General features: G+C 36.5%; 4 protein-coding genes across 4 annotated transcripts; all 4 read right to left on the reverse strand.

Moving 5' to 3' along the window:
• Window positions 1-17,287: 17,287 nt before the first annotated feature.
• Window positions 17,288-20,246, reverse strand: LOC109243669 (wall-associated receptor kinase-like 22). Its single transcript, XM_019410640.1, has 3 exons — window positions 20,161-20,246; window positions 19,424-19,818; window positions 17,288-18,837 (listed from the first exon to the last, which is right to left on the reverse strand). The coding sequence occupies exons 1-3, from the start codon at window positions 20,183-20,185 to the stop codon at window positions 18,028-18,030; spliced, it is 1,230 nt and encodes a 409-aa protein (XP_019266185.1). The 5' UTR covers window positions 20,186-20,246; the 3' UTR covers window positions 17,288-18,027.
• Window positions 20,169-22,366, reverse strand: LOC109243670 (wall-associated receptor kinase 2-like). Its single transcript, XM_019410641.1, has 3 exons — window positions 21,817-22,366; window positions 21,209-21,646; window positions 20,169-20,288 (listed from the first exon to the last, which is right to left on the reverse strand). Exons 1-3 carry the CDS (start codon window positions 22,340-22,342, stop codon window positions 20,191-20,193), a joined length of 1,062 nt encoding a protein of 353 aa, XP_019266186.1. The 5' UTR covers window positions 22,343-22,366; the 3' UTR covers window positions 20,169-20,190.
• A 12,387-nt stretch (window positions 22,367-34,753) lies between these two features.
• On the reverse strand, window positions 34,754-37,323 carry LOC109243671 (transmembrane 9 superfamily member 11). The gene is made up of 2 exons (XM_019410642.1): window positions 37,197-37,323; window positions 34,754-37,045 (listed from the first exon to the last, which is right to left on the reverse strand). The coding sequence occupies exon 2, from the start codon at window positions 37,020-37,022 to the stop codon at window positions 35,049-35,051; it is 1,974 nt and encodes a 657-aa protein (XP_019266187.1). The 5' UTR covers window positions 37,023-37,045; window positions 37,197-37,323; the 3' UTR covers window positions 34,754-35,048.
• A 3,244-nt stretch (window positions 37,324-40,567) lies between these two features.
• Window positions 40,568-47,636, reverse strand: LOC109243673. The gene is made up of 8 exons (XM_019410643.1): window positions 47,350-47,636; window positions 47,111-47,262; window positions 44,704-45,715; window positions 44,366-44,457; window positions 43,121-43,195; window positions 42,574-42,635; window positions 41,654-41,723; window positions 40,568-41,514 (listed from the first exon to the last, which is right to left on the reverse strand). The coding sequence occupies exons 1-8, from the start codon at window positions 47,486-47,488 to the stop codon at window positions 40,747-40,749; spliced, it is 2,370 nt and encodes a 789-aa protein (XP_019266188.1). The 5' UTR covers window positions 47,489-47,636; the 3' UTR covers window positions 40,568-40,746.
• Window positions 47,637-72,089: the final 24,453 nt, after the last annotated feature.

Consider the following 72,089-nt stretch of genomic DNA (forward strand, 5'->3'; position numbering starts at 1 on the left):
CCCATGTGCATCCGCTCCTATGTGAATGTTGCCCCCTGTTAGATTACACTTTATTCTCTAAAATAGAACCTTTTGGCAATAATCAATATTTAGTCAGATTCAAATGCGAATACCGTATACAAACAAATAATTGAAACCATGACGGCGCCATCTCTCCGGTCTAAATTGGAATGAAAAAGACGCTCAAAATTCAAATTTATCTAATGGCTTTTTATGCTTTAATTTAATGTTTTGGTTAATAACAAACCACTTTCAACTTACTTCAATGTGTCTTTCCACTACAACTCATGATATGTACTTACTTTCGCCCCAATTTGGGTAATTTTAGATTTTAGACACGGTTATTAGTGAACCAATTATATTTTGTATAAAAGTGGATTATGAATATTATTGGTTTTTTTAAAATCATTTGAATATTTTAGCATAAGAGTGGGTTTTTATTTGCATAAAATATTACAATAATGCTGAATTTTTTACTATATAAATCTATTTTTTAGGAAAATGAATATAATTTCTGGATTATCAAATGATTTGAAATTTATGAATTCCGTATTTGTCATGATTCTCTTAATTCTGAACTTGTCACCAATCCATAATAACATGTCTTCATAAAATTGTAATGGTAAAATCTAACCACAAATATTTTGAAACCTTTTTTTTTTTTTTTTAAACTTCTAAGCATAGATTAGAGTCTTAATTGATTGATCCACTGTTGTTTCCTGCTTATAAATTTGAAATTTAGAATCAATATTGGCAGGATTTCTTTAATTCGATCTAGCCAACTAATCTCAGAATCTGGGAAGGAAATACAATACGTATGCTTTCAGTCTGACAACATTAATTTTTTTATTTATTTGTAATTAACCGATTTTAGCGTTTGTGGATGTCTCAGTCTTTTTATTATCTGTTTTAAACTTGCGGCAGACAAGATTTTAATCTGTAGTTAGTACATTGAATTCGGACTGTTTTACTTTTACCCGTAAGTTTTATTTTTAGGAAAATTAACTTTACCTTTTTTTTATTAGTTTAATTCATTTCTAATCAAAATCACTAGTATCACTCTCTTTACACGCGTGTGTTACACATAATTTGTCCACCTCAGTTATGTCAATGCCACATAAGCTCGGTCAATAGTCAGAGGGATTTAGAAAATTAGATTTGAACGAGTGTAAGTGTTCAATTGGCAAAGTGATAAGTTTGGGGACCGGCATGACAAAGTGGCACAAATATAAGTGCCATTTAGGGTATTCTGCCTCATAAGAATACAAAACTAAGCATTTAGAAATGCATTTGCGATTTTGATATATTTCCACATTATCTTTAGTTGAGCATAAAAGTTTTCATTCAAAAACTATAAATTCAAATTTGTAACCAATAAAGAGATTCTATTTCGTTGAACTTTATCTTATTGTTTGAAATTATTTGTGTATACGGTCAAATTCAGGCTTTTTCTTTCTGTGCGACTGATCGAGACTAGAGCGCGATAAGCCAAGGATCAGCCTCATATTATATCAAACTATGGTACAAAGTTAGGTTGCCGAGCTCGAGATCCTGAGACCGATTAAGATCGAGGACGAGCAAAACCGAGATCGACCAAGAACGAGACCGAGTAAGATGGAGATCGAGGGAAGCTTATTGAGTCGGATAATGGAAAGACGAAATATCCGCAGTCGGGCGAGGATCACGGCGCGAATCCCAGCACGTATCAAGAAGAGGCCGATTAATTAGCCAATCATGATATTTCTTACTGTATTTAGAATTGTATCAAGAGTAGGACTCCCCTACTATATAAAGGGGGTCTGGTTATTTCTAAGCATCATCACATTTTACGCAATACAAAGCAATATACTACCTTTATCTTAAGCTCTCAATACTCTGTTACTCTGTTCATATTTTCCAATGGAATATTCGTTTGGTTCGAGGGCGATCTAGCTTGAGGGCCAAAGCCATACATTTCCTTTGGTTTGCTTTTATTTCTATTTGCAGTCAATTTCAATATCAATATACGTATCTTCTTATTTTGTGCCAAGTTATATCACGTATTCTTAAAACAACATATAAATTCAATTGTTATCCGTTTTTAGGGTAAACAGTTTGGCGCCCACCCTGGGGCTAAGGATAATAGTGGTTACCTAATACAAACCTTCGTAACACACATTATTTTACACTTGTTCTTTGAAGCATCTTTGATTACAAGATTAAAAAATATCAAACTCTCAGTCAGCACCTCAACACATTGACAATGATCTCAGCAACTACGACGAAAATGAGAACATTGCACCAGGAAACGTTGTGCCCCTGCTGGCCTCGATGGAATTCCGGCTGTAGATCCAATCGACGTCAGTTGACATGTTGCCATCAATGGAAGTTTGACCGTCGCTACCGAAAGCAGCGTCCGCGGGGATGCCCGATCAGCTACTCAGAGCGCACGTGGTGGTGAAGATGGCGGGATCAGCCTGCGGGTGATCTTCGAAATATTGCCGGCTCAATAGGCGGCGATAGCCCAGCTCCAAAATCAGAACCACACACTGAGCAGGGTCGAACCCGAGCCATCCCAGGAAACCATATACAGGGTCGAATCGACTTCGAAGAGATCGAACGAGAAGGAATCGGAGACCAACCCTGCTACATAAAGATGCTTGAAGAACTGACAAAGCGAATCGAGATAGGGGAAAAGAAGATTGAGAAAAACGACAAGAAGGTGGAAACTTATAATTCCAGGGTCGATCAGATCCCGGGGGCACCACCGATATTGAAAGGACTAGATTCCAAAAAGTTTGTACAAAAACCTTTCCCCCCCCCGAGTGCAGCTCCGAAGTCAATCCCCAAGAAGTTCTGCATGCCCGAGATCCCTAAATATAATGGGACGACTGATCCAAATGAACACGTCACCTCCTACACGTGTGCTATCAAAGGAAATGACTTGGAAGATGACGAAATCGAATCCGTCTTGCTGAAGAAATTCGGGGAGACTCTATCGAAGGGTGCTATGATATGGTATCATAATTTACCGCCTAATTCTATTGACTCGTTTTCTATGATTGCAGATTCTTTCGTAAAGGCAAACGCCGGGGTCATTAAGGTCGCAACAAGAAAGTCGGACCTTTTCAAGGTAAGGCAAAAGGACAACGAGATGCTCAGAGAATTTGTATCTAGATTCCAAATGGAACAAATGGATTTGCCACCGGTCACCAACGATTGGGCTATTCAAGCTTTCACTCAAGGTCTCAACGTTCGAAGTTCAGTGGCTTCACAGCAGTTGAAACAGAATTCGATCGAATACCCACTTGTCACTTGGGCCGATGTGTACAATCGATACCAGTCGAAGATCAGTGATACACAATCGTATCGAAAACACGAATAATGCAAAGATACACAGAGAAAGACAAGAACCTAACTATGAACTAGTTGGACCCCTTGAATTTACTATGATAAACACTAATCGAGGAAGAACACTAATGCGGATTAAGCTAAGTAAAGAATGCAATCCAAAGCCCCTAGAAGATATATCAACTAGAACAATGAATTAACATTCAAATACAAAAGATAATCCAAGAGTATGAACATGAATTCATACATGATAAACCTAACATAGATAATCTAAAATATATGGTAAATAAAGAGAAATAAAAGATATCCTAAACCTCTCAAGGTTTTGTCTTTGTTTATCAATCCATCATCGAAAGCTTACTTTCAAAATGAGAGGAAGAGACTATTTATACTAGAGTGCTATTTAGGCTAGATGACTAAAATACCCTTAGGCTAGTAAGGAAGCTAAGTAGACCTAAATTATAAGACTAGCCTAAATAGCTAAATTGCCAATATAGCCTTCTTGATCTTGACTCCTTTAAAGCACTCTAATGCTATGATATTGACTAGGAAATCATCCTTATTAAGCGTGCTCATCCGGCTTGTATCATCCTCCCCCCTTTAAAAAAATTCATCCTCGAATTTGGACCTTGCAAAATCAAGAAATGGGCAAACATAAGTACCAAGCCAATCACAATCAAAGCATTGTATGTCCAAGCTAAAAGATCAAAGTTCGTAACCTTGCACTCAAAAGTAACACTCTTATGATATAGCCAAGTATCATATTCTATAAAGAATACATCTTCAACACAAATGACACAAACTTGACCATAAGAAAAATAATACTCATGAGAAGAATCAAGAGAAGATAAAGTCCCACGCCTCCAATAAAACCACAATCTTGTAAAGGTATCAACAAAGTGCACACTTTTATGGTATAACCAAGTGTCATAAGAAGCAATAAAAATTATACTCTCCAACCCAAAGAAAGATACTTTACCATAGTAAGAAATAACTCCGGGGTAAAAAACAAACTTAAATCCCCAAGTATCCTCATACTTTCCAACACCAAAATCACATGGTAATTTAAGAAATAGGCCAACATCATGAATCACCATATAGAGAATATCAAAATACTCAAAGTTACGAGTCTCTACCTTAATGGCCTTAGATAAATACAAGATAAGCATAAGCCAAATGTACATACCATTCTTGCTTTCGGGCAAAAGAAAAAGCTCTTGACAAATAATATGCCAAAGTGTTAGTTCAAGAATTTCCTTACCCTTAGCAAATTTTTCTTGTTTAACCTTCCCAAAATAATCAATAAAGTTAGGTTCTTTTTGCTTACAATGATCAATGAAACCACCAAAAGAAACATTCTTACCTTTTCTCATAGAAGCATTAGCAAAATCTAATGAGAATGTTCTTTCAAAAGTAGGAATAAGATAAGTAAAGCAATTAATTCTAGTGGTAGCATAAAAAACGTTACTTTCCTTTTTACTCTCAACTAAACCACCACATTCAAATTTGCCCATTTCATCATAAAAATTAAATATTTCTTCCAAAGGAATGGAAATAAAATCATTAAATTCATCAACACATTCTTCTTGACTCGTTTCTTCATAAAGTTCAAAACTTTCTACCAACAAAGTTAAAGTGGAGTCAAAAAGAATCATCACATGCATCATCCCATAAAGGTGGGCTATCATAAGACTCAACATCATAACTAGCTAAAGAGTCATTAAACAAAGAACTAGAATCATCCAATAATTCGCAAGAACTCTTAGTTAGTTGCAAGCCACAATTATTTTTCTCATCACAAGATAAAGAAATATCAAACTCATCAATATCATAGCTATCAAAGTATCACCACAATCAACTAAAGTATCAATAGTAGAAGGATAAGCTATTTTACCTTGAAGCACTTCTAAAGTATTCTCTTTACCTTGAACATGCTCAATGAATTCCATAAGTTCTCTTGAAAAGATAGAATGGTCTTCTTTCAAGCTCTTCAAAGTAGGTTGAATGTCACTTGATGGATCCTCTCCAAAAGTCCCTACACAAGATACAAAACAACTAGAGAAAGAAGAAAGATTAGTAGCATTAGAGTAAGAAAAATCCTGGCTCTCTTTTTGTTTTTCCTCTTTCTTTTCTCTCATTTTCTTGTCAAGCTCTTCACTCTTTTCTTGTGACAACTCACTCACTTCACTCCATACTTCCTCTCTTTTTTCCACTCTAGAGTTGTCACTTTTCTCTCCCTCACTTCTCTCTTTTTTTTGTCTCTCATCCTTACTCTTTCTCTTTGCATTTTTCAAGGATGTTCTCAAACTTATTTGCTCTTTCAAGACTTAACTTTGCTCCAATGGTTCAAGTGTCACCAACTTGCCTTTCCACTTAACAGAATAGTGATTCTTCCTTCGTTGATGCAAAACATCTCTATCAGACAACCAAGGTCGCCCAAGGATGATATGGCAAGCATGTAATGGCACAACCCCACAAATTACTTCATCCTTGTAATCCCCAATCATGAAAGGAATATTCACTACTTTGTTCACTTTAAGTTTGCCACAAGCATTTAACTATTGCAACTTACAAGGTCTAGGATGATTGAAAGTTTCCAACTTTAACTCTTTCACTAAGGTAGCACTCACCAAATTGTCATAACTTGCTCCATCAACTACCAAAGTGCACATCCTATCCAAAATCAAACATATAGTGTAAAAAATATTATGCCTTTGCGTATTTTTTTACTTCTTCCTCCATAGAAGTAGACAAAGCCTATCTTACCACCATATCTTCATTCCTCCTATATTATCCATTAGAAACTTGTTGGATGTTGTCCAACTCATTCAATGTGGACTCGTGATCATGTTGAAATAGCAGGTTGTTAATCATTCGAGGCTCTTGAGGTGGTATGGGTGATGGAGGAGGGAGATTGTCCCTCCTTTGTGGTGCTTGAGGCATATGTTGTCGAGGTAGAGTTAGTGGTGGTCTAGGTTGTGGTGAAGGTTGATAAGGTAGTAGTTGATGTATTTTTGGTGGTTGAAGTGTGGTTGGAGGTTGTAGTTGGTGTTGGTAGTGGGGTTGTGGATAAGTGTAAGGTGCATCGTAACAAGCATCAAAAGGCACAATTGGGCTTGGCATAGTATAAGCATCACAAACTCCACTTGGACTAGGAGAAGGACTTGTGAATTGTTTTTCACTCCAAACTCCATATCCAATATCTTGCCTTGCCACCAACTTATCCTCAAGGTATTTAGGAATGAAAGTATGCCCACTTCCATTTATATCAATGATCACGCCGAACTATGCCTTATAAAAAGGACAATGCGGTCGTTGCAAATATAATCCGGTTTACAAGTCCGGAGTTGAATGCCACAGAGAACTAAGGTTTAGCTACATCTATTCACTATCACCAAGAAGACAAGCTTGAACAATTCCTAACTTATAGATATTAAGATTCTTGTATTTAACTACTTAACTAACAAATTAAAATAGTGAATTAACAACTAAAGATATTTTGGGTTAGAGAAAAGATTAAGGAGGTCTAGAGTTATGATTTCCCCAATTTTCGGAATCCTTCCCGCTATGTCTTCTATAATTTCGCCTAAGTATTCTCTACCGATCATGAGCACTCATATTACCGTAAATCTCTCCCGAGTAATTACGACAATTTAATAGACGCACTCTCCCGAGCTACGCTAGCTGGCTTTTAATACAGCTCACTTCAGATCGCACCCAAGGCTTCGTTATCCCTAATCCCGCCTTTAAACCCTCGGTTATTGATCCCTCATATACTCTGGGAGTGGTGTTGTTCAACAATTACCTAAATATGCACTCTCTCCTGAGTTATGCATACTAAATAGGCACAGCTAATTGAGAGCTCTTCAATCAACCAGAATATAAACGTAGTTGAACAAATAGAGAAAAGCTATGGCTCAATTATATAAAAACATAACAAGAATTTATCCTACAAAAGGTTCTATCAAAACTCTAGATAACAAATTAGCTATTCATAATAGTATGTAAAACTACAATACTAAAAGTCATAACCAACAATGAAAAATAGGAAGAGGAAGGAAAAAACTCGTAGAAAAATTCTCCGCCTTGCTCCCAATGTGTTCTTGCCTCCAAGGGTGTTGTCTAACCCCTAAAGTAGTGTCTCTCCGCCTCCTTAGGTCTAATTTGTGTCCAAAATATGTCCCCTTCTTGTTCTTGGCCGGCCTCCTTTGTTTAATATAGGGTTTAGGACTTAAAATCCCATGTTTTGCACTTTAGTCCCTGAAATTTTCGCTTCCTGCCGCGGTCGCGGTGGAACCGCGGCCAAACATGCCCTCTGATTCTTCAGTTGTCCGCGAGTACACTCTGCCGCGGTTGCGGCAAAACCGTGGTTTTTCACCCTGTTCCGTTTGGAATTTGGAAAAACGTAAAACATAAAAGTTGTAGATCTTTGAATTAGCTTTCGAACCATATATTGTGGAGCCCAAATTGAGTTCTGAGCAAAAAGTTATGTCTATTTTACTAGACAGTGCGCAATATGCCTCCTCAAGTCTTCGTTCGTACTTAATTATCAAATTTGACCTCCGAACACGATCCCGACTTAATTCCTTGAGCTTTTACTCAGACTTCAAAGCTTCAAATCACTTAAATTCATTCCATAACATATATATAGCTCGGAATCACACCTACAAGGCATAAAACACACAATTAGTGCAAAACACTAGCGATTAAAGCGCAAACTCAATTAAAGTGCAGTAAATTCGAGTGTAATAAGCAACTAAAATATGCAATTATAGCCTATCATCAACACCCCACACTTAAACCATTGCTCGTCCTTGAGCAATCAAACTACACTTTTTTTTATAGACACGACCTTTTTAAACAATTCTCCTAACTCATCACACCAAGAGTATTTAAAATAGACTAAGCACAAAAGCGTAACATCTTCACCTCAAGATTTGACTCACAAGTACCACACGTTATTCACAACTCACCCACTTACTCTAATATAGAGGTGACTGACATTACCTTTCCTTCATGAATCAAGTGCCCTCACACAACAAAAGAGAGTAGTTCCACACAATAAAATTTAAGAACACTTAGGAACTCAAGATAGAAAGAATTCACTCACTCTCAGAAATAACATTCATATGCCACAAAACATGCACCATAAGCTTGCCCGTAGTGTACTATTCCACTAATCGAGCTCATTCAATCTTGGATCAGTTAGGACTTTATTTGGTTGTAATGTAGGCTACGGGACGGGTAGGATTCATTTAGATATAAGAGTGAATACACCTCCCTAAGCACTTTAATACATACATTTTAACATTTAAACCCCATACTTATGTCAAACCAAAACTCCACCTTCACATCAATTTATATTACCCCATACTTCTTTAAGCACTTACGTCAAGAGCCACCACTTATCAAGATTTTTTTTTTCAACAATCCAACTATATTTTTTTTTTCAATTCAAGTGGCTCTTCCTTTTTCAAAACAGTGCATCTTTCTCCTTATTTCATTAGTTCCACTCAAAAGCCAAACCAACCACCCCACACTTTAACTTTTATAAAGTTCATAAACAATTCAAGTGCTCATGAAAGGTTTCAATGGTTCAAATAGATGGTTAATTCGAACAAATGGGTAAGGCTTGTAATGTGGTTGCCAAAGAAACAGGATTACAGGCTCGAAGGGGTTAACTACGATACATAATAATTAGGCGGGTAAAATATACATATCCGGCTCAACAAAGAAATGCCTATATCACTTCCTAGACTGAATAAAACTACTATTTCGCTTTGCAAACACACGGGGCAAGTTCTAGGCATCAAATGCAATGCCCAGAATATTACAAAACCTTACACACACATGGCACATAACTCACTCAGGATTGGATTCATCAAGACACCCTAGTCAGAGCAGTTAAGCAAATTTAAAATCATACAATTTAAGGTACTTATACAAGAGTCAAAAACTGAGCCTAAGCGTTACAGCCAAAGTACGCACTATTCTCAAGGCATAATAAAGTCAAGAGATATTGCTTCATTTCAAAACAATACACAATGGCTTCTATTCCCAAAAAAAAACTAACTACACCCGGTTCAAATAAAACCCTTGAAAAAGAACCGTGGTTTAAAGGAAAACCAAGGGGTAATTGCTACACTACCTAACAAAACAAAAAATCCTTTTAGGTATTTTCTTTAGACTTACTTCCCTCAAGAAAACTGTCTAGAAGATCCGTCATCAGGAACAGTCCAATCTTTAAAAAAAAAAAACACAGCTAAAGTAGCATGAAAAATCACCCAGACAATCTCCTCACCCCACACTTAAAATTGTGCATTGTCCCCAATGCACATCCATACATACAAGAGGGTAAAAGAAACTCCCTGGTAGGCCAAAGGCCGAAGCACTAGCAGTTCATGGGGTACTCAGACTTCTCCCAAGCTTGGTCCTTCGTGTGGGTACCTCACACTTAGTTCCAACCATTTGGTTTGCTGATGCATCCTTCCAATACCTTTGCTTTCCATGCTCCTAGAAAATAAAAAAATTGACACTACAAAAATAATACAATTAAAAAAAAAAAAAAAATAAATAAAAGAAAGCAATAAAGCTGGGTTGCCTCCCAACAAGCGCTTGATTTAACGTCGCGGCACGACGTGAATCACTTTCTGCCTCCACTTTGAACTTATGAATCGGACCCCAAGTTTTGATTCTGCTCTATGATCATGCTCCTGGGGTGGTGGAACGAATCTGACTGGCCCAATAAAATAATGTAGTATTCTGCACTTCTTGGCCTTTATATGAGGTGTGTAATCCCGACTTTCTGGCAAGAAGAATTCCAGAATGTAAGCACTTTGTTCCTCATTCCTTGACTCCTCAAATGGCTCGGACGACTCTATTTCCATATCATCATCTAAACACAATGTGGAAAAATGCTTGGAGTGAGGACCAATGCGCTCAACTACATGAACATTGGGACTATCTACATTCTCAACACTAATGACAATAGAGTCAACTAAATATGTATCCTCAATATCCTTGGTTGACTCTAGTATCTCTTCTACAACATCGACATCCTCAAAATCTAGTGTGATTGATTGTTGGTGTTCTACTCTAGCCTCCTCCTCTAGCTCATCAATTTCTGTATCTAATTCACGCTCTTCTTGGATACTATTCACAATATTGGCTTGTTGAGCATTAAAAACTTCAACCAGTTGACTCATGTGAACTTTCAAGTTGTGAATAGTTTCCTCCTGCCTTTCTATCCGCAGTAGTAATTTACTCTGTTGTTCCAAAATGCACTTTAACATATCTTCGAGCTTCTTTAGGTCAGCTTCCCTAGGTTCTTTGTTCCTATTAACTTCACCAGAAAAAGAAGAACCATCAAAGTAAGGGGTTGGGGGAAGGTAAGAAATATAAGCACAACCGTGAAAGTGACCATCTTGACCACCACACATATCACACACATTCCACACATAAGATTGAGTTGGTGCACAAAACTCGCTCTCAGGAATATTTTGATAATTTTGCCCTGGGTGGTTTCCTTCACAATATGCATAAGGAGGATCAAAAGTAGAATTACCAACAACAAAATTCTCATAATTCCATGATGTCATGTTTCTCAAATAAACAAATAAAACTAAAAAAAAAAAAATAAAAAAAATCAAATAATAAAATAAAAGTTCAAACTTGAAACCTAGCAATATGTACACCTACAACTACACCGTTAGTTCCCCGGCAACGGCGCCAAAATTTGATCACGCCCAACTATGCCTTATAAAAAGGACAATGCGGTCGTTGCAAATATAATCCGGTTTACAAGTCCGGAGTCGAATCCCACAGAGAACTAAGGTTTAGCTACAGCTGTTCACTATCACCAAGAAGACAAGCTTGAACAATTCCTAACTTATAGATATTAAGATTCTTGTGTTTAACTACTTAACTAACAAATTAAAATAGTAAATTAACAACTAACGATACTGAGGGTTAGATAGAAAAGATTAAGGAGGTCTAGAGTTATGATTTCCCCTATTGTCGGAATCCTTCCCGCTATGTCTTCTATAATTTCGCCTAAGTATTCTCTACCGATCATGAGCACTCTTATTACCGTAAATCTCTCCCGAGTAATTACGACAATTTACTAGACGCGCTCTCCCGAGCTACGCTAGCTGGCTTTTAATACAGCTCACTTCAGATCGCACCCAAGACTTCGTTATCCCTAATCCCACCTTTAAACCCTCGGTTATTGATCCCTCATATACTTTGGGAGTGGTGTTGTTCAACAATTACCTAAATATGCACTCTCTCCCGAGTTATGCATACTAAATAGGCACAGCTAATTGAGAGCTCTTCAACCAACCACAATATAAACGTAGTTGAACAAATAGAGAAAAGCTATGGCTCAATTATATAAAAACATAACAAGAATTTATCCTACAAAAGGTTCTATCAAAACTCTAGATAATAAATTAGCTATTCATAATAGTATGTAAAACTACAATACTAAAAGTCATAACCAACAATGAAAAATAGGAAGAGGAAGGAAAAAACTCGTAGAAGAATTCTCCGCCTTGCTCCCAATGTGTTCTTGCCTCCAAGGGTGTTGTCTAACCTAAAGTAGTGTCTCTCCGCCTCCTTAGGTCTAATTTGTGTCCAAAATATGTCCTCTTCTTGTTCTTGGCCGGCCTCCTTTGTTTAATATAGGGTTTAGGACTTAAAATCCCATGTTTTGCACTTTAGTCTCTGAAATTTTCGCTTCCTGCCGCGGTTTTGCCACGGGCGCGGTGGAACCGCGGCCAAACATGCCCTCTGATTCTTCAGTTGTCCGCGACCATCTTCTACCGCGGTTCTGTCGCGGTCGCGGCAAAACCGCGGTTTTTCACCCTGTTTCATTTGGAATTTGTAAAAACATAAAACATGAAAGTTGTATCCCTTTGAGTTAGCTTTCCAACCATATATTGTGGAGCCCAAATGGAGTTCTGAGCAAAAAGTTATGTCTATTTTACTAGACAGTGCGCAATATGCCTCCTCAAGTCTTCGTTCGTACTTAATTATCAAATTTGACCTCCGAACACGATCCCGGCTTAATTCCTTGAGCTTTTACTCAGACTTCAAAGCTTCAAATCACTTAAATTCATTCCATAACATATATATAGCTCGGAATCACACCTACAAGGCATAAAACACACAATTAGTGCAAAACACTAGCGATTAAAGCGCAAACTCAATTAAAGTGCAGTAAATTCGAGTGTAATAAGCGACTAAAATATGCAATTATAGCCTATCATCACTAAACCTGCATCCAATTCCCCTTGAGTGATTTGCAAGGAGAAAGAGGGCCCATCGAAATTGAGAATTTTAGTGGGTATACCTCTAGTAATCAACTTGCGAGGTGTATTCTCAGACATTGTGAGAATATGCTTGGGTACTGTTGATTAGAGAAAATTTGGTGAATAGAGATGTTGAGAATAAGCAAAAAATAGCGAAAATCAAAAAATTAAATACTTACCACACTAATTATAGAAACAAATGAGTAAAATTTAGAGGAGATTAGGGTTTACCCGAGATTGGGGAAGGAGGAAGCAGCGGTGTGGGTGAGGAGGATTCTCTGATTTTGAGCGTGCTTACAGGGAATTGGAAAGAAAAATAGATTGTATCAATATAGAGAGAGAGGGTGAACGTGTATTGAGAAGTTGTATGAAAAACGGTAACTATGAGAGAGAAAAATCTTAGAATGGAGAGAGGAAAATAAAACATAGCATGTATAGTTGCTTAAGTGTAGGAGATAACCAAAATTAGAAATTTTGCTATAAACCATATAAGGTATCTATAGAATATAATTTATTTAAATGGTATTTATTTTAAATAAATAGGGAAGTAACGTTTGCTATAGGAGGTAAAAATCTCATTTATTAACTCAAACCATTTTAACCCGTTCAAAATCAGCCAACTCGTCCATTTGACATCCCTAATATTTAAACTCTTTCTGAATAACGGCATGTTTATATTGGTATCTTATATATTTTTAATTGCATCCTAACTACTCAATACAAAAATACTTCAAAGACCACTTGTAAAATTAGGGTAAGCTTCGTCCGACATCACTATTGACTTTTAATATAGAACGCCAGTCAAAAACAATATCCTTAATTAGAAACAATATATAAGCAGGAAAACATTAATTCGAATTTTGAAACGTTTGGAAGTGGTCTACGCGTTATTTTTCTAATTATTGAACGAATTTTCAGACTATTTTTAACCCGGTCATATAAAATTTCTCAACGCTTAATTTTTAAATAAATTTTTGTATGATACTCCCTCCGCCCCAATATATTAGCACTATTTTCTTATTACTCCGTTTTTAAATGATTGATCCTATTTTATATTTAAAAATAATTAACTTTAAACTCTTATTTTATCTTTAATGAGAAATTTTCATAGCTTTTAGAATCGTAAGTGTAAAAGACTTTATTGCCATACAAATATTAAGTGTTGAGTTTTTGTAAAAACGTGTAATATATAACAGAAAAATATTCTTTTCCTAGTCCTCAAGTTGGACCTTCAGCGAATTCTTCAGACCGTGTCAAAGAAAATTCCTAGCTCCTCTCTAACCAAATTGCCTTTTATTTATTCATAATATAACCAAATTGCGCGCCTTTCTACTTAATGAGAAAATGACCGGTGGCTATTCCAATTATGGACTTTCCGTGTTCAGGCCGCAGTATAAATAGACAAGCATAATTGCTGTTTCTTCATATCCAAACTTTTCTCTTACACCCAAAGAAACACAATAACAAGAACAAAGAACTCTCAAAGAGAATCTTGATATCGTGTCAAGATTTCTAGCTTTTCAAAGTATTTTTTACACTGTCAGTATATATTGTTAAATTCGACTAGATAATATAACAAGCCTTATCTGAATAGAAAAATTATGAAGAACATTATGAAGGTTGTGCTTGTGCTTTCTATCATTATGTTCATCGTCCTAACACCTACAGCTGCTCGTGGTGCTAGCTTTGGCGGGGTTAGTCGCGGAACCAAGGCTAGTAGTGGTTCTGGTGGTGGCGGCAGTAGAACCACAACTACCACATTCATCCCATTAGCTCGTGCTGCGCGAAGAAGCAACAGCTCATCATCATCAACTACTACCTCCTTTGGATGGTCTTCCATGGCTATAGCTTCATTTGTTTATCTTACATTTCTTTAATTAATTTTGAGCACTTGTATATAGTATTTACTTAAAATATCTTGTTAGCTATCCATTAATGTATGTTCTTTATTATTTGGTAAGCAAGTGAGCAGGGCCAGCCGAAGGGTTACGCAAGTAAGGCATATGTCTTAGGCTCCCCATTTTGAGGGGATTCAGTTTTAAAAGAAATATGTTATGTGTTCATTTTTTCTTTAAAAAATGTAAGGATTTAATAGTAAAAGTTTATCATTTTGAAATTGATGTAACTATTGAGGAATGAAATAGTCCTCCCGAATAAAGTAAACATATCTTTATGATTTTCTTAAATTTGTATAATCTTCATTTTGCATTTTTACATTCTGACCACTAAAGCATAATAGTCAATCTAAATATTGATGTCTTAGACTTATATTTAGAATTAAAACTGTTAAGAAAAGTTGTACAAGTAGCAGATAATACTCTAATCGATACACTTAATTATATAAATAGACTTGATTCTTTTTCAAATGACTAACAATTGCCTCAATGAAAAGAAATTCTTCAAAATAAAAATAAATAAAATCTTACATAAGATCAATAATGTCTCAAGAATGATTAAATCGATCATCTATATTATCAATTGAAAAATAATTACTAAAAAAATCGATTATAAAAAATTTGGGTCTCTAATTGTAGATGCGCTTTAGGCCCCCAAGTATGTCGAGTGGCCCCTGCAAGTGAGGGATACACCTGAAACACTTCAAAGTCTCTAGCATGAGATTTACAAAAATAATTCCATGTACTACGTTTGGACTATATTAAACCTTAAAGTATCACGTTTCGGTAAAAATTATAATCCTTAATATGCAAAACTTGGTCATTAAATTTCACTCACTATAATAATAAAATTACAAAACTATTATGCGTATTAAAACAACTAAGCTCTATGTGCTCATAACCAATGACCCAACGGTCAATAAATTCGAGCATCATTTGGATCGAAATAACAAGACGTCTAGGTGAAAGCCAATAAAGCAAACATTGGTAATAATAAATCAGACAACAAAAAATAAAATTATACTAAATGAAAATATTATAATGGGGTTTAATCAATTGACCTACATTTACAGAAAAAATTATTAGTATAACAGAGAGTACAAAAATATGAAAGAAAAATCTCCCCCTCACCAAGACTCTCAAAAAATGGAAGTACTATATTGTGGAATGTGGATGCTCTTGTATTATTGTATGATCCTCAATTTATAAACGTCCACAAACTCCAACAAAAAAGATACTCCCTCTGTTCCAGTTTATGTGAACCTATTTTCTTTTTGGTCCGTTCCAAAAGAATGACTCATTTCTAAATTTGGTAACAATTTATCTTAAACTTACAATTCTACCCTTAATAAGAAGCTTTTATAACCACACAAGCCCCTTTCTGACTTGTTTAGGACCACAAATTCCAAAAGTCTTCATTTTTTCTTAAACTCCGTACCCAGAAACAGAAAGTAAGCGATTTATAGTAAAATCAATTATTATATCTTATCATTCTAAGGGTTCGTTTAGTAGGAGGAATAAGAGACAATTAATTCCAGGCAGAGGCGGATTTGTAGGCATTTATATGGGGCACGTGAACCCATGGTCTTTCCGTCAAAATATGTATTTTATGTACATATTTTTTAAAATTGGTCTAGTATTATCTGCTGGCACCCATGCTCCAAAGAGGCTAAATGGTGCACTTGGTTGAATGTTGAGTTATTTACCTAGAGGATTAGTGATCAAATCCCACTTAATATTTCTTTTTTTCTCCTTTTTTTAGTGGTGCACCCATGTTATTAAAATCCTAGATCCGCCTCTGATTCCAGGATTAAATTTAAAATAGTTTATTCCAAATTTCATTGGAACAAAATTATAGCATAAATTAATCCGTAAATTAGTTATCCCGAAATTGTAGTATGTTTTTTAATCATACGGGAAGGTGAAATAACAATTCCATAATCCCGGATAATTAATTCTGGAATAATTTATTTCCCAACCAAACGAACCAAGGAATTATGTAGTTAACCGTTATTTGAAGTTTTGGCGGGACAACCACAGAATTTTGGCAATAGCTAGTTTGAATGGTTGGATTTTCAGTCCAGAAGTAGGAGCACAATTTTCGCGGAGCCTGTAACTTTCTTCAGTCCTTTGATTTTGAATCTCTAAATTCCAGGTATGAAATTTCTTCGCACTTGTCTCTGTAATTTCATCCCAACATTCACTTTTATATAGTTTTCCTGAGTTTAAAATTGAATATTCTTCGTGGCTTGAAGTCTGAAATTGTGATTTTTATATTGGTTATTTCTGAATCTTTGTTTTGGGGGTGATGTCATTGCCACTTGCTGACGAGAAAGCCCAATTGGCTTTGGGTTTGGGGGGGGGGGGGGGGGGGTTCAGCTCACTATGGTTGTCCAAAGAAAAATGGTTGCCATAAGGTGTTTGCTTAAGTGCCTGAATGAATTATTTAGCTCTGTGAAGTATTTTTCCCCTGTCATATTGATTCAAGATGGTTAAAATAGCTCACTTTGACTACAGGATTGCACTTTCTTTGGACCGTATTTGAGTTGTTCATTGTCCAATTGAGAATATCTATCCTTTAGCTGTTTCGGGTTAACCGAAACTTCGAGTATACACTGCCATTGTCTGAAATCTGAAATGGACCCTTGTTCTACGGCTAAACCTCAACATGATCTCCATGTAGAACATAAACATCTAAATTCATAATCACTTAACACTATAATATATGTTTAAGAGTTGGGGTAGTACAGATATATAATAGTTCTCTGACTTCATAACAATTTGTAATGAATCAGAAATCAATTACACGTCAGTCTCAAACTAGTTGAGATCGGATACATGAACTATCTGTATCCTTTCGCGTACAATTTATTATATCTTAAGGTAAGCTGAATTGACACTGGTTATACTCTATGTATAGGCAGAGTTAAAAGGGCAGAAGATAATAAACCAAAAAACCATATTAACAAATTATGTGGGACAGTATATACTAGCTAGTCTTAAACTTCCACACCCTTAGCGTTCAAGCGGTGGAAAAACACCTACATAAGCTTCTACTTCTGAAACCCCATATGCAGTCAAAATCCTAATTCTTCTTGTCGTCCGTCGACAAGTTAGTTTCTAGAATCCTTCACCTACATATTAGTACGGAGCTTCCTCAGTATTATCACCTAATAATCATTTCATAAAACGATTACACTTGTTAATACATACATAAATGTGCTAACATGACAAATATATTCCTACTTAGTTGATATCACCTATATAAATTTTTTCTTCCATTGTGCCCTATCTTTAGTTTGCATGGATTCCAAGAAATTATAGGTATTTCCAAACCATTTTCTTCCATGTGATTTTAGGTCTACGTCGTCCCCCTTTTAGCACCATCACTCACCATGCTTTCGTACCTATGTACCGGTGCATCTGGAGGTCGACGCAGGCAAACCATTTCAAGCAACCTTCTTTCGTTTCTATTAAAGTAGCTAGTTCAGTTAATCATGAGACACTAAGTTCTGATTATCTTCTTCTGTACAATCAGATTTACAACTATATGAACTTTCACTTCTTGGAGAAATGTTATCTTGAAAACACTCATCATGAGGTATATCTTGCCCCCTTTTTCTTAGTTGATCAAGCTCAGCTGCCACCTCCTTCATGCCTGGCCTTCTCCGTGCATTATAATTTAAGCATCTCCTGGCAAGCTTAGCCACAGCAAGAATCACTTTTTCATCCTCAAGGTCTTTTATAATTTCAGTGTCTATAATCTCAAAAATGAGATTTTGTTTCAATAATAATGTAAAGCGTTTGACCAAACCTGGATCTTCTATTATGTTTGAAGAGACAACTTTTTGGCTTGTCAGAAGCTCTGCAAGAACTACACCAAATGCATAGACATCACATTTGTCATTAAGTTGACCAGATCGAAAATATTGTGGATCCATGTAACCAAATGTACCCCCTACTAGTGTTGTTAAATGAGTCTTGTCAACGGACAATAATCTCGAAAGTCCAAAATCAGAAACCACTGCTCTAAAAGTATCGTCTAATAATATGTTGCTTGATTTGATATCTCTGTGAAGAATGGGAGTAGAAGCACATGAGTGCATGTAAGAAAGGGCCCATGCTACTTCCGCAGCAATTCGCAAGCGATGGTCCCACGATAGTATTATTGTTGATGGTTTTGAGACAGTAGGATCAGAATTGTGACTAAGGTTTCCATGAATATGGGATGACAAGGTTCCATTAGAGATGTATTCATAAACCAATAAAGGAACTTCAATTTCTAAACAACAGCCAAGTACCTGTCAGAAATAATAAATTTAAATATTACTCTCTCCTTTTTAATTTATGTGGCGTATTTTGTTTGGACACAGTTTAATAACAAAAGAAAGACTTTTGGAATCTACTGTCTTAAACATGCCATGAGATTTATGTAGTTATAAAGGCATGCTATTAAGGTAAAATGAGAACTTTAACTTAGATTTTCAAATATAGAAAGATATCATTCCTTTTTTAACAAACTAATAAGGAAATAGTGCCACAAAAAAATGGAACAGGGGGAGTAAAAGTGTGATTAAATGCTGGGTTCATTTGTCTTTTGAGTTATCCTACGTGTTTAAAGTCTGTCTATTGAGTAATTATAGATTGTTCATTAAAAATAGTTTATGTAAATAGGTGTTTAAAAGTTGTTGTAGTAGCTATATATAGGTCAAGTCTAGTGTGTTGTTTTGTTAGAGTGTTGTATTTCCAATATTATTAGTGTGTTTTACGTTTATCTCTCCATTTTCCAGCCTCCTTGTGCCTTATAAATTTTTTATCCTTTGCATATTGTTATTCTCTTCTTCCATAATTCGTAGCAAGAGCCTAGTTTAAATCTTAAAGCAGTACCTTGACAATGTGTCTGTGATTTATCTGGGAGAGAATAAGTATCTCATTTATAAACTGTTCAATTTGATCTTCATCCATTTTATTGGACTTCTTCACAGCTACAATGCTTCCATCTGATAACATTCCTTTGTAGACAGCACCAGCCCCTCCTTTTCCGAGAATTCGACTTTCACTGAAATTGTTTGTTGCTTTCTCTAACTCCTCTTTGAAAAAGAGCTTTAACAAAGAGCCACCACTACTTTCTTCACTAAAGGGAATACGTTGTCGCAAAAGCAATCCACCGTTCCTCTTGAAAAACTTTTGTTTAGCTTTCTTTTCTTCCCTCTTCTGAAGCCTTTTGCGTAGCCAAAGACAAACTGCTATCAAGATTACAAAAGTAACTGCTGCTACAACACCTGCTTGTGAGAAAACCAATTTCATACAAAAGAAACATAACTCCATTTTTAGAACACCCTGAACTGGTGCTCCTCCTATTTTCCATAATTTTCCAGGCCCTTTTGTAATTTTAAAACTTAGATTAAGATAACTGAGCTTCTAATATTCTTAAAGAGCAGTTAGCTAGAATAAATGTTAGTATAAAGTTCTTAGTCAGGTATAACATGAAAAGGATAACGAATCTATTTGGCAGTTCAAGGAGTAATATGCCTCAAACAAAAAGTTACGGAAAGCATAATTTACTTAACAAAAAGAAAAATGAGAACAAAAGAAATAGGACAAAGAAGAGAGTTATACAATACCTAAGAAGAGTTGTGTAGTCAGCATATGTTTCACATCATTTGGGTCAGGAAACTGCCAGGAGTATTTATGCAGCGAGCATCATTGGGACATGAATGCTTCCCTTTTTGACTTGCACACTCGTTGATGTCTGTGGAAATTAACATCAAATCAAAGAAAAATAAGAAAAAGATACAACACAATGAATGGCTCAAAGTTCTTTGATCTCGTTATCAACAAGCTTGATCAATGGTCTAATTTTATGCTTGTTTTTACACAAGGGGATAAGGGAAGGGGAAGGAGGTAAGACGATAGTGAGAATAGAACCCTCATCTATTTTATGATAAATTCTCACTGGTACCATTGGACTACAAGCCTTGGTAGTAGTTTTATGTTTCTTTCAATTATTGAAATAAAAAAGAGTTTAACTTCTGTACACTGACAGTGTAGAACTTTTTACATTATTAGGTCACCTAAAAGATAACTACAAGTAATTATCCATTTTGAGTGAGATTAGTTACCTGAAAAATACGACATGTTACCTGCTAAAACAATACTTTGTGTCATTTTATGTGTCTTAGTTTGATTGACCAAGAAGTTTAAAAGTATAAGGAATACTTTTGAATGTTGTTGTTTTAAACAAAAGGTGTATATATCATGCCAAAGTATCCCTTGAATCTTGTGGTCTTACACATTCTATTTCATTCCTATAAATGAGTGTTATTAAGGGTTATAAATATGAATACTGGAAGTAAAAACATTGCTAAACATAAGAAACCAGGATCTAGTTACTAAGTTACGAGTTTGTCTAAACCTGGTAGCTTTGGCTTAGAACCTGTTTGTGTGAAAAGCGCACTAAATGAATACAAATAATAAATCTCAGACCCAGTAAACTAGATGACATGCTGTAGAATCTTAAATTCGAACCCATAAAGTTCATATCATGGATCTATCTCAGATAGAAATGTGACGTTCTCTTTGAAATAGATTAAAAAGAAAGACACATAAATTAAAATTGAGGGGGTAATATATAAGTTAGATCCAGAAAAAGATGGACAGGGGAATTAGTACCTTGGCATCCATTAGGGAGGTAAGGGTTGCCTTGATAACCAGGAGAGCAATTGCACCGATATCCCTCAGTAGGTCTAGTAGTGTCATCAACGCACCTACTGTTCATTCCGCATGCATATTTTGGCGTTCTGGTGGCATTGTCGCAACTAACATTGCCAATTACCCAGTTCACCGCCAGCCTGCCTTTATAATAATCATCTTTTTTGCACTTACCAAGTAATTGAGTGAATTCAGATTCAGAAATGCCTTTCTCCACAACTAAGAAATAGGTGCAATTGCTAGATGCCCATGATGTTTTCTCCGTGTTCATTGTTTGTATGGAGGCAAAGGGAATTCTTGGCATTCTTGAAAAAGCAGACTGACAACAACCATTATTCCCAGTGCAATAAGATGATGAAGCTGAAGATAGAGCATTATTGGAGTCATAGAGCAGTGAACCTGTGACGTAAAAACACTTTTTGAACCACTTTTGCCACTACATTAGATAATTCCGTTATGTTAAGGAAATTCAACAATTTATAATACATATACCCAAAAAAGTATAATTTTACCCTACTTGCACGGTATAATTTTCTGACGAAAGAAATTCGTACAAATCGTTAAATTACCATTAGCTCCACCACTATCGCAGAAAGAAGCACGTCCACTTACAATATTGTCTTGACGTCTACTACTGTTGTCTAAATCTTTGATATAAGCATAAATATCACACCCAATGGCTACTAAATTATTCTTGATGGAAACACTGAAATGCTCGCCGATGGATTTTCCCGTGGTGTATTCATCACCGTAAATGTTCTTTCCCGATGATTTGTTGTAGGGATAAGGAATGGAAGGAACAACAACCGTGATGGTGTCCATGGATATGTGTTTCACAGATCTATAATAAAGACCATGACTAAAAGCAGTGTTGTTATTGCACCTCACTTCAAATGGCTCATTGAAGTAACACCCTTTTCCTATCCCAAATGGATAAGGAATGGTTAAGTTGCCGCATTTTTCTGGGCAGCCAGGCTTTGATGAAGATAATATTGCTGATAGTGATCTTATTCTTATAGCTGAAACTTGTGTTGTTTCTTTAAGAAGCAGGCCAATAAGAAGAATAAAAAATGGCCACATGGTGGTAATCTGCATCTTCGTATATACTGATACTACTGCATACCTTCTTTGGTAGAATCATATATTATAATGGCAAAAGTACTGGAAACCCCAGTTCTCCACAAACAATAAAGAAGAAAAAGACTTTACATTACAAGTGGAACATATAAGAGAAAAAGGCAAAAATAGCTCCTACGGGTGTGGTCTAGTGGTCAATGAAGTGGGTGAAGTCTCAGGGTTAAATCCCAGTGGGGGCAAAAAACACTAGGGGATTTCTTCAATCTATCAAAGTCTTAGTTGATAGAATTACTTGGTATATGTTGCTGGTGGTAGGTGGCAGGTATCCCGTGGAATTAGTCAGGTGCACACAAGCTAGTTGGGATACCACAGTTATAAATAAATAAAAAAAGCAAATAGTACACTATCTTTGGACATAGACTCAAAATGATTGTCTTTCACATGGAGCACTAACGAAGTGGTGCACTTTCAGTATGTGAATGTTCTCTCTTCTATATTTCTTACTTCTCTTTTTTTGTTTTGTTTGGTTTTGGTTATTTATGTTGGGAAGCGTGTCAGGCTAATAGAAGGGAAAAATATTTAAAAGAGAAAAGTAATAAATTGCACAAAACAAGATTTACGTGATTCGGCAATTTTTGTCTACTCCACGGCAACACAAAGAATAGTTCTTTATTGATTGAAGAGAAAGAAGAAGTCGAGGGATAATTTAAAATTGAGGAAGGGGATGCCTATTTATAGGCAGAGCGTCTGCTGAAAGAAAATTTTCAACGAAAAGAAGATGGCACCGCAAATTGCGCGCTGAAAGTTTCTTTCACATTTGCAGCCTGCCAACTTTGACTTGGTGGGGTGAGAGAGGCTGCCGCAAAAAAATTTCACGTTTTCTTTCTTCTCTTTTTCTCTTTGTCTTCTTTTACAGCTTTTGTCTTCTTTCTTTTATTTTACAGCTGGGTTTGTTCCTTTCAATCTCCCCCTCAAATCCATATACAGCAAGAAAGAAAATTTAAAAATAAAAGATTTGCTATTCTCTGGCGGCGCCTTCACATTATCAATCTTGAAGGCTAACTGAGGCGATGCACAACCTCAGTTTGTCAACACCGATAACTTTGGTCAACATGTCTGACGAATTATTCGATCCTGGTATGTTCTGTAGTGAAAGAGGTCATTCACTTATCAACTCTCGGATAAAATGATACCTTAACGGGATGTGATTGGATCTTGCATGAAATACTGGATTCTTGGCAAGATGAATTGCACTCTGGCTATCCGAGTGGAGTGTTTCTGGTCTTTGCATCATAAAGACTGAACCTGCTTAGTACCTTCTGTATATACTTTTCTTGAGATAATTTTAAGGTTCCTTCGGATCTCTTTCTGCTAATCCTCATCCCAAGCATCTGCTTAGCTGGTCCTAAGTCTTTCATTTCAATCTCCTCCGCCAGTTGTTGCTTAACCATGTTGATCTCTTTTATGCTAGATCCTGCAATTAGCATATCATCAACGTACAACAGTAAAGTGATATAGGATTCATCAAGATTTTTGATATAACAACAATGGTCCATCTCACATCGCGGGTGAAACCATTGTTATGCATGAATTCATCAAATTTCTTGTACCATTGTCAGGGAGCTTGTTTTAAACCATACAAAGTCTTCTTCAACTTACGCACAATGTTTTCTTTACCAGAAACTTGAAAACCTTCAGGTTGGTTCATGTAGATGTCTTCTTCAAGGTCACCATGCAAAAGCAGTTTTAACATCTAGCTGCTCCAAATGCAAATTTTCTGCAGCTGCGATACTTAGCACCAACCTGATAGTAGTTAATTTGACTACAGGAGAGAAGATCTCGATGTAGTTAATTCCTTCCTTCTGCTGAAAGCCTTTTACTACTAATCGTGCTTTGTATCTCTTCTTACCATCATGCTCTTCCTTGACTCTATACACCCACTTGTTCTACAATGCCTTCTTTCCTTTTGGTAACTCTGTAAGTATCCATGTTTTATTCTTTTGAAGAGAATTCATCTCTTCTTTCATGGCTAGCTTCCACTTATCAGAGTTTATCACCTGCATTGCTTCAACAAAATGTTCTGGTTCTCCAGCATCAGTCAGAAGTAAATAGTGGAGAGAGAGAGTTAACCTATCTGGAGCTTTCATGACTCTTTTAAATCTCCTTAATGTATGCTCAAGAGTAACTGATCCCGAATTTGATTCAAGTCCTGATTCCAGATTTGGTTCTGCATCTGATTCTATCTCTGGTTTCGGTTTTAGTTCTGATCCAGATCCGGCTTCTGGTTCTTCATCTTCAATTTCCTAATCAGTTGTAATCCCTCTAGCCACTTCATTTTCTAAGATTTCTTCTAACTCAACTGTTTCAGATTTATTTTTCAGAAAATAAACTCATACCTTTCTTGTGGAATCATCAATGAAGGTGACATAATAGCGTGTGCCTCCCAAAGAAGTTGCAAGAGTCGATCCCCAAACATTTGTATGCACTAGTTCCAGTTTCTCTTTCTTTGGTGTCCTTCCGCCTTTGAGAAACTAACTCTCTTTTATTTCCCGTAAATGTAATCTTCGCACAACCCTAATTCAACATGATTTAGGTTTGGCAACTTTTCTTTAGATGCCAACAACTTCATTCCTTTCTCAGTCATATGCCCGAGCCTCCGGTGCCAGAATGTCGTATCACGACCATGATCAACTGTTGCTATAGTATATCTATGTATTGCAGTTGCATACAGTGTTTCCTTTTTGAAGCCTCGTGCCACAACCAAATTTCCTTTGGTTATCTTCCACGATCCGTTATCGAATGTTGTTGTATATCCTTCACTGTCAATCTGACCCATAGATATCAGATTTTTCTTGAGGCTAGGAACATGTCGGACATTTTGTAATTTCCATAGCGTGCCTTGTGAAGTCTTTATATGAACTTCATCTTTCCCGACAATGTCCAGAGGTTCGCCGTCTGCTAGATAAACCTTCCCGAATTTTCCAGCAATATAATTATGCAATAATTCTTTGCATGATGTAGAGTGAAAGGATGCACCTGAGTCTAGAATCCAAGATTCGACTGGACTGTCTGCACAACAAATTAGTGCATCACCGACTTGTTCAGCAATTACATTTGCTAAATTTTCTTCCTTCTTCTTCTTTGGTTCTCTACATTGACTACTGTAGTGACCCTTTTTATCGCAATTCCAACAAGTAATGTCCTTGCGATTTTTGAATTGCCCTCTTCTCCTTGACTTTGATCTGCCACGACCATGACTTTGTCCTCTTTGGTTGCTTCTCCCCCTGCTTTCGGTATTAAAAGCAGATCCTAGGGAATCAATTGATTCTCTTCGGCAATATCTTCGCTTAGAACCAAGTCTCTAATATCATTCAATTTGAGTTTGGTATTTCCCGATGAACTGCTAACTGCAGTTACCGTTGCAGACCAACTCTCCATTAGAGATGATAGTAGAATCAATGCCCTGACTTCGTCATTAAATGTTATATTAACAGAACTCAACTGAGTTAATATTATATTAAACTCATTGATATGTTCCGTCACAGATCCACCTGGTGTCATCTTTAAGTTGAACAATCGACGCATCAAATAGATTTTATTTGAAGTAGATGGCTTCTCGTATTTGATAATGCTTGGTCATCTCATTAATGATGTTAAACGCCACATTTCGTGTTAGCGTCAAACGAATCACACCAAGAGCTTGACGATCTAATAGATCCCAATCCACTTGGCCATCTTCTCTGGTTTTATCTCGGTCAGAGGTAAGTGTAATTTTTTCTGGTACAAATAATCCTCTATTTGTATTTTCCAGAATCCAAAATCTTTGCCATTGAACTTGTCAATCTTAACCTTCCCTTCTTCTGATGCCGTTTTTCACACACACAAAAAAAATTTATGTGAATAGTGCCTGTGAATAGTAACGGCGAATACTATTCCGTGTAAGAAAAAATAACCCAACCGTATAGGTAGACAACAATCACTATTGGTGAACAATACTATCACTATTAACGAATAGTACTTCACTATTGTGAATAGTGTTAGTAATAATGATCAATAGTGTCGCACTATTCTTGTGAAGAGTACCTGCACAAATACCATACTTTTCTACCAGAATTACATTGTCTGTGCTCTGATACCAGTTGTTGGGAAGCGTGTCAGCCTAATAGAAGGAAAAAATATTTAAAAGAGAAAAGCAATAAATTGCACAAGACAAGATTTATGTGGTTCGGCAATTTTTGTGTACTCCACGGCCACACAAAGAATAGCTCTTTATTAATTGAGGAGAAAGAAGAGGTTGAGGGATAATTTACAATTGAGGAAGGGATGTCTATTTATAGGTGCGTTTGCTAAAGAAAATTTTCAGCAGATGTGAATACGAAGAAGATGGCACCGCAAATTGCGCGCCAAAATCTTCTTTCACATTTGCAGCCCGCCAACTTTGACTTGGTGGGGTGAGAGAGGCTGCCGCAAAAATTTTCCACGTTTTCTTTCTTCTCTTTTTCTCTTTGTCTTCTTTTACCGCTTTTATCTTCTTTCTTTTATTTTACAGCTTTTGTTCCTTTCGCTTTATATATGGAATAGTTGTTTCAGTTATTTGCAAAAGTGAAACTCATGTCTGATATTTAATTTTCTCATCCCATACGGATGAAAATAATAAGTTCTTTGGATCAAACCTATCTTTTTATGGCTCACTTATGTTATAAATTATTTTAAATATCTATTTATGTTCGATATGATTGTTTTACAAGAATAGAGAGGGCCGGCCGTTTTGAAAAGAGAGGGAAGATCAGATGAGAAAATTCCTTTTTGCTGCAGCATGCGCTATCAGTTAGCTTCAATTTGCATTTCGATTCATCGTTGTTGGATTGAGCTGAATTTGTTACAGGTAGTTTCTAACACCCTATTCTTAGTTCAGTAGAGATCGTGTTGGATAGACTGTAACTATAAATTTTTGAGTCAAAATGAACAGTAGCTAGTTTTCTGGAATAGTCATTCTTATTCTTCACTTGTTTTGTTATAGCTATTGTTATTTGTTACTATTGTTTTTCCTTGTTAAATATTGCTGTTATGACCATATTAGAGAACTTTTTTTTATTCTCTTTTCATATAGTGGAGCTTTTTGATGGACTGAAGATCCTGTGGTATTTAATTACTCTTAGCGTTGAAAAGGTTGTTCAATTGCCTTTGTCATATTTATTTTGTTGATTATTATAATTTCTAATCCAGATCAATTTGTGCTTAAGTTTGTTTACTCCTTTGGATTAATAGCATGTTTGGCCAAGCTTCAAAAATCAGCTTATTTTCAGAAGTGCTTTTCTCAAAAGTTTGGTGAGAAGCACTTTGTCTTTCGCTAACTAATTTGAAAGGCATTTCTGAGCAGCAATTAGTGTTTGGCCAAGCTTTTAAAAAAGTGCTTTTAAATGTATTTTCTCAAAAGTGCTTTTTCAAATAAAATGTTTTTGGGAGAAGCTACTTTTTTCTGCTTTGCTTTTACTCAAAGTTACTTTTTTCTCTTCTAAATGTTTGGCCGAACATTTCAACTTTGGAAAAAAAAAATACATTTGCCTTTGGATAAGCTTGGCCAAACAGGATATAAAACAGATTGGGAAAACTTTGACTAGTGTTCATTTATTTTCTGTTGTTCATTGGGAAGAGAAATGAATTATCATCACAATTCACATAACTCAAAAGACCCTCTAACTTAAGAACTCAAGTAATAATGTTTCTTGAATTATCTATCCAAAGTTAGAGATCTGCAACATCTTATCTCTTGTTCTTGAAGCAGTGTCTTGACATATCATGACCAACTTATTCTTCTAAACTAATCTATTCTTGCCTTCTACTACCACAAGAAAAAGAATTACTAGCAACTGAAAAACTAGTCCCTAAAAGTTTGATTCATGGTCCATAAAAGTCAATAGCGACCGAACAAATTTAGTCGCTACATTCGTTATAGGCTCATAATGACAAGTTTTATTATAGTCCCTAAGTGCAATTTAAGGGATCGTATTTTTTGATCTCTAAATAGTGTATGGGGTCACTATTTTTGGTGTCTACAGATGTTTAAGATCACGTTTTATTTAATCCTAAAAAGTCTTGAAGGTCAAAAACTAAGGTGGGTTTATGCATCTGTAAGGGCCTGAGCATTATTGATCCCTAAATGTCTATTTTAAGCTACAAGAAAATTGCTTTCTAGAGTTCCACATTTAGTAATGAGTTAATATTCCTTGTCCCTACAATGACAAGGCACCACCAAGTTTTGTTTCCTACAAAAAGAAAGAGAGAATACGTGCGTTGGTCGAGACGTGGGCAAGCTGGTTCGAACACTATGATTATAATTTTTTTTTTTAAATACTACTATTCTTGTTTTCGCTATATCAATCTCTCTCCAATTGGAGAAGCGCCGCACTTTAAGGATGTCATGTAGATAGCTTATTCTAATGCAAGCGTTAGTGGCTGCAACTATGCAGTTTAAAGTTGCCTTATACTTTTTCTCTATATTTGTCTTCTCCCTTTCTCTTTCTTCACTTTCTCTAATTGGATTATATCCTTCCCTATAATCTCTGGTCAATCCACTTTTTCTATCTTCTCTTTTTCATGTATTCCAGAAAAACAAAGCTAGAAAGTAAATCTATAAAAAAAAAAAAAATTGGGTTTTAATAGTTTCTTCTCAAAATTCTCAATCTCATTGAGCTCGATAGATTTTGGCTTTCTCTATATGAGATTTTTATTCAACGTCACGCGTGATCCTCGTACTAATCACCTAAAACACCCGATTGCTTAATTGGATGTTGTGTTCAAATACTTTCTAAATGAACTATTTAATGGAATTCCATGGAGGTATTATTCATTGCATAAGCTCTCATTGAGTTAATTATATTATGTGATAGCTGATATTATTTCAGTTTAATAATTGAATTAAAAAAAATTAAACTCTTTGCGTACAATTGTATACTCTGTTGGTATAGCTATATACTATACTGGTATCATATGTTAGTTGAAATATTTTTTGGTTGTATTAGCTACATTTAATTGGTACACTATTTAATTTTTTTTTCGTAATAGTAGAATAGTATAATATCTTGAATTTTTGTAATTTTCCTTTATGCATGTGTATTATGTAATCATTTTGATTTTTTCTTTATGCGTTGTTTTATATAATAGTATTATAGTACAATATCTTGAAATACATTCTTATATTAATATGTGGTACACTATTTTTTGATTTTTCTCTTTATGCATGTGTATTATGTAATAGTACTATAGTCATATATAGTTGCTTGAATTAACTAGTAGAATTATATACTCTATTNAATTAATTAGTAAAATTGTATACTCTATTGGTATAATTATATGTCATATTGGTATCATATGGTAGTTGGAATACTTTTGGTTGTTTTAGCTGCATTTTTAAGTGAATTTTATTCTGAAATGATTTATATGATCATGTTTTGCTGTATTGGATTTTCTTGTACCTATGGATATAGATTTTATAGTTATGTGCAGTTGTTGGAACGACCCCGTACAACTATATACCTTATTAGTATAGTTATATACTATATTGGTATCATATGATAGTTGAATCATTTTTTGGTTGTATTAGCTGCATTTAATTGGTATACTATTTGATTTTCTTTTAATGATAGTAATATAGTACAATATCTTGAAATACTTTATTTTATTAATATGTGGTACACTTTTTATTTTTATTTTTCTCTTTATGCATGTGTGTTATGCAATAGTAGTATGGTCATATAATTGCCGGAAATTAACCAGTAAAGTTGTATACCATGTTGGTATAGTTATATACCATATTGGTATCATATGGTAGTTTGAACATTTGTTTTGGTTGTTTTAGCTATATTTTTGAGTGATTACTATTCTGAAATTATTTGTATGAACATGATTTGCAGTGCTGGAATATTTTTGTGCCGATGGACATAGATTATGTGTATTATATAATAGTTTTTATAGTTATAGGGAATTGTAGGAACGACCTCATACAACTATATACCCTGTTAGTGTACAGAATGAGCAAGTTGTTTTGCGAATATTTAGCTTGCAATGCGAGCATGTAATTTTCTCATACTTTTATTGCATCCTTTAAAGTTTTGGTACAGTAGTATAGTCGTAGATAGTTGTAGCAATATTCTAGAGCAATCATATACTCTGTTGGTATACATGTATACCGTATTGGTATCATATGATACTAGAAGTCTTTTTTGCTGCTTATACTTTTATTGCATTTTTCAATATTTTAATCATTTCTATTCTAACTAGTATATATGGAGATTTGTGGTCATAGATTGTGTTTTCTTTCTCCATAATTGGTTGTGTTACTTCTAATGGTAGAGTGTGTACTGATATTTGTAGGGAAGGAGATCAAGGTTTGCATGGCAATCACGTGTTGATTCTTAGAATCTGATTATGTAATTTATGGTGCTCAGCAGCAGTCAGTGTGATATTCAGTGAATTAGATCAAGTGACAACTGGTATTATTTCAGTTTAATAATTGAATTTAAAAAATGAGAAAAAAGACAAAGGTATATTATACTAGTTATATTTTTAAAAAAAAAAGGTGAACAATTATTTACTATATCAATTATTTTTTCTTATTGTATAAAAAAAGAATAATAAAAAAATAGTGAAAACAGTAAATGAAATTGGATTATAAAGAGAAAAAGAATATAAAAGAAAAAGAATGTTAAATGAAATTAGAAAAGGAAAAAAGAAAAAAAGAAAAAAAAATGAGAAAAAAGAAACGGAGAAAAGAAAGAAAAAAGGAAAAAAAGAAAGGAAACATAGAAATAAAAAAATTGGAGAAAAAGGAGAAAATTCCCTACAAAAACTACTATGGGTAGGAAATGTAATTAGTTTATGGGTAGAAAAACAAATGGATAGATAAGGGTAAATAGTTTTTTTTTTTGTGGGTAGCTGTGTCATTCCCCCTTATTTTTACCTGTCCGTTATACTTGACATATTTGGCTTTTGCACACTCCTTATGAAAACGTTGAATAAAAGGATAATTTCACTAAATTGTTCTTATTTATACTTTAATCTCAATTTATTACTATTTTTGCTTTCACTATATTAATCTCTCTCCACTTTTATCCGAGTAAGTTAAAGATGAATAAAAAAAATTAGTTTTTTTTAATTTACGAAAATAACAAATATCTTGGACCAATTATTTTTATTAATTATGACCATTTTCAGAAGTGTGTATTTCAATCAGCTATGCAGAGTTGTTTATACTTTTTATATTGTACAAAAATGCACTACCACCAATCAGTGGCGGACCCAGAATTTTATACAAACGACTTAGAAAAAAAAGATATGTATTAGTATAATCGGTGAAGGGTATGACAAGCATGTAAGGTTTGATCACTTTTTTCCTGAAGAAAAAATCTCAAAACGAAGTCATTTTAAAGTTGCGCTCTATAGTTTTTAACAAATTATTTTAAAAAGATACAAAAAGTTATATGTTTCTATTTTTAGCAATTTATCTATTTAATGTAACAGTTTTTACTTCAAGAAATTCAGTTTAAAAAAGTACTAGCTGTAAGATATTCATATAAATCTAGAATTTTTCTTGTTATTATGTTAGAAGTTGTTATTTCTAAACAAAAGAGAATAAAAAAATTTATAAATACTAAAATAATTTCAATAATTAGTGAAAACGAGTTATAACCAAATCCGAAAACTTAATATAAAACAAATAGACATTTCAACATAGACTAAAATTAAAATTAAAACTAACAAATAAATAATTTGAATAAATCATTAAAATTTGAATCAAAATCATTTTGTGGATAGGTTTAATTTTTTAAGGCAAATTAAACTATAGAATAACTATTATTGATTTCAAGAAAAGGCAATAAAGTAAAATAGTAAAATGCCAAAAAGAGGACATGAGACTAATAAATTCAGATGGGACAAATTGTCTTTGACTTATGGTACGTAAAACTCCTTCGGCCAAAAATTTATATTGGACCAAGCACCGAATGGATTCGATCTCAGTACCACCTATACATTTTGAACCCGTTGGACCAACTCAACAGACAGGTGAAAATTGCATTGGGCGCCTTATTTGGTCGCCCCCATTTAACCCATATCCATTTTTTTTTTAAATTTTTAACTTGTACCCACTTTTTAAACAACTTCAGCCCCCTTTCTCCTCCTTCGTTTTCTTCTTCTTCTTCTTTCTTCTGCTACTGTTGGTGCTTCTATGAAACTTCAGTTCATGGGATGATTGACATAAATATGTTTATTAGATTAGTTAATAACAAATTATAAATAATTACGTAAGTTAGTATACAATAATTTGTGAATATTTCCACGTACGTAAGTTAGTAGACAATGATAATTCTGTTCTTTTCACGTTTATTGTTTCCAAAATTTATGATTTAGATAATGTTGGCAATCTGATTATTTATCTAGTATGTTAGAAAGCCTTTTCAAAAACTTCAGCTTATATAGTGCTGAAGTTTTTACTAAATGAACTAAATAACTCAGCATCTTCTGCTGAAGTTTTTGATAAAGCTTAATGACAAAACTAATGAATCCAGGACAAAAAAACTTCAGCTTATTTAGTGCAATTACAAACAAAAACTTCAGCAAATAGAGAACAAAACTTCAGCTACTATGCTTAAGTTCAGCAATTACAAACAAAAACTTCAGCAAATAGAGAATAAAATTTCAGCTACTATGCTTAATTTCAGCAATTACAAACAAAAACTTCAGCACATTTGGTTCAACACACTTGCTACTTCAGGCCCGTCTACTAGAATGCTGAAGTTTTGCGTGATTGCCTTTGCTACTTCAGCCCCGTATGCTGAAGTTACGCGAAAAAGCGGGTACGCTTGCAATTTTTTTTGCAAAGCGGGCACAAGTTAAAACGTGACCCAAAAAGCGAGTATAGATCAAATGCCCCAACAGATAGCGCAATTGCACCAAGCGGGTTCAGCTTATTATTTCTATAAGAATTTCTTTGTTTTAAATACAATTTATCTATATACTCAGTATAATTTTTCAACGAAGCGGATTCAACTGAACCCGCTTGTCCCTTAGTGGGTCCGCCCCTGCCACCAATACATTTGACAATAGTGTGCTTTCCAATATTTTACAGTTAATAAAGCGCAGCTTGGTGCACAAAGTATTTCGTATTCATTCAGGGTTCGATGAAGAGTCGCACCCTAAGGGTATGATGTAGCCTGCCCTAGTACAAGCGTTAGTAGTTGCTTCCACAACTCGAACTGCTGATCTATAGACAACTTTAGTGTTTGCTCCGAAACTCCCCTAAAATCTTGAGCAATTGCTGCTTTGTGATAACTAAGCTCAATAATAGTGGTTTGTACACTTGAAGATCTGTGGTGTTGTACCCATTGGTCTGAGCATGTTAAGTGTTAACACTACCACACAGTCACTTTTGTGTCATTTTAATTAGAGGTTGGCCACATTTTTCAATATTAGACCAGTTATACACGGTTTGAAAAGTCAACATTCAAAGTCAATAATCAGAAATGTGACCAATTTCTATGTATAAGGCCACAGAAGTAATTACCAGCTGTAATAAAGCACTATCGACTATGTTGCGGTCTCCGCCCTTATTAGTAGTAGCGAACATCAAGTAACTTTGTGTTTTAGGTCGATGTACCACCAATATATTCTACATAAACTTGGCTCCAACACTGGAATGAACCTGCTGTGGGAGATTTATTAGCAAAGAACAAAGGGCTCTTGGTGAGCCTAGTGGAGAAGTAGAGTTAATTTCTTAAGGGATCGTTTGATTGGGAAACAAGTTATCCAATGATTAATTATCTCGGGATTAATTATCCCATCCTTCTACGGGGATAAAAAAGTTCTACAATCCCGAGATAACTAACCCCGGAATTAGTTATACCACGATTTTATCCCAACCAAACGTGGGATAAACTCATCTCAAATTTAATCCCGGGATCAATTATCCCTTATCCCTCGTAGTGTTATCAAAGGAGAAAAGCACAAAAAAACTCTAAGGTCCGTTGGGCTTTAAGGCGCAAGGCGCAAGGCGCAAATAAAGGGTGGGCTTTAACGAAAAAAGGCGCAACTGGAGAAAAAGTAAAAATATGTATATGTAGTCCAATAAGCATGAATAACAAATATATGACAAAGACATTGGAAAACAATTACGATAAAGTGAAATATCAATTGTTTAATATCGCCTTTTCATAATTACACTCATTGGCAAGGAATAGTATGCCTTAGAGCCTTGATGCGATACTAAAGCGCCCACAAAGCGAGGCGAAGGGCTCAACATGTTTTGAGCCTCGCTTCAGAACTTAAGCGCGTCTTTGACAACACTGATCCCTCGTACCAAACGAGCCTTAAACGGTCACTCAAGTTCCTGTAATTAAACAGTAAACTCACTTATGGAGATTGTGGATCTTCTTGGAGATCATGAAAAATTAGGTTCAGTAACTTTTTAGGTTTAAAGAATACAATTTTAAGCATATAGCACAACCAATATGCATTCTACCAACCAATGAAGTTACAGTGACTATCATGCAGGCATTTTCAACATTAAAGAATGTAACAAAACTTGAGGAGTTTATTGGCTTTATCTTCCAAATATCCTACAAAATGACAATAATATGGCAATAACAAGAATGACTTGGACATCTGCATCTGTTTCTTGAATGGTTGTTTTTTAAATGCTATCTCTTTCTTTCTGCCCCGAAAGACTTCTTCAATCCAGCTTCACTGAAGAGAACAAGTAATGTACAAACCAGAAGGAAGAAAGGAACCCGACAGTGCCTGTCGCGAGCATGATAGCCAGGACCATGAAGAGGGAATATCCGAGGTAAAGGGTGGCGGAAACAGGACCGCTCAAGCTCTTGAGATCGAAGATTAGATAGTTAACGGAGTATAGGAAAATGTATATAGCAACTGATCCAGAAGCAAAGAAAGATTTCCACCACCATTTCCAGTCCTCCACACAAAGATGCATGTAGGTCAGAACAAGAGACACCTCAGCACAAACAACGACAAGGAGGATCATGACAATGAGGAGGAAACCAAAGACATAGTATACACGACCCATCCAAAGACTCGACATGATGAAGAAGAGCTCGATGAAAAGAGTACCGAAAGGAAGGGTGCCTGCACCCAAAACTAATAACCAAGATGGATACTTTTGTGGCGGGATTTCGCGTGGGATTTGGTTGGTTCGGACAGGGTATTCAATGTGAGGAGCCTTCGCCCCAAAATAACCACCGAGCAGGGTCAGAGGAACTGAAATGCAGAACCAAAGTAAAATGAGGACGACAAACAAAGAAAAAGGAATGGCCCCTGTACTGTGACTACCCCATAGCAGGAAGTTCAATGTGGTTAGAATGAAGAAAGCGATTCCGGGGAAGAAACAGGCAGCTTTCCATGAGACAGAAACCCAGCCCTTGTGATTGCCACAGAAGATTGTCCTCCAAAGACGAACAGCAACATAACCAGCTACAACCCCAAGAATCATATAAAAGAATAGCATGCCTGTAATCAACGTTCCACGAGAGGCTGGGGACATAAATCCGAGGGCAGCAAACATGATAGTCACAACACCCATCCCTAGGATTTGAACCCCATCTCCAACCATCACACACAAAAGTGCCGGATTGCTTGGAGCCCTGAAAACATCACTCACTACGAGTTTCCAGCCAGATAACTCCTCGTTCATTTGGGCCTGAGCCTCTTTATCGAGCTCCTCATACCTCGTCAGATCCCGCCTGACAGTTCTCAAGAAGATTACAAGCACGATTCCAGCCAAGAAAGTGATCACCATAAGGGAGTTAAGGATAGAGAACCAGTGCACCTTTGCACCTTCCATCTTCAAATAAGCATCCCATCTTGATGGCCACTTGATGTCACTTTCCACAAAGTTCACCTCATAAGTAAAAGACACAGGCTCATTTTCTTTAATAGCCATGGCGACTGTTGTAGGGTCGCACTTAATTGGAGTCGGGTACTTATTGTAAATATTCAAGTTCTTGACTGAATCAGGAGTATGCTGGACACTACAAGGAACAACCTCAAACCCAACAACTTCGTAACCTGGTGCCTCGGATCCACCATTTCCAATCGTCGAGATCACCTCAGCTGCATCCCCAGTACCCATCACCCGAGCCACATTGGTCTCCTCATACTTATGAACAAGAACAGTAAACTTCAAGTGATTAAACACATAATATGCATCTTGAACCTTAATCCCAATAGGATAACCCGTCCAACGCAAGAAATAACCGTCCTTCCTCGTATAACGAATAGCAGGCAAATTATCAAGAATCAAATTCACTTGATACATCTCATCAATCCTCTTCTTTAAAAGCTTAAACTCCTCACCAGACAAAGGTTTAGTTTGACACAAGAAAATCTCGGTCTCATTCATATACATCTTAAACCTATAAGGTGAATTCTCAATCCTATCACCCATAAGAAGCTCACCAAGATTCTCAGCACTATCTTTAACACCCTCTTGTGGTTGACAAAAAGGCAAGCTATAGTAACTATAAGGCAACTCAGTGTCAATTGAGGTCAATGAATTGACTTTAACATTCAAGAAATCACCAACCCCATATTTGTGAGGGTAACTACCAGGCAGATAAAACCCATGACCCAATTCAGATACTAAGCAGATTAACAAAACCCAAATCTTGAATTTGTCTAAAGATCTCATTTTTGGTTGTTTCTTGATCAGATCTGTAAGTAAAATGCCAAGATCAGTGGAGTTTTCAAGTGGGGTTTTACACAAGATTCAAGATTCAGTCTTTTAAACAAGAAAATTTACAGAAAAAGAAAATGACAGGGAATATTAAAGGGTTAAGATGAAAAATGTAGAGATCTAACTCACCTCCAAAAGGAATTCTGAGCAGAGATTGTGGAGCGACAGAAGAAGAAGAAGAAGAAGCGATCTGGAAGTCAAGAATTTATATGAGCAGAGATTGAGGCCCACTTGCAAAATGACTGACTTATGTCCTAATCAATAAAATGGTGATTCTAGTCATCTAGTGGTCATTTGGACATTATATTGTTTGTAAAAGAAATTAAATTATTATTCACAAAACAATATTTGCATTTACAAATTACATTTAATATTATTTTAAACTTCAACTAAGTTAAATTTATATCCAAATAGAATTTGAATTTCTAAATATTTGTTTGTAATTGCAACTTTGGAGAATTGTTTTTTTTTTTCAATTTCAGCTAAATATTAACCGTCGAAAAAGATAAATAAATCTAAATATTGTATTGACCATACACACACACACATATATATATGTGTGTGTATGTGTGTATGTCTTATTTGATGTGATAAAATTATCTAGACAGAAATAGGCACCTTTTGCTAAGGGTGGTCAATTAACCACCATTTGTCGAAATATTACGAAAAATTGTACTGTATATATAAGTAAAATATTGATGTTAGATGTATAAAATATATATTGAACACCCTTTGTCGAGAAATCTTTTTTAACTTATGTCTGAACACCCTGAAGGAGGAAAACCAAAGTAAAAAATGTGGGGAACGCCGGTGGTATAGAATGTTATATATAAGTGAGGTGGCAAAGAATTGCGATCACTAAACTGTTAAGTTTTATTTTGAAAGGTAACATTAAGAATGACCCCATTCGCTAGAAAATGAAAGTAGCACATATTGAAGATAAAATGAGAAAATACCGTTTGAGATGATTTGGTCATATTCTGCATCGACCTAGAAATGAATCGGTTTGTAGGTGTGAAAATATGGTAAATGGGGTATTAAAAAGGACGAAGTAGACCTAAAATCATATGGGAGGAAATTGTCTAAAAAAAAAAAAAAGACCTACACATCCTTAAAATCAATGCAAGCTTAACTATGCATATTGATAGAGCATGATGAAAGAGAAATATCAATATATATAACATCCACTGGTTGGATAGACTTGGTAGAGAACTTTAAATATTATTATTATTATTATTATTATTATTATTATTATTATTATTATTATGTTTCATGTTAACTTTTTTTATTTTGATTATGATGATGATATGAATAAAAAAATGAGGATTCATATTGACGACCCCAAATTGTTTAGAACTGTGGTGTTATTGTTTTTTATCTTCCACGCTCTAACTTTCTCTAATCATTCATAATTACTTATGTGTTATGAATACATTGAATGTGTATTCCTAAATATTCTTACGCTTTATTGATGATAGGCTATAATTACGTATTTTAGTCGATTATTACACTCTAATTTACTGCACTTTAATTGAGTTTGAGCTTTAATCGCTAGTGTTTTGCACTAATTGTATGTTTTATGCCTTGTAGGAGTGATTGCGAGCTATATAGATGTTATGGAATGAATTCAAGTGATTTGGAGCTTTAAAGTTTGAGTAAAAAGTTCAAGGAATTAAGCCGGGATCGTGTTTGGGGGTCAACGGATGATAGTTAGAGCAAACGAAGACTCCAGTAGGCAGATTGCGCACTGTCTAGTAAAATAGATATAACTTTTTGATCAGAACTCCATTTTGGCTCCACAATATATGGTTGGAAAGCTAACTCAAAGGGCTACAACTTTCATGTTTTACGTTTTTCCAAATTCGGAACGGAACAGGGTGAAAAATGCCCAGATGCGCGGCCGTGCTAGTTTTAGCGCGCCCAGAAACAGAAAGTCAGCCAATTAGCGCGCCCAGATGCGCGGTCAAATGCGCTGCAGCGCTAGTTAAGCCCGGGAAAAGTGTCCTTTTTCACATTGGAGAAGGTATAATTGTTTGGGCCCAACCCTACTTGGTATATATACATAGGAGAATGTTTTTGAGAGAAAATTTTTGACGAAGGAAGAGCACAGAGCCGCCGTGGAGGCCGGGTTTCATCTTTTCTTCCACCAACTTAGTCTTTTTATGTTTCTTTGTATGATTTGTTGTTTTGCTACCATGTCTATGTGGATCTAAACTTCACGTTCTAGGGTTGTGGTTCTTTCATGACTATTGTTATTCGGATATTGATTTTGATTTCTTAGTTTATCATATTGGTTTATTTAATCAATCCTGCACTTAATTATTTGATTGCTTGATCACCAATTGAATACTATCTACGAATCTAGAGTTGAACTCGAAAGTGGGAATTCTAGATTGCATATAGGATTGAGTAGAGCAAGTTCTTGAACCTGGGCCTCGGGGAACGGATTAGCAATTGGGATAGACATATACCCAATTGCCTTGCTTGGTTGATTTACAGGAATTATAAATGCGTTCTTGTTGATTCTAATTCCATAGACATATAGGCGTTAGGTTAGCTTGAATAGGCGAGTAAGGACTCGACAGATTCTTATGAGCAATATTAACCCTGTCAACCAATAAACTAGATAAATTAGTTAGTCAATTCAATTGAAGAATACAATAGGAATGTTAGATAGCCCATAACCCTAGATCGTTTTCATTATATTGATATCATAAAAATCTGCTCTTTCTCTCTGTTAAAAGTTCATTATTTGTTTTTATTTATTTTAATTAGTTTAGAATCAAATATTTCTAGGTTTTATTCGCGTCCATATAAATAGAAGATTTTATATCCTGTAACAGAAACAAATAAGTGAGATTACTTAATAACAGTCTATACACTTCTATTTCTGCTTTTCTCGTCAGTTTTAGTGGTATTATTTTCTTAAAATTATGCAGTTAGTACAAGTAAAGTTTCAAATATAATTGACTTTTGGCTTAAATATTTGGGAGACGTAAACAGGAAATAAAGGAAAAAGAGCAACTTTTCCTGCAACTAAACTTCTGCTGTGTAGATCTGAATTGCAAGTCAAAGCTAACAATATTATTTCTCCACAAAAAGGAGAACAGGCAAACAAGATTAGGTGTAAATGTGTAATAGGTTGACGAATATTAATCACTTGCCTTGAGAAGAAACGATCAGCTACCTACAATTTGAATAGAAGAAAATACGACAGACACAGGAATTGAAATAGATTGTACAGAATGCCTCTTAGATATTGCGATAGCCCGATTTTGATTGTTTATCCTTTCCTGCGCTTGTGTTGTGTTCAAGTATACCGAATAAATGAGTAAAAGTAGATAACAAAAGGGGCTATGTAGATATCTGACTAGCTACAATTTGAATAGAAGAAAATGAACTTACATGCGTTTTGTTTATCGATTTGTTGTGAAAAAGAACATATAACTTGTTGTAGAAAGTAACACACAAGTCAAATAAGGGACATATAACTCCATCAAGAACATGAAAACTTGAAACCTAATTATAATTTATTCTCCAGAAACGTAGTTAGGTACTTGTAGGTTTCAGGACAACTTACAAAGTTCAACTAATATGTCCAATAAAGTAGAACAAAGCACTAACATAATCTACATCATGATGGGAATAAACATTTTAGTAGTTGAAAGATGATTAATGTTTATCTAACTTTGGCACCTAATCCTTGTGATTTAGGGCGTCTAACGGCAACTAATGGATTGACTATGCCTTGTGAATTTTTCCCAAGTCCCGCGCCTTCAACAAACCCCATCTTTGCCATCATCTTTGATCCAAATCCCTTTGTATGCATCTCAAATCCTGCAAATCCAATAGATGATTCCTTCCTTGAGGATTTCCCACTTCTACCGACGACTTCAGCACTCCGAACAGCTGATTTGGGTAGAAATTCCTTCTTCGCTGATCCACTACTTGTTTCTGGGATTTCAGCTCCCAATCCAAGAGCTTTTGGCCGCTGGCGTGCTTCAATAGGCTCTGATATACCCTGTCCATCTTTTCCTAAACCTCTACCTTCTTGATAACCCATTTTTGCCATCATTTTCGAGCCAAAACCTGTGGTGTGCATCTCAAATGCACCGTATTCGATTGAGTTGGTCACAACCTTTGTTTCATGGAAGCTGTTGGTTGTCTCGGTTGTTTCAATAGGTTTCTCCTCAACTGTCTCGGAACACATCATCCCACTTGAAATAAAGGAGACAGGAAGAGAGGCATAGGAGCCTGTTTTCTGATCCCTTCTTTTCTTACTGCTGTCTGTACGTGCACGTGGATTTACCGAGGTTTTAAACAATTTGCTTGGGCCAGATTGTCCACCACTACCCATCGCAGACTTCTTGGCTGCATATCCATCCTTTCTCTGATTTTGTATACCGGTGACTGTGAAATCAGAATCCTCGTCACCAGCTCCTATCAACTGAACGTTCAAAAAGGAGATCCAATCGTCAGACAGAAACAGGCATCTTTTACAAATGTTCAGACCAAATGAAAGAAATGTATTATGTAAACCAAACAACTAAACTCTTCGACAGACTGGAGGCATTAAGTAACATAACCTTCTCCAAACGAAGTTTATCACTGGCAGAAGGCATAGATGTATGATGTGTCTTGGTAACTGTCACAAACCTGAAAAGTGGAACAGTGATGACTTGAATGAGTATAATTTTTTAAGATACATGTCCAAAGCCTTCAAATCAAGTGGAGGTACAAGTCTCTTTACAATTTCACATCTTCTCCTAATAAGCTTTTCCATTACTAATATTCACATCTCAAAGGTAAAAAAAGTCCTTCCATCCATAGAATAAGCTGTCAAAATCACCATAACTTTCACAACTAACTAAAAGCCAATAGAAATGAATCTATTTAAGGCCTAGAAAATAATGAAATGTTGGAATATTGCAATCCTTTTCTTCTTAATTAAGAAAGTTTGGAGTATCAGGAAATACATCAGCAATTACACACTTTGGCTTTTATACATTCTTTACACGTTAAACGAAAGTTTCCCTCCTGATCATCATTGAAAATCGGGAAAAGGTCCAAATTTACCCCTCTACTTTCGAATATTGTCTACATCTAACCTCCGTTATACTATTCGGCCAAATTTATCCCTACCGTTATACTATCCGGCCAAATTTACCCCGACCATCAGCAAACTTTTAAAAATTATTCCTCAGTCCGTCAGGTGACCCAGAATCTCCCAAATCATTTTAATAAAGTCACTTATTCTTCTTCTTGATTCACTATTTCTGAAATAGTTGGCATCTACCAGTTTTCTTAATTGGAAAAAAAATGAGAGAAAAAGGGCAGCCCGGTGCACTAAGCTCCCGCTATGCGCGGGATCCGATGAAGGACCAGACCTTAAGGGTCTATTGTACGGAGCCTTACCTAATTTAGATTCTTCAATTTACTATACTTTGTTTAGTAACCGTTGTATAATTTTAATATTTCTTTCTCTTATTTGCACAACGTATCCTACCTCTTCTTGCCAGAACCTTGAGAAACGCTTCGCAGTCGGTATATTGCTGCTAATCTCTGAACCTGTCCATGTTCAGCACCGAGTGTCAAAACAAGTGGTATATAGTACATTGAACTCATAGAAGACACTGAACTGAATGACAATTAATTCAATCCTTTTGCAAGTTATTGTTCATAGAAGTTGGTTTAGCCTTAATTATCAAAACAATGTTTCATTTTTACATAAGAAAAAGCAAGACAAGTTCAAATGAGTAATATCACTATCTAGCACATTTTTACAGCTTTTCAATACAAAGAAGCAGCACCAGAAGAATTTAGAAATTTCGTATAAGAAAATTATCTATGTTATATGACTTTTTCTAAATTATTTTCGACTATACATGAGATAATACCTACTTGAGAAAAACAGAAGCATTACCAAATTGGCACTTCATGGAAAATGTTTTCGAGATACGGTGATAAAGATGAAAAGTTACTGGATTACAAGTAGATAAGTAAAAGACATCTATTTCCTGAACATAGGTAGGAGTTAGGACAAAACACTATACCTGAGAACAATCACGTGAATGCATAGGTTGGAAAGAAAACATATCAGCTCCATCCAAAACCATCTGCTGCAGTTTCTACAATTTAAGAGTGAAAGGAAATTTCAATAAAAAGGGAAAAGAAGATTATTGCTTTTGCATAAATCTAGTCAACATCAGTTTGGTTTCTTTGATTTGATGCCCTGCATTTTAACTATGGTCTACGTCACTTGGGAGATGATGATTACAATCACAAAGCAACAAATGGGTTCCCAACCCTGTTCGATGTAAAAATATACAGAGGCCTGCGGGGGAAAAAGGCAGTGTCTTGGAGCATAACAGCAGCAGCCATAAAAGTCTGAAAATCATCTACAAAATAACCAACTCAAGGGCAAAGATGGATGCTTGTCTTTGTTCGAGAGAAACTACCACAACGACCCAGCTACAAAAGGAAATAATATGAAAGGGGATATAAAATGACTCAATGATAATCCAACTGCAACTTAATTCACACCATTATCATCTGCTCACCAAACTGTTAAATCGACTACTGAAACGGACAAAACTAGAAATAGAAAGAGGAAAACATGAAGATACCAATCTACCGAAAAAAGTTATGCCTTTATGTCAATCAGCATATAGGTGATCCTCATAGACTAATTGAGGAACGATGGTTCAAGAACTTCTCATTAAAATACCATTTAGGCAAGAGTGGTTTTCTATTCCTTATTCCTTTAGCTATTCAGGGAGGTACTTTCATTGCAAACTTTTTTCTTAGCCCGAGTCTATAATAGAAGAGAAACTGTCTTAATTTAATTAGGAACCTCCTACATTTCCCAGCCTACAAATATTTGCAGTAAAATTTGGTTATAACGCTCTGTAGTATATCTGGATTCACTTATGACCTAGTTTCAACTCACAAAGGTATTAAACAAATTTAGCAAAATAGAAAGAAATCAAACAAATAAAATTTTGTATCTAATGCAACAAAAACCTTCATGCTTTCTGCTAAGCCTTCTTATTTTCTATATTTCTGGAAACAAATTCCAGGATCATGATTTCACATGCTTTCCAGAAAAAGCTTTCACAGGTTAAACCATATCCCAATATATTCTTCCATTATGTTCGAACCAATTAAAGAATCATAAGAATTGTCAAAAAGAGGGATCTGCATAGGAGCAAAGGCAGTTAATGCAATCAAGTTGGTGGAAAGATTGAAGCCACAAAAGACTAAACATTGAGCAAAGGCAAACATTTTCAAGATCTTACTGAATTTATCTTCTGAAGATCAACACCTCGGCGGAGCATTCTCTCTCGACGCTTCAAAGCCATCATCTCCTTGCGATGTTTCTTCTTAACACCTGAAAACATAAGCTAGGGGTATATACAGTGGAGTTGAAGGCACATGGTCAATACACAAAAACAAGTGAACAGAGAAAATAATGACAACAAAAGCATGGAGTCAAAATTCCAAAGGAACATTATCCTCTTGCAATCCAAGAGAGTAATAAGATTAAGTACTTTAAAATTTAATGGCTAGGCATAAGCAAGTTTACATGTGGACAAAGCATATTGTCTCAAGTTGGTCATGGGGCAGATATCTTTACCTGGAATCCTCCCGAAATGTTTACTCTTCTGAGACTCAAACGGCCAAGACTGAGGAAATTTGGCAGCATGTTTCTTTTTCCCTGAAACTGTTCTCGGATCCTTTACAAACATAAGGCCATCCAAATCAGATCCCCGGACATGCTTGGCAGGAGTAGATTTCTGACCTCCTCGGTACTTCCTCTCTGTTTGAGGCTTCTTCTTCATTCCATACTCCCTAGAAGCTTCCTGAAGATCAATCCCACCCAATTTCTCTACGGTTTCATCAAAGCTATCATCAGAACCGCTACTAGGAACTTGTCCAACCAACTGTTTAACATCAATAACATTGCTCATGCCACCAGTGCTTTCGTAATAATCTGCGGCGACTTCTTCATCAACATCTGAATCACTATTGGATGAGCCATCACTTAAAGATGATTGGTCAGATTCTTCTGATTCTGAAGAGCAAGAACTTCCATCCTCAGATGAAATGTCTTCGTCATCACCATTGCTTTCCTCATCAGATAAATCATGAGTATATAGCCTAAGCCCCCCAATAGACAAAAATCCCTCATTTTCCACAGGAGATGATGTCTCAGCTGGCAGGTCGTCGTCCATCTCGACATCAGCACCACCAGGGAAGCCACCATCAGCATCCATATCCTCCTCAGAGGATGATGACTCGAAAGAAGGATTTTCCTTCTCATCTTTGGACGACAATCCAACTCCTTCCTGTGTTGTTTCTGCATCATCATAGAATCCCAATCCTCTGTGTGAGTTCTCATCCATTGAGAAACCAGCACTATAGTCTCCAGCATAGTCTACTTCACGAGAATCTTTATTTTGTCCAACATCTAGAGACAAAGGGGTTGTGCAATCATAAATACATCCCTCATTTTGAGGTTCCTTATTTGGGCCTTCATCTATGAAAGCAACAATCTGAGTTTCCTTCGTATCAACCAAAAGAATAGGCTGTTCTCGATCCAACTTGTCATCTTTCACTCCCTCACTACGCACCGCATCTGAACCTATCTGAAAAAAGAGAAATAGATAATTTCATCAGCAATGCAAACTACTGTAAATTTATTGTAATTTTTATTTTTACTTTATGATAAGGAAATTGACCAACGATAAACAAATATAAACAGTGGAAATGCATTCTGAATATTGTTGCAATATTGTCAGGAAAATACCCTCTAAAATGGATAAATAGCCCACAACCGAATTCCATACTGGATCAACTTGAGGAAATGCTAATCCTTAATACATACTGGGCAGATAGTTAAGCAGGAAAAAATTTATAACGCTAAAAAAAAACAGTCTTACTATCCAAATCCATCAGAAAAAATAAGCAGAAAATCCAAATTCCTAGTCCTTTTTTCTTATCATGACCAAATTTCCCGTCTTTAGCCAATAACAACAGGGATCAAGCAAATATTTGATTAAAATCCAAACTATTAAACTAGAATTGGCGTTCAGAAATAAATTATTAACTCAATAATCCTTCGAAGTTCGAAGTACAGCACCTTACCTCCAGATACTATACCTCACTAGATGTGTATAGTTCTTTTTTAACAAAATACAATACAAATCTTCCCTAAAGATTCAACCTTTAATCCTCTAACAACAAGTGATGCACAGACATACAACTTTCTCATCCTCACTATAACAAAAGCATATCTAATCAATATTCCATTTCCATGTAAGGATATCCACAGTAACCCCAGAAATATCTCTGTTATCATCATTACCCATGACCTTTAAGTTAACCATTCTTCAATAAAAACTCAATCTTTGACAATTAAAAAAACTAAAAAGGATTAGTTATATGCACTAACGGTGTAATATCTATATAAGAGAGACTATTAGGTGAGAATATGTTTTAGTCATGTTAGCGCATTTACCTCGCGTCCTATGTTTGTTTAACATCCTATGTCTTATAGGAGTTCTTTAGTCTTTCAGAAATTTAGAAAGTGCAATGAACTTCTAGTAATTTTTACTTTTATTATTACTTTGTCTTGTATATTATTGGCCTGAGATGAGTTTATATGAAGTATCATGATCAGCCAAGATTCACAAAGCCGACCCCAACCTGTTTGGAACTGAAGCTTAATTGTTGTTGTTGCACTATCGGTGTAAAGTTTCTTTACGCTATCGGGAAATTTTAACATGTGATAGCAGATTAGTTACCATCTTTAATATTTATCAAGAGGTTTAAATGTAATTACGTAACAAGTGACCTGACAGTGAAAATAGTTTTTGCACCGTTAGTGCATAATACTTAAACTTTAACCTACTCATTTCTAACTATAACACTAGCAACAGCTACACAATCATCACATTTATAAAAAAACAAAAAGAAAACAAAAGATACTGATCCTAGAATAAAAATTCAATCTTTTAGCACTATCCAAAAAATAAACATACCACTGAATCTGCAGAAGGGTATACATAACGAATCTCATTTCCTCTACTTTTCTTTGATTCGCTCTTAGAACCCGAAGCATTCTTCGAGCTACTAACAGCTGTATTATTACGATCCCTTGAATTACTTCCATTTCCACTCTTCATATTCCTCCCTAAATTCCCAAATAAATAAATCAATAAATAAATAATCTCAGTTTAAATACAAAAGTATATACATATGATTCGGAAGAAGAAGAAACCTCTTGAAGGAGGAGAATTGAAAACAGCCCAATCAGATAAGACTCCGCCTTCAACGAACAAGCCCCGACCCGAATAAGATGGGTTCCTGGGCTTTCGGTTTTTGGCTTTATTGGAACTTTTTCTGTTTTTTCCTCCCATTTTGTGTACGTCGGCGAACGCCGTGAACGGCGGAGAGAGATAGCGGAGCTCGGAGATGAGCTTTTTTGATTGTAGATTGAAGAAAAAAGAGGGTAAAAGACGGTGAAGAGGTTGGATTCAGTGTAATGAGGTGTTTGTCTTCTTGTGTGAGGTTGATCTGAAAACGCTGTACATTTTTACTTGGGATAATTGCACGTTTGGTCCCCCATTTTACCATTTATGTAGAAACTATGTCATATGTATTTAGACTATTTTAGTACTATCAATAGTATAATATAAGAAAAGGCATTAGTATTAGTTAAATACTTTAACTAGTATTAATTTATTAAATTTGTGAACTTTCACGGCCAGAAGGGTCAAATACCACATCAATTAATTAAAGGTTAAAAGTGTTTAATTATTAAGCGCTTGGATGTGATTTGATTGAAATTTGAAAAAAAATAGTATTTGAAGTTCAAATTACTAAAAGTATTTGAAAATTAATACTATATTACAAGCCCAAAATATATAAATAAATTAGTTATATTTCAGGGATAAAAAGTGCTAATTTCCCTTTTGGCTTCTTTGTGGAAAGTAAATGAGATACAAATGGTTTATTGCATGGGGTTGGAGTTGTATAAAAGCTACTTGTGGGTGTTATGTGTAAATAGAGAAAGAACCAAATATAGTGGGAAGGAATCTACTCCAAGATATGCTAACATGCTTCCGCGGTGAAGTTAGCACGTCCTGAAGCAAGTATAAAATAACGAATATTTGGAACCATAAATGAATATTTGAAGCGAAAAAAAAAAGAGAAAAGAAAAGAAAAAACATAGGAGAAATAGGGTAAATACTTGCCCACACGGCACACTCAGTGTTTGCACCAAACTAAACAGTTTGATCATCATAGTCAAATTTAAAGCGCGGATACATATACCACCAAAGGATGTGGTGCAGTGGATGGGATTGCTCCTCCCTTAACCAGAGATCTCGAGTTCGAGCCTTGAGTATGGAAAAATCCTTGGTAGGGAACGCTTTTCCCCGAAAGGGACGTGGCACGAATCCGGATATAGTCGGGCTCCAATGCGGGTGCCGGACACCGTGTGGGAAACCAAAAAAACAAAAGCGTGCATACATATCATTTAACTATAATTAAGTGAATAGTTTATATAGTAACGGATATGTGTTAGACATTTATTTATTTTGTGTAAATACTAAGTACAGGTAAGTATTTACCGAAAATAATTTTGATTACTCGTTAAAATAAACAAAAATCATGACACAAATTTAATAAATATATAGTATTTTTTTTAATACAAGTATTTTCTTAGTTTGTTCTTTTCGATATTTGAAATAATTAAACTTTAAATATTCTTTTATAAAATAAAAAATTCTCAGAGATTTTTTTCCTTAAACTTTGCGCTCAACCAAATTAAATGACTGTCACAAAAGGATGCGTACCATTGTGTTTACAGGAACATTTGAGCCATGCTTTTTTTTTTTTTTTTGACATGGTTTTAGATAGTATTTCTTTTACAATGAAATTATGATTATTGAGAACTCAAAATGTATATCCTAATTTGTGCAATTGTTGCCGTTAAACTACCTTCTTATTGTTGGGGTATATACTATTAACCATGCGTTTAGATATAGTATTTTCTGACAATTGTCATGGTTAAAAGTCTAAGTAGGAGATTGTTGGGATATATACTATTAACTATGGATTTGGTTTAGATATAGTATTTATTATGATAATTGTTCATTCAATTTTAATAAAGTTTTAATAGATCATATGTTAGTCGGTGTCCCTTGCTTATATAGAGATGATTTAGTGTATAGAGTTTAGCTTATACACGGAAGATTAAATCATCGGTTCTTATAAGTATAAAGTTTGAGTTCACATCTAATGATGGAATTGGACAAACCATCAGGAATGATTGTAGCACAAGATTAAATATAATTTATCTTGATTATGGGAATGGTTTAATTCCAACTTCTTGTGCTAGTACATTTTGTATGTATTGAACGGACCCAGTAGAGATAAGTATTTTATACTGACTTAATAAAATAAACTCTCTAGCCATTAAATGTACTTATACTCTTAATCTTGATATAATTATTATTAGCTGTGTATATTATTATTGTTTTGATTTATTAAAAGGCGAGATTCTTTCGTGGGTCAATATGCCTGGTAAATGGGATAATAATAATGTACATTGGCGAAGTAATAGTTAGTTGATGGAATCCATGTCTCGGTTTGGAGATTGATGATACACCTTTATTAAAGCTTATAAGTTTTCATGTGTAAACCCGGCCGGTGGATTTTGTATCCGACACATGAAATAAGTTAAGCGAAAGTCTAAAGAAAATAATCAATAAATTAAATCGTCAGTAATTTAATTTAATTGATTAGTATCTGAATCTTAACATGGGGAGTTAAATAATATTTAATGGATGAATTTCGAAATTGAATAAGGAGTGCAATTACGAATTTTTAGTGGAATAATTCGCAATTAATTATGGTAGATATTAATTTTGAAAATTAGAAATTAATTCCATAATTGGAGCCCTGTTAATTAAATTTTGTGGTCCCTGTTGTGCCTAAATGATAGGAAATAAAGGAATCCTTTTTCTGGTGGAAAGGAAAACCTAACAGGTTTTGGAAAAGGGTTTTAACCTTAAAACTTGTGCTATAAATACATAAGATTTTCCACCTAGAGGAGTAGTCATAGTGGCCGAAAATTTCAGCCCTTTTTCCTAGAAAATTTCGCCCACACGAAATTACTATTTTCGGGTATTATTTGGGTAACACAGTAGAAGACCGTGGAAAGTTCGGAGATCGTGATCGTGCAGTGGTGGAGAATTCATTAAGTTGCTGTGGAATTAGAGGCTCACGTGATAAACGAGTTTGGAGTTGTGGGTTTTGATGTTCTTGAACGTCAATTGCCTTATTTTTGGATATTCAATAAACATGCACCTTACATTCTTAATTCCAACTTACATATCCGCTTTCCCTTTCAGCACATATGCAGGACAATCCTATATCTGAACATGCCACGGACTGAGCTTACATTCAGTCCACTGTTCTACAGATGTCCCAGGTACTAACTTAGAAGGAACTAAATTTAGAATGGAATTTGCAGTTTCTAGGAAATATTCCAAAAAACAAATAAGGCAATCTGAATAACACGTCATTAATCTATCCATGTCCAAAAGAGACTTATCTCTTCTTTCTACCACACCACTCTATTATGGAGTTTACGGTGTAGTCAATTGAGATGTAATCCCTTATTCTGATAAGTAACAAAAGAACTCTTTAGAGAAGTGCTCGCTACTACAATCAAATTGCAGTAATTTAATATATTTCCTTGGTGCCTCTTCGTTTCAAGTCTTAAAATCTTGATTTACTTAATTCATTAAGACTTACGGTGCATCAAATAAATATATTAATATTTTGAGTAATCATTTATGAACGTCACAAAAATACTCAAAACTATCTCTCACCAGTATGCTCATTTAACCATACAAATCAGAAGGAATTCATTCTAGCTTATCACTAGCTTTTTTTCCTTTTGAAGGGAAACAACCTTTAGTCAAATTTCCTTCCAAACAGGATCTACAAGTTGGTAGTGCCTCTACTTTCAATGAACCTTAAGGTCCATCCTTGACCAACTTGAAATCCTATCTAGATTAATATGACTTAGACAAAAGTGTACAGATAAGTTTTACTCAATTTTGAAGAACATATTCTCTTATGAGGTAGACTATTATTGTTCTATTCAGGAGAGACATTAATATACAATAACAAGGTCATGCATTCATGCACCACAAGAGATAAAATGTTTGTCAAGCTCAATAACTCAAGAGTTATTCGGAAAAAAAATATCCATTTCTTATTTTGCCCAGAAATCGGAATTAAATTCCTTCTAACAAAAAGTACATATATTGCATCCTTTAAATTAATGTCTTATCACTAAAAAGAAAATTTTAACAAGTAATACGATAAATTACATAAAGTTATTGTGGAGTTGAGATAAAAATATTAAATAGATCATAATAAGTCAAAACACTGAATATTAAATTCAAACTGCATTCAATATTTATATACATACATGCATCTCGAATAATAAATTCCTATGGGAAAAGAATCATTCATGCAAAGTATATTATATAATGCAAGAATTATACAATCCAAAAATAAATAGAACCAACTCAGATGGAGAGTATACTATTATTTTCAGTCAATTGTATATAACCTTTTAGTACAAAAATTTTAAACACGCTGCACATATATGTCATGCATCTTGAATAGCAATTTCGATGGGAAAAGAACTACTCATGCAACATACATATGTAATGCCAGATTATTCAATCCAATAATTAAAACAGACCCAACTCAGATGGAGAGTATACTGTTAATTTAAGTCAAGTGAACATCAATTTTAATAGCTCTAGTTCCATTGATCCAACATGTATACTCAGATGGAGAGTAAGTACATGATATCAATTACTAGTATTTCACCTAGTGAGCTTACAATAAATTTATCCGATATGGAGGAAGACCTAAAGTCAACGCGTAAATTTATTGCTCACTTGAAATTAATAGTGGAAGACCATAGAAATATATTTCTATCACCACTTAATCATGATTGTATTTTAGTTACAAAATTGATTCAACCCTTAAACTCAGATAGAGAGCTAATACAGGTTATCAATAACTAGGAACTATATCCAGTGAGTTCATAATAAATTTATCCGATATGGAGGAAGACCTAACGTCAATGCATAAATATATTATCTCACTATAAATGAAAAATGGAGATCATAGGGGTTAATTCCTATCACCACTTTATCACAACCATGAACTTTTCTCTGAAGATTAAGTTCCATAATTAAAAAAATGCTCAAAACCCCATTTAAACAGTCTTAAAATGCTAAAATTAATATTTTTCACTGCATAGCAGTGAGTATCGTTCACTGGGCTGTTTCTGGTAAGCCTACTAAATTTCAAATCAATCGAAGATCGTTAAAATTACAATCTCCAAAAATTGCGACTAAATTTTGGAAAATTACCATTTTAAGCATTTTTAAGAATTTAAAATATGACCTACATTCTTATCATATACCAATTCATGTCAAATTAACATGTCTTATCATGTTCTAGATTAGACATAAATAAAATGATAGAAAGAATGACTTTTCGTATGTAAATCACATTTTAATCCGCCAAATCTTCAAAAAACTCATCTAAACGATCCCAAATCGTCAAAATACGATGTGATTCACTGCATAGCAGTGAGTTCTTCTTATATGATCGTTTCCGATGATCCTACCGAATTTCAGGTTATTCGGAGCTCGTGAAATTCACGACCGCCAAAACTAGACCAAATTCGAATAAATTATTTTTGGCGTATTTAGGATTAAATCCATGTGATTTTCATTCTTGCTATATATCATATCAAGTTAAACCATCATGTTTCAGATTTAACACAAATATACCCGATATATAAAGAATAATATTTCATATTTATAACAAATTCAATTTAATAAACTGCTTGAAAACCCATCTAAACGACCTCAAAATGCCGAAAAACAGCATGATTCACTGCATAGCAGTGAGTTTTTCTCACTAGATCGTTTTCGATGAACCTACCAAGTTTCAGGTCAATCGGAGTTAGTCAAATTCATGACCACCAACCTGTAACCAAACTCGGAGAATAACTGTTTTAAGCAGTTTCACGAATTAAAATAAATATGATATTGATTTCCATTCTCCTTATAATTATTTTATGAGCTCAAGGCATATATTATGTTCTTCCTATTTCTAGGATACACAATATCTTCTTGTGCAATAAATTATCCTTTTATTAAATACACAAGAACCTAAGATATTATATTTTCTCCTGTTCGGCGAAAAACCCCAATATCTCTTCTCATGGGTGGAGTTGGTCTCACTAGTACCCAAAGATAAAACTCTTTTCCTAGTTAGGAACCTCCACCACTAATGTAGATTTATCAAGGATAATTTTCACATGGTACATTAAGCAGATTTTCATGACTCAAATAAGTAGACCATTTTGTGGATCCTACTTATTAATCATAATGCTCAATCCATGAATAGACACAATTTCACATGTACAAATTTATTAAGAATTTTTCACGAGTTCAAATAAACAAACCACTTTAGTGGTAACTATTTATTACTCACAAAATTCTCAATTTACAAATGAAGATACATGTAGCTCATAAAATTATTTTATGGCAGATTATGGACCACAACTTAAAAGCCATGCCAATAATATAAAACTCATACAAAATATCGTCATATTTCACTTAATTACGACCTCCAACCAGAGAACAAAATTTTTCATCGAAAATCCAAGACTAGCAATCACGCAGGGCATAAAAACATAAACTAAAATTTAAGAAATTTTTTATGCACCAATATGCCAAACGCTCCAATCATTGGTCATCCAGGATATCAAACAAAGGATTTCACTTTCTTACAAAATAATTATATCATTACACAATATCAATTATACCTTGTAAGACCTAGTGAATAAAATCCTACACCTCTATTATTGAATTTAATTCAACAACATATCTATTTACTAATAGCCAATGTGTAAATCTATTATATCACCAGTATTTAATCATGGAGACCATGGGGAGTCACCCCCACCACCATTAGATTAAAAACGAATTAAAATTATTAAAAAAAAATTCCAGAAAATAGAAAAACATCCAAAACACAGTCCAAACGACCTCAAAACGCCGAAAAACACCATGATTCACTGCAAAATCAATGAGTTTTTCTCACCACGTTGTTTTCGATGGACCCACCAAATTTCAGCTCAATCGGAGTCCGTCAAGTTCATGACCTCCGAAAATACCGGCTATTCGGTCAAAATCAGGTTTTGCGTTTTCTAGGGTTTACCCCAAAAATTCAGATAATCTCAATCAAATATCAATAAAAAAACAGATATCTCATGATTACAAGAATAATCCAAAAATTTTGCACAGTTAATTCACAAACAGCAGTGCGGTTTTTCAGAAAATCACATATACATGTAATTCAAAAACGCACATAAACACGATATTCTTGTTTCATGAAAAACTTAGTTATCTAATTAGATGTGAGTGGGCTCTGATACCAATTGATAGATTATTATATGCAACGGAAGCAATCCCAGTATCAAAATCACATGTAATCTAGACAACTAGTGTATGCGGGGTTTCACGGGTTACCTCTTGAAGCGTGAACAAAACTCGTTTATCACGTGAGCCTCTAATTCCACAACAACTTAATAAATTCTCCACCACCCGCACGATCACGATCTCCGAACGTTCCACGGTCTTCTACTGTGTTACCCAAATAATACCCGGAAATAGTAATTTCGTGTGGGCGAAATTTTCTAGGAAAAAGGGCTGAAAATTTCGGCCACTATGACTACTCCTCTAGGTGGAAAACCTTATGTATTTATAGCACAAGTTTTAAGGGTTAAAACCCTTTTCCAAAACCTGTTAGGTTTTCCTTTCCACTAGAAAAATGATTCCTTTATTTCCTATTATTTAGGCACAGCAGTGACCACAAAATTTAATTAACAAGGCTCCAATTATGGAATTAATTTCTAATTTTCGAAATTAATATCTACCATAATTAATTACGAATTATTCCACTAAAAATTCGTAATTACACTCCTTATTCAATTTCGAAATTCATCCATTAAATCTTATTTAACTCCCCATGTTAAGATTCAGATAATAATCAATTAAATTAAATTACTGAAGATTTAATTTATTGATTATTTCCTTTAGACTTTCGCTTAACTTATTTCATGTGTCGGATACAAAATCCACCGGCCGGGTTTACACATGAAAGCTTATAAGCTTTAATAAAGGTGTATCATCAATCTCTAAACCGAGACATGGATTTACCCATACTGTGACACATAAACTCATTACTCTCTTCTTCTTTTTTTGAACAAAACTCATTAATTTCTTACAAGTACGTGAAGCGCGAAAAAAAAAATTAAAATGATATTATTGTTGTAAAACCTTTAGTAAATGTGGACGTCCACTACTCCCACAACTTTCACCAATGATGTAAATAATCTCTCACTACTCATCACTATTATGATTGTAACTCTCACACCTCCATAACTTCTCCCCATGATCTTCCCCCATGATCTTAATTGTTAATGTCATGTTTAAGACAATCATTTTATAACCTTTATGTAGTAGTATAACTAGAGGCATGAAATGTGATATGGGAGATACTTGAATACATGGAAGAAATAAAAATCTCTCCTATCTTTTTCTCTATATCTCTTGTTTTTCCTTGTTTTATAATGTTACTTTGAGCTAAGTTTCTTAGCGCGTTATCAGCACAAATTGCTATATTTTTCTTATACTTCCTATAAGAGACGAAAGCCTTCCACCAGAGCTACAATTACTTTTGCTGCTTTATCAAGTAATAAGTTGATAATTTATGTCGTTGGTGAGTTAGGTAATATCTTCTAAATAGTATTACTATAACTCTTATTTTAGCGTGTTAACATGTTATCACCATTAATTGCTAATTTAAACATTAGTCATGTTTTTGATTCAATAAAACATGAAGTAACGTTAGAGAATTTGATGCAATGGAATCATTACACAGGGATATGATTCTTTAGACTTTATTCGCTTCTGATTGAATTGTCATAGATTTCTAAAGTAGTGTTATTTCCGATACAATTGGGATGGTTTGGTTCAGTTATGAAAGTGTTGTTAAAAAAGATGTCAGTCCTTGGTTTATATCCCATGCTCGATGTACTATTAAGACTGATAACAATTTTCTTCAACACATTAGTTGAGGATCAGGTAAGCTTTATTGTGTCCGTACAAAGTCACAATATCATAAATGGACTTATTTAGCACTCATATGATCTATAGTTAATGTAGTTAAAAAAAATGTCTTGGACTTTTCTTTTAATCTTTCTTTTTGTGTCAAAACTTATTTTACCTACATTAAGAGTTACTTCTGTGGGTCCATTATTTTCTAATACGTCTTGCAAGAAGACTTTCGCAGGAATGGTTAGTTAGTGATAATCCCTTTACATATTACGTTTGAGGCAACAAGGCCTATTCTCTTTTACCTATGTTATTTATCATTTTATACTACCATGTCATCCACTATTCTAAAACAGTAATTTCAGGTGCTATTTGCATGATTTATAGTTTCAGTTTTACTTGCACTAATTACTTCATTGAGGTGATGAAAAAAATTATGAAATCAGATCGAATAAGCACTGTTGAGAGTACGCCCTAAAGGCTCGAGGGTGAGTCTCACTGCAGTTTGGCCTATTATGCCATTGATTGAGGATAAGATAGTGGATTTCAAGTCTCACCATACAATGAGGGTAAGACGTCGGATTTGAGTTCTGGTGCACCATGATAATAAGAGTTGGGTCCGAGTCCCAACTCATTATGGTTTAACATGTCTTTATATGGTAAGGCATTGGCTTTGAGTCCCAATGCACCATATTGATGATATACTGATGAGTAAAGAAAAATAATATATTTTTCATGTAAAAGCATGAAGCTTGTCCCACTTGGTTCGCGCCGTTCTTGAAGTGAATGTGACAGCAGTGCATAACAAAACTAAATGAAGACAAGTGGTTGGCCAATGAACGTGGTCGTGCCAAAGACAAAAATAATAATAGTCTTTATTTTGGTTTCTCAAAATAATCCTTCAAAGGTGAAGAAAATGTGTATCAATGTTGTATGTAAATATGAGACACATTTAGATGCTTATGGTCCATTTTTTTTGAAAATGTGACTTGTGATAAGCGTTGTAAATGAAGATTCATTCCTAAAAGTGAATGTGAAAATATTTATGTGATACAAAATGCATAAGTATGTGCTTATGCATGGTTAAATAAATACTACAACTCACGTCTACGGGAGGTTTGAGAGAAATAAAGATAATGAATATGATAATATGGTTACATGAATATGTCATTGGTCGCGTACGTATGGTACGCCAAAAAATATTTTGCCATGCCTTATAAAAAGTTATTAAAGGCAAAAGTAAAGCAAGAAATGATTTTGCTTATGATGATTTTGACCATGATAATTATTATATGAATTTCTCCATGAAGGAGACATTCACTATATGGATGGTGAGAAAAAAATCTTGTAGTACAAAATTAATTAAGAGCTTCAGAAAAGCTAATTTGTTACTACCCAGATGAATGAAATTGTTGATAACATTGATATTGTAGTAAATCTCAAACAAAACTTTTTAAGTTTCAAATGGATTAGCCAAAGTGGTTGACATATGGTGACAAGAAATGAAAGGAAGATCGAAGATCTTCATATTACTATAATCATACCGGATAAATATAAAAGGTCACCCGATTTTTCTTCTGTTTGTACTAAACAAGTATAAGCATGATGATGGAATCACATGCCACAAGTAAACTAGAGGTTTACTGAAACAAATATTAGTTGGCATGACCGGTTGGCCATCCCGGTTCAATAATGATGCGAAAAATGATTAAGAATTCACATTGCATATATTGAAGAATTAGGAGATTCTTCGAGAATTTTCCTGTACGACTTGTTCTCATGGTAAATAGATTGTTATACCAGCTGGGGTTGGGATTGTATTCCCTAATTTTTGGAACGTATAAAAGGTGATATATATATATATATATATATATATATATATATATGTATATATATATATATGGACCTCGTCACCTGCCATGTGGACCGTTTACTATTATATGATTTTAATAGATGCATCTGTTGTGTGGTCACATGTGAGTTTTGTTATCAACTTGCAGTTTGAATTTTGTAAGGTTGCTTGCTCAAATTATCAGAGCACAGTTTCAGAATGTAAATTATGATGATTTATCTTGATAATGCTGGTTTAAATTCAAGTTGGTTTAGCATAAATTGTATGCATCCAATTATATCTAAACCATTAGTTATGAGAACAAAACTCCCTAATAGAAATTTGGTATGAGGTGTATTATTTAATATACAACAGCATTTGTATGCATCTAGCCAACAAGTTATGAAAAATTCTCCTCGTCACAGTTGGTTCAGGTTCAGAAATCGATAATTTCTATCTACAAATATGGATGTGCTATAAGATTTAATTATGCCACCACAATGCACAAATATGGCTTCCGAAAGAAGGTTGGGAAATGTGTTGGTGATCCTAACATTAGGGGGAGAAAATGGACAGATGAAAAAGTGATACATGGAATGAATTATTATGAATACATCTACATCCTCGTACAAGAAAATGTGAACTTAAAGTTCAAGTGATAATTCATTTGTAAAATATTGTCAGGCGTATTTGCTAATCCAGCTAAATATCATATTTCAGCTGCTAACGCTCCAAATAGAATAACAACCAAGGACAGAATCTATGGCACGCATGAAGCATAATAGACTAATCGGTTCCAAAGATAAAACCCCTTGAAGAAGGAGAGGAGCAAATATTCAATATGGTCATAATAAGGAGGCAAGTGCTTTATAAGAGCACCATAACATAACACTTTATAAGACCTCATGGAAGGGGCTCAGGTACCTGAAAATAATGAGATCTTGATATGTTATGTCTTTATTGAGTGATGATGGAACCGACGCAAAATGATCGTCGACGATGTTGTTAATATAATGTAACGCTCAATTTTATTAATATTGACGGGGATCTTGAGCTCAAATCTATCATAGAATAGGACAGATAAATGATTGGTCAATAAAAAATATGCAATCAAGATTGACTTCACTTGGAAAACGTGAAGTTTTAGACTGATAGTCCTAACACCTGAAAGTGTAAAGCACTAGGGTGACACAAGATTTTTCGTAAATGTCCTAGCATTGATTATATGGAAACATGATCTCTTGTGGTGGATGCAGTTGCTTTTAGATTTAAGTCTGGCAATACCTGAAAATTTTGATATGCGTATATAAAAATTATTGAATGATTTAAACTGTTCTGAAGCATATTAAGTTTCCTAAGAAATTTATTAAATAAAGCTTCAATAAATTCTTATGTGGATTAGAGCAATCATGGCGTACATGATTTGTTTTTGTGTCTAGTGCAATTGGTGCACTAATGTATCTTGCTAGAACCATGAGTATAACAGATATAGATTTGTTTATTCTAACAAATATTACCAAAGTTTTATTGGTTATGCAAATGCAGGACATTACATGAAGTTCGTTCTTCATACCAAGATACTAACAGCTTATAAACTAAGTGACTCAACACGAATGCGACGTATGATTTTATTTTTGAAGAGAAGATTCCAATAATATTGAAGATAATTGTTGCTTGCATTGCTCAAATGAAAAGGAGTATACATCAAAGGAGACAGAACACAACACATTTCACCAAAGTTCTTTTTCACGCATGATCTTCAATAAAAAATGGTGAAATTAATGTTCAAGAAATTCGTTCATTTGGAAATTTGGCTAATTTGTTCACTAAAGCATTACCAACTTCAACATTTGAGAAGTTGAGTGAAGATTGAAATGCACCGTCTTCGAAAAATAAAGTGATGTTTTCATGAGGGGGAGTAAGATATACGCTGTACTCTTTTTTCCTTAGCCTAGATTTTATCCCACTGGGATTTCCTGGTAAGATTTATAACGAGGCAACAACTAAAGCATGTTACAGATATATGTACTCTTTTTCCTTCACTAAGATTTTTTCCGACGGGGTTTTTTCTTAGTAAGGTTTTAACGAGGAACATTATCTATTTTTGGACATCCAAAGGGGAGTGTTGTAAAACCTTTAGTAAATATGGATGTCCACTACTCCCACTACTTTCATCCATGATGTAAATAACCTTCCACTGCTCATCACTATTATGATCGTACCTTCCACACCTCTATAACCCCTCCCCATGATCTTCCCCCATGATCTTAATTGTTAATGTCATGTTTAAGACAATTAATTTGTAACCTTCTATACAGTAGTATAAATAGAGGCATGAAATGTGATATAGGACATACTTGAATACATTGAAGAAATAAGAATCTCCACTCTCTTTCTCTCTATATCTCTTGTTTTTTCTTGTTTTATAATGTTACTTTGAGCTAAGTTTCTTAACAATTATACGGTAATTTCACTTTTGACTTAAAATTATTTTCTTTTTTACTTTTTTTTACCCGTTCTTTTCTTACTCATTTCCCTTTTCCTACGGATCGACCAGCCACCACCTCCACCTTCGTCTTCCACCTCCACCCTACCACTTCTATTTTTACGATACGAGACTACATCAATTTAGCTATCCCAGCTCTAGCAAATGGTCTTTAACTCTTAACTGTTAATATGTTGTTTGATAGATCTAAGTTTCACGCGCGGGCTTGGAGCGCGTGAGTTAAACTCATCACTATCTCGTAAGAGCGTTGAGACCATAGCATAGACAATATATATGAATCTGTCTTTCATATAAAATCAAGTATAAGCTAGGATTGCTGGACATCAGTGACTGCCTCTTTTTTTATGTGTTTGTGGGTTATTGTTTGTGTTGTGTGATTATTCCTCTAAGTAGGATACCTTATAACTCGCTTTGAAGATTCATTGTAGAAATATATTATAATTTAGCTAAATAATACTATTTGAACAAAGAAATGCTAAACTAATTAGTAACAGGATAATGGGGTGAATCTCAGTTGAGCTTAATAAATCCTAGATCAAATAGAACGAAACTCTAGTATAATGAGAAGAATTTAAGAGCATTAATTAGTGAGTACACTATACTAAGATTTAAAAAATATGTAATATCATATATATGCAATAAATGCAAGAAACGACAATGGTTATGATGTAAAGGAACTGTCACCCAATGATTGTGTGATTGGGTGCCTCTTCTTTCTGACGACGTGAAAAGGTATGCAGTTGATATGAATGTGGAATCTTTGAGATTTATGATGAAGGTTGAATAACATGTGCTTGAATAAAGTGAATAAGACAACTCTTTCATATATTCTTCTCTCAACTTTACAATGTGTTTCTTAGTTCTCAAAAAGGCAGATCCCCCTTTGTTCCCCATCTCCTCCTATTTATAAGGGACATTCCCCAAAAAAATCCTAAAAAGTACAATATAAAGAATATCCAAAGGAATATTCTTCCTATCTATTTCTAAGTTTAAGTTACCGTTACTATCCTATATCAGCTGTCCGCATCTAGTCGTCCGCCTTTATTTGGACGGCCGTCAGTCTTTGTGTCGTGGTCAACCCCGTCCTATGTTTTGCTTATCCGTTATCATGGCTGCCAAATTTGTACCTATACAGTTAGTCCCTCCACTTGTCGAGGTCGTAGTCCCACACGTCCTCGGTAAGCGGACATCATTCGTTTCAGTGATGGGAGAATTTGGCTATTAGATTACGCCGGGTTGACTAAGATCGAGAAAACGACATAGCTTGCGAAACCCTGGTTGGTGTGATTATCAAAATGTGACATCACCACCATGTGCGTCATCATTACGTATCTTCCCGAGACGGCGTCTGTGTGCTTTGTCGCTTTGGTTTTAGCGCCATCGACAGTTCTCTTCTTTGATTCTCGCGCCACCCATCCCTATAAATAGGTGAGGGTTTCGTTTCTTTCAGAAATTTTTGCCATATCCTTCCTTGTATATACATTATTCTCCTTTGATCCTCTTTCTCAGTTTCTTAGCTCCATTTCTGCGATTCTGCCTACCATCTTCCTGTTTAGTCATTATCTCTCCCTTCTGGTTCATTAGCACACCCTCTATTATCGATATGTCTCGAACCTTTCGTGCACACGATGAAGTTTCCGATGCCACTCCATTGTCGGTGGCCCCTCCTTCCGGTGGTGAGGATATCGCAGCTGAGGAGGGTGATAGTTTCCCTACCGTGGAGGAGATACTCCCCAGAAACCCTTCATCCAGGAGCGATTTTCATAAGGAACCTGCACCTTCTCTCATTCCGGTGATTTATGAAATCGGGCAATCTCAGATAGACGAACTCCGATCTACATACCAAATTTCTCCTCACATCAAGATGGTTCCAGCTGGGGGGGGGGGGGGGGGGCATTGTAGAGGTCCACAGACCTGGGTATTGTGCTTTTTATGTGTATCCTTTCGTGATTGGTCACATCCTCCCTCTTCTTCCACTAGCGGAGGAGTTCTTTCAGTTTTACGAAGTCTGTCCCGCACAGCTATCTCCGTACTTATATAAAATCTTTCTGATGCTGACGAAGTATGCGGAGTTGGCTGGGTGTGAGGTTGACATCCGCCACCTTTTGCATTTATTTTCCCCGAGCTTTCATAGGGGTACCATGATACATTTGCGGCATTGAGGGACCAGGGGGTTGGTAGTTGGAACGGATGATAGGGTGAGTCAGAAGTTTTGGCACAGGTATTTTTTCATCAAAATGGAGCACTTGGTGTCGAACCCTGTTGGATTTCCTGAGCAGTGGAATCATAACCGTAGGTGCCGTTGTCGTAAGCTTGTTATCTACTTTCGTTCTATCAGTTTTTTATTCATCCGTGATTTTTTCGTGCAGCTGAGAGTCGTGCCCCCTTTCCTGTCGTCGGCATTGAGGATTGGGTAGCTTGCGTGCTACCTTACATGGTGGGGATTCGAGACTAGGATGCTTTCTTCAAACGCTTCGGACTTAAGGTTCCATCTGGTAAATATTACTTTTGCTCCGACCTTCGGCTATTTGCTATTTCTTAATGATACGATCCCTTTGTGGTGATAGGACGACGGATTTCCAAAAAGAAAGCTCCAGTCCTGGCATTTCGCCAGGCCATTACATCAGCGGGGATGCAATTTACCATAGCCGAGTCCGCCCGCAGAGGTCATACCCAGAATTTGCCAGCGAGGGACCCTCCTCGGGATGTCATTGTACGGGACGAGATCTCTTCCCGTCCTACTTACCACCTCGTAGATGAATCTTCCAACGGAGATGAATCACCATCGAGAAAGAGGAGGAGGGTAGATCTTGGGAAGGCCGTCGCCACCGGAGTTGGAAAGAGGAAAACCATTGCTTCGGGAGTGGCATCTTTGCCCAGGTCAGGCACAGGGGCCGTTTTTATGGGGAATGCCATTTTGGCGTGGAGGTCGCCTAGGGCCGAAGAGGCATGCCAAGGCGGGGGATCTGTACAATCTGCTGAAGGTTGCGCATCGTCTGCTGCCAGAGGGGGTGGAGCGGTGCCCGCTGAGGATGATGGTTCGGGTTCAGATATCGATCCTGAAGATGTGCATGCCTTCTTGGAGAGAAATACCCGCGTGGAAGTGAGGACGGAGGGTCATAACCGGCACGTAATCATTCTTGTGGATTACGATCTTTCGGCAAACTTTGAGTAGGCGGTGTCGGCATTTGCCCCTTTGTGTGCTGCTTTCGAGAACACGGCGCTTCAGGCGATGAGTGATGCGGAATTATCGCGGAGTATTTCTGGCATGGCTTTGCGGGTAAGTGTTTTCACTCTTCCCCTTTTTTTTTGAATTTGTTTTTTATGCATAATCTGCTTAAGTTGACTTTCTTTCCTCTCCATATCAGACTCTCATCATGGAGATTGAGCGCGATCGGAGGGATGAACGGAGGACGGCCGTCTTTGGGAAGGTGGACTCTAAGTACAAAGAGTACCGCACCAAGCACCGTGCATTGGCCGATGTCTTCACTCAAGATAGCGATTTTCAGTTGTTTCGCAATGGGCTTAAGCAAAAAGAGGAAGAGTTGGCACAGAAGGTTGAGGAGCTGAAAGAGCAGGAGGACGAGCTGATGAGGGCTATTGGTCGATGTAGCGAGCTTGAGGCGGCACTTAAGGCCAAGGATGATGAGCTTGAAGTGAGAAAGGGGATAACGGCCGAGAATGCCGACCTTCAGGCTTGGGTGGCCGCCTTAATTGCCGAACATGGGCGAAGAGAGGCGGAGGCCATCGACTTAAGGGGTGAATTGAGCGTTAAAGCTGATGACTTCGCTCGTGCCAAAAAGGGCAGGGTGACTGCCGTATTTGAAATAGCGGCCCTGGAGGACGCCCTCGGTGTTTGTAGGTTCGAGCGGGACAATGAGGTGGAAAAGTCGGCGCTCAAGGTGGCAGAGATTAGAAAAACAAATCCAAGATCTGGAGGCGGAGTTCTCTGTGTTGAACGATCAGGTTGTTGCTTTGAAGGCAGAGGAAGTGCGACGGCAGTCGCAACCCTCCGTGTCTCATATCTCAGTGGATCCCGTCATGCTGTGGGAGTTGTATGAGATGTGAGTCCATGCCGAGACTCAGCTAGATGTATACTAGTCCCTGCAAGCTAACAGGAAGGTTTTCGAGGCAGAACTCGAGAGTGTACGTGTTAAAGCACGTGCAGCTCGTGAGGCCTGCGACTATGATCCTGGTACGCCTGGCGGAGACGATGTTGATGATGATGATGCGGACAGGCTCTCCCCTGATTCTTGGTATAACGAGGAGTATGCTGCGGGAGGCAACGCGGCGTAGGGCTATTGCATTTATTTTGTTTTTGCTTTGCTATTTTTGTGAGGGCGTCTTCGAGCCTTTGTACAAAACTTTTGTAATATAACAGTTGCAATGAAATGACTATTTTTTTGCTGTTTTCCTTCGAATTGTTTATTCTTGTTTACTGTGAGGGGGTCTCCGGCTTTTCGGCCTCTCGTGTACTGTTTCAGCATGGTTGATTGTAGATCATAGTGACTTGAGCAGGGTCGAATTTAAATGATTCGAGCGAGGTTGAGTTTTTTCTTTTGGTGACGGCTCTTGGCCGTAGGGGTGTTATTTCGAGCTAAAGTCGAAATGTTAACCCGTTTTAATTCGAACGAAGTCGAATTTTTCTTTTGACGACGGCTCTTGGCCGTAGGGGTGTTATTTCGAGTTAAGGTCAAAATGTTAACCCGTTGTTATTTCGAACGAAGTCGAATTTTTCTTTTGGCGACGGCTCTTGGCCGTAGGGGTGTTATTTCGAGTTAAGGTCGAAATGTTAACTCGTTGTAATTCGAACGAAGTCGAATTTTTCTTTTGGCGACGGCTCTTGGCCGTAGGGGTGTTATTTCGAGTTAAGGTCGAAATGTTAACCCGTTGTAATTCGAACGAAGTCGAATTTTTCTGTGATGGAGAATCAAATATTGCTTTATTTCACTCATTGGAGAATATCTCAATGGAGAGTACAAAATGTTGCTTTATTTCGTTCATTGGAGAATACTATGCATGTTCATTTTATACATATATTGGAGAAGTTTCCCTATATCTAGTCCCTTCATCGTTCGGCCTGGAGAGATAATCGGCAGGCGAGGCGATGAATTATACTTTAAACTTCGAGACGTCCCCTTCGTCGCCTCGTTAAAAACCTACCCGAGAAAACCCAATTGGGACAAAACCCGGGTGAGGGAAAAAGAGTACGATTTTGTGGGGCGTCCTTTTTCAGAAGTTGAAGTATTTGAGGTGAGCGACGTTCCAATTGTTTTGTAGTGGTTTTCCTTCCATTGTTTCTAGTTGGAAGGCTCCTTTTCTTGCTGCTGCAGTGATTTTGTATAGCATATCCCAATTGGATCCTAATTTGCCTTCCCTCGGATCTTTGCTTGCTAGTGTTTTGGCTTTGAGAACGTAGTCTCCGACTTTGAGTGGTCGTACTTTGACCTTTTTGTTGTAGTACCTTTCTGCCTGCTGTTTTTGGGCTACCATTCTTATGTAAGCCATGTCTCTTCGTTCTTCCACCTCATCAAGGTCTTGTCTTCTATTCTCGTCGTTGTTCCGTCCACTTTCATTGGAGTACCTTAGATTGGGTTCTCCGACCTCAACAGTTATCATGGCGTCAGTCCCGTAGACTAGAGAATATGGTGTTTCGCCTGTACTTGTTTTTGGCATAGTGCGATAGGCCCATAGCACCTCTGGTAGCAACTCCGGCCATAACCCTTTAGCGTCCTCGAGCTTTTTCTTTAAAATGTTCAGTATTGTCTTGTTGGAGGATTCGGCCTGACCGTTGCCTGCGGGATGGTATGGCGTGGAGAGTATTCTCTTGATGTGCCATTTTTCGAAGAATGCGGTGCTCTTTCTCCCGGTGAATTGGGGCCCATTGTCACAACTGATTTCTTTAGGGATGCCGAAACAGCATATGATATTCTTCCATATGAATGCGATGACTTCCTGTTCGCATCTTTAGGTGAACGCACCTGCTTCCACCCATTTTGAAAAGTACTAAGTTAAAACTAAAAGGAAACGTATCTTACCTTGACCTACTGGGAGGGGTCCGACGATGTCCATTCCCCATTTTGATGAACGGCCACGGCGAGGTAACATAGTTGAGATGTTCGCCCGCTTGATGTATCATAGGTTCATATTTCTGGCACTGTTCGCATTTTTTGACATAATCTGCGGCTTCCTTTTTCATGGTGGGCCAGTAATATCCTGCCCGAATAAGGCATCTGACTAGGGCTCTGTTTCCTGTATGGGCGTCGCAATAGCCTTCGTGTACTTCTTCGAGCACGCGCCTCGTCTGATTCGGCCCTAGGCACTTAGCTAAGGGGCCTCCGAACGTTCTCTTATATAGGTCGTGATTTAAGATGCTGTACCTGGCCGCCTGCATTCGAAGATTTTTGGCTTCTTTTTGTCTTGAGGGAGTACTCCTTCCTGCAAATATGTTATGATGCGGTTGCGCCATTCCCAAGTCAAACCTCAAGTTGGTCTATTAATGAGTGAAGGAGGGTGATCACATTCTCTTGGTGATATTTCTGGTCGGTGCTGCCAGTTTGGCGAGGCCATCTACTCGATGTTTTGCGCCCGAGGTATCTGGTCGAGTCAACATTCATCAAATTCTGGCAGCAATTTATGATTTTCTGCTTGATATTTCTGTAGCCTCTGCTCCTTGATTTGAAAAGTCCCTGTAACTTGGTTGACGACGAGTTGTGAGTCGTATCTGAGGATGACTCGTCGTGCTCCATATTTGAGGGCTAGCTTTAATCCTGCAGTCACAGCCTCATACTCGGCCTCATTGTTAGTCATTTCGGGGCACCGTATGGATTAGAAAATGACTCGCCTGTTAGGACTTCTAGTACGCAGTAGCGATACTACTGGAAAGGACGGTTCCAATATTTCCCATACGCAATCCTTTGTCCTAGTCCAGACCCCGTCACATTAGAAGCGCCGTCGGTATAAAGGACCCAGATATCGGGTTGCCCCGGAGAGGTACGAAGTGTTTCCTGCTCGACCTGGAATAATATTTTGACGCTGAAGTCGGCGATGAAGTCGGTGAGTACCTGCGATTTTATCGCTGTTCGCGGCTGATATGTTATATCGTGCTCACTTAATTCTATAGCCCACTTGGCCAACCTTCCCGATAATTCGGGTTTATGCAGGATGCTCCGAAGGGGGAAGGTCGTCACTACTGATATGGGGTGACATTGAAAATATGGTCTAAGCTTTCGTAAAGCTACGACTAGTGCCAGAGCTAGCTTCTCGAGGTGGGGATACCTCATTTCGGCGTCGACCAGGGTTTTGTTGACATAATAGATTGGAGATTGCGTACCTTTGTTTTCGTGGACCAAGACTTCGCTTACCGCGACTTCCGAAACAGCCAGATAGACTAGGAGGCGCTCGCCAGGTTCCGCTTTAGCGAGTAATGGGGGCGAGGACAAGTATGTCTTTAATTCCCTCAGGGCCTCGATGCATTCTGAATTCCACTGGAGCCCTTTGTCTTTTTTCAGCACATTGAAAAACTTGTGGCATCTATCAGATGACCGTGAGATGAATCTCGACAGGGCGGCTATCCGGCCAGTCAGCTTTTGTACCTGCTTTTTGCTGGTTAGTACTTAAGGTATTCCTTCGATGGCCTTGATCTGGTCTAGGTTGACCTTGATGCCTCTTTGTGATACCAAGAAACCGAGAAACTTGCCCGAGGTTACGCCGAAGGCGAATTTTTCGGGGTTCAGTTTAATGTCGTACCGTCTTAGTATGCTGAAGGCCTTTGTAAGGTGGTCGATGTGGTCTTCTTTCCTTTTTGAATAGACCAACATGTCATCGATGTAAACTTCTATTGTTTTGTCGAGTTGATCTTTGAACATCTTGGTGACCAGCCGTTGGTACGTTGCCCCCGCGTTCTTCAACCCGAACGGCATGACTCTGTAGCAGTACATCCCCTGATGGGTGATGAAAGTAGTTTTCTCTTGATCCTCCTCCTCCACGAGGATTTGGTTATAACCCGAGTAGGCGTCCAAGAAGCTTAGCAACTCGTGTCCTGCTGTTGCATCGATGAGTTGGTCGATATGAGGTAATGGAAAGGAGTCTTTTGGGCATGCCTTGTTTAGGTCCGTGAAGTCGACCACATCCGCCATTTCCCGTTTTTCTTTTTTACCATGACCACGTTGGCGACCCTTTGGGAGTATTTTGATTCTCGGATGGAAACGTTGGCGAGGAGTTTATCCACTTTGTCACTAACGGCCTCGTTGATTGCGGCATTGAATTTCCTTCTTATTTGTCGTACCGGTGGATAGAGCGGGTCGACATTAAACTTGTGTGTAGCGATGTCTTTCGGGATGGCCGGCATATCTGAGTGGGAGAAGGCAAACAAATCAGCATTGTCAATTAAGAATTTATGAAATTTACCTGATTCTGAGAGATTGTGTCCGATGTAAGCCTTTTTCGTGCTGTCGCTGTTGTTCAGTTGGACAGGATCGAGATCTTCTATTGTCGACTCAGCGGCTTCCACGATGTCGGAATCCTTGATAACGTATGTCTGTGTGTCGGATTTGGTTCCCGACATCGCTAATTGCTATGCCTCTGCGTTTTGTTCCCTTTAGTTATTGGGTGTGTGTGCAATCTTGGGCGATACGATGACATTCTTGAGCAGTGCGCTTGTGACGACCCGGCCGGTCATCTCGTGAGTTACCGCTCCGTTTTCCCCATGTCTGCTTCTATTTGCTTTAATTATCGCTTTTATATATGATCGGGTTGGTTGGTTCGGGTTCGGAAAGGTTTTGGAGAATTTTTTAGACACTTAGTCTCTTTTAAGGAAGCTTAAGTTAGAAAAGTCAACCGGATGTTGGCTTATGTGTTAGAGGGCTAGGATGTGAGTTCCGATGGTTCGGATAGCTTCGGGAGATGATTTGGGACTTAGGAGTGTGATCGGAATGTGTTTTGTAGGTCCGGAGTAGATTTAGGCTTGAATTGGCGAAATTAAGTTTTTGGCGTCTTCCGGTTGATAGGTGAGATTTAGATATAGGGGGCGGAATGGAATTCCGAAAGTTGCAGTAGCTTCGTTATGTCATTTGGGATGTGTGTGCAAAATTTCAGGTCATTCGGACATGGTTTGGTATACTTTTTCATCAAAAGCGGAATGCGGAAGATTTTAGAACCTTAGGCTTGAATTCGACGCGTTTTGGTGGTTTTGATGTTGTTCGAGGTGTTTTGAAGATTGGTATAAGTTTGAATAAGGTTATGGGATATGTTTGTGCTTTTGGTTGAGGTCCCGGGGGGCCTCGGGGTGATCTCGGATGGTTGTCGGAGAGTTTGACTTTTTGGAGAGCTGCAGATTTTTGCTACTTCTGGTATTTCCGCACCTGCGGATTGGGGACCGCAGGTGCGGCGCCACATATGCGAAAGAGGGGCCGCAGAAGCGGCCAGAGGTGCGTTTGGCTGGGACCGCAGAAGCGGTTATGTGGCCGCATCTGCGATGGCGCAGGTGCGGAAAGTCCATCGCAGATGCGGAAAGGGCGATTTAAGTGAGGATCGCAGATGCGGTTGTCTTGACCGTAGATGCGGTGAAATGACCGCATATGCGGAAATGCCTAGGTCAGAATGTTATATTTCCTCCTTCGCGATTTTCAGAGGGTTTCTTTATTTTTAAACACGAATTTGAGAGCTTTGGCGATTTTGAAGAGAGAATTCAAGGAGAACTCATTGAGGTAAGAATTTTGGACCTAAAAACTCGATTCTATGGTATTAATGCACGGATTAGAGCTGTAATTAAAGGTAAAATTAGAGAAACTAGGGCTTAGAAACCTAGGCTTTTGATTGAGGGTTTGGAAGACCATTTGTGGTCGGATTTTGGAACTTTATATATGTATGAACTCGTGGAGAGATAAGGAATCTGATGATGTCAATTTTATCGAATTTCGAGATGCGGGCCCGGGGGTCGGGTTTCGGTAATTTTGGGATTTGTGATGTTTTTTGATTATTTCGAGTGGGCTTCGTCCCTTTAGCATAATTTAATGGTTACGTTCTGATTTTGGTAGATTCGGAGCATCCGGAGGCCGATTCGAAGGGCAAAGGCATTGCGAGCTAGATTTCGGGCCGGATTGAGGTGAGTAATAATTTTAAATGCTGTCCTGAGGGTATGAATTCCCGGAATTTCACAGTGTTCGGCTCTGTTGAGGTGAGACACACGCCAGATGACGAGCGTGGGGTCGTGCATCATTGGGGATTGTGACTTAGTCCATCCCGAATGACTATTTTACTACGTATTTGACAGCTAATTGCTTGTTATATTTATATTTTGGACTAAATGCCATATTTGGGCTTCGTGCCAACTGTCTTAACCCTCAGGGGATTTTCTATGATATTTTTCCTCGCTGTTTGATTTCATACTTGTGCTCAGTCATACTATATATTTCACTATTTTCAAAGCTCAGCTAGGTTATTCTGTTTTAAACACATTTAATGATATTTTCAAAGACATTTTGAGCTGAGATTCATATTTTACTGTTGCCCGAGGTGCTTATGAGATTCTGACTGAGTAAGGCCGAGGGCCTGTGTTGTGAGGATACTTTTGGGTCGGGCAGCACGCCGCAACAGTGATATACTGATTATGATAATGAGGCCGAGGGCCTGAGATTGTACGCCACGAGGTGGCTTGTGATTTATATGAGGCCGAAAGCCTGTTTATGATGCCACGAGATGACTTGATATTGCGCTTGGGCCATAAGGGCCCCGTCCCGGAGTCAGTACAACCCCCAGTGAGCGCGGGTACCCATTATGATATGAGATATAGCCCGAGGGGCTGGTATTGTTCCGTGATATTGCCTGAGGGGCTGATTCTATTGTTGTAACTGAGCCCGAGGGGCAGTTCTTATGTGTTTACCTTTTCTAGTTGTTTTTCCTATATATTGTTTGACTGCTTAAAAGGTGTTTATGAGATTTCACTGCTTAATTATATTTATTGATTTTGTTGTGCCTCTTATAGCTTAATGTTGTGTTTAACGTGATTATATATCGCTCAGTCTTCATTTATTTTTATTACTCACTGAGTTGGAGTACTCACTTTACTTCCTGCACCCTTATGTGTAGATCCGGGCGCTACAGGTCCTGCTACTGAGGGTTGATAGTTTCGGCAGATCTTCAGAGATTTACTAGGTAGCTGCTTGGCTAAGCGCAGACCAGTGCATTCTCCCTCTATTTTATTCCCTTTGATTCAGTTATGTAGTAGTGGATTAGACTTTCAGACTTGTAGTATTGTTTTAGATGCTCATGATTGGTGACACCCCGATGTCAGGCTGTGTTGGTTTTCTTTTCTTGAATTCCGCAAATTATACTGTTAACCTTTATTTTGGGATTATAAATTCTGTTAAAGACTTAGTATTTATCATATTAATTGCTTAAAGTGAATTGGAAGTGTGTCGGCTGGCCTTGTCCTCACGAGAGGCGCCATC

This window comes from Nicotiana attenuata, unplaced genomic scaffold, assembly GCF_001879085.1.
Source record: "Nicotiana attenuata strain UT unplaced genomic scaffold, NIATTr2, whole genome shotgun sequence".
NCBI classification, from domain to species: Eukaryota; Viridiplantae; Streptophyta; class Magnoliopsida; order Solanales; family Solanaceae; genus Nicotiana; species Nicotiana attenuata.

Excerpts from the sequence above, each read along its gene's own strand:
- LOC109243669 (XM_019410640.1), bottom strand. The coding sequence starts at position 20,185 with ATGCTGACTACACAACTCTTCTTAG. Across the intron at positions 19,819-20,160 it reads GACTACACAACTCTTCTTAG|GTGTTGTAGCAGCAGTTACT; the intron begins GTATTGTATAAC and ends TCTCACAAGCAG. Across the intron at positions 18,838-19,423 it reads ATCACAGACACATTGTCAAG|GTACTTGGCTGTTGTTTAGA; the intron begins GTACTGCTTTAA and ends TATTTCTGACAG.
- LOC109243671 (XM_019410642.1), bottom strand. The coding sequence starts at position 37,022 with ATGAGATCTTTAGACAAATTCAAGATTTGGGTTTTGTTAATCTGCTTA.
- LOC109243673 (XM_019410643.1), bottom strand. The coding sequence starts at position 47,488 with ATGGGAGGAAAAAACAGAAAAAGTTCCAATAAAGCCAAAAACCGAAAG. Across the intron at positions 47,263-47,349 it reads CAATTCTCCTCCTTCAAGAG|GGAGGAATATGAAGAGTGGA; the intron begins GTTTCTTCTTCT and ends TTGGGAATTTAG. Across the intron at positions 41,724-42,573 it reads CAAGGTTCTGGCAAGAAGAG|GTTTGTGACAGTTACCAAGA; the intron begins GTAGGATACGTT and ends TCCACTTTTCAG.
- LOC109243670 (XM_019410641.1), bottom strand. The coding sequence starts at position 22,342 with ATGCAGATTACCACCATGTGGCCATTTTTTATTCTTCTTATTGGCCTG. Across the intron at positions 21,647-21,816 it reads CGATAGTGGTGGAGCTAATG|GTTCACTGCTCTATGACTCC; the intron begins GTAATTTAACGA and ends TTTACGTCACAG. Across the intron at positions 20,289-21,208 it reads CCTCCCTAATGGATGCCAAG|ACATCAACGAGTGTGCAAGT; the intron begins GTACTAATTCCC and ends TAATTTCCACAG.